At 43.0% G+C, this 72,063-nt stretch overlaps 1 protein-coding gene across 2 annotated transcripts; it reads right to left on the bottom strand.

Moving 5' to 3' along the window:
- Window positions 1-18,542: 18,542 nt before the first annotated feature.
- Window positions 18,543-42,091, bottom strand: Slc5a7 (solute carrier family 5 member 7). 2 transcript variants are annotated; one of them, XM_063229728.1, is made up of 9 exons: window positions 41,822-42,091; window positions 40,747-41,118; window positions 37,052-37,165; window positions 36,065-36,220; window positions 30,472-30,620; window positions 27,280-27,423; window positions 24,659-24,812; window positions 22,222-22,439; window positions 18,543-20,893 (listed from the first exon to the last, which is right to left on the bottom strand). In XM_063229728.1, exons 2-9 carry the CDS (start codon window positions 40,922-40,924, stop codon window positions 20,267-20,269), a joined length of 1,740 nt encoding a protein of 579 aa, XP_063085798.1. In that variant the 5' UTR covers window positions 40,925-41,118; window positions 41,822-42,091; the 3' UTR covers window positions 18,543-20,266. The 2 variants fall into 2 exon arrangements, with proteins under 2 accessions (XP_063085798.1, XP_003471657.1); XM_003471609.4 differs by having other exon boundaries at window positions 40,747-40,936; window positions 41,822-42,090.
- Between the last annotated feature and the right edge of the window lie 29,972 nt (window positions 42,092-72,063).

Below are 72,063 nucleotides of genomic sequence, written 5' to 3' on the forward strand. Positions count from 1 at the left end.
TCAAGAGAACAGAACGAGCACAAATAAACAATGTAATGCTTTATCTTAAGCTTCTAGAAAAAGAAGAGCAAGTTAACCCAAAGCTCATAGAAGAGAGGAAATTGTAAATATTAGAGCAGAAATCAATGCAATTGAAACTAAAAAATACAAAGAATTAATGAATCAAAAAGCTGTTTTTTGAGATAATAAACAAAACTGACAAACCTCTAGCTAACCTTATCAAGAAAAAGAAAGAAAAAAGCCAAGTTTATGCAATAAAGTCTGAACAGAGTGAAATTACCACAGATCTCATGGAAATCAAAAGATCATTAATACCTACTTTGAGAACCTCTACTCGATGCTCATCAACCTTCTTTCAACCAGGAGAGCTGAGGCTGAGTGAGGGGAGTTCCAACACATTGGTGCTAGCCCAGGGAGAGCTTTGGACCATCACTCACAGTGGTTAGGAACCCAGCCAGCTTCCTGGAACACTGGAGGTGGCACAGGAGGTCCTGCAGGCCTGACTAAGTCATGCTCAGCAACCTCCATTCAGTCCCAGGGCCAAAGGCATAGTGGGCAATTTCTAATATGTCCAGGGGAAGCTTTGGAACATCGCTTGAAACATGGAAATATAGGAAAATGACAAGATGAAAGACAAAAATGCTCTCTCAAGCCTCTAGCCCATCCAAAGAAAGCTTAGGAGCCATGTACATAAAAAAAAATATAAGCCATACACCTGAAATGCCTGAAATGATAGCAACTAACATAAAGAAGCAACTCCAGGAAGCTATGAAGGAGCTCAAATTAGAAATAATCTCCCAGGTAAAAGAAGAAATGATAAAAGTAATGGAAGAGATGTTGAATACATCCAAAGAAGACATAGTTAAAAAATTAGAGGAACAATGCAAAAAGATATAATCTCTGAATGAACAATATAAGCAAAAATAGAATACACGAAGCAGATTAAAAGAGATACACAGGAAATCAAAAATTCCATTGTAAGTTGTCAAAACTGCCTCAACAAAAGTGAAGATAGAATTTCAGACCTCAAAGACTATTGTAGGTAGTGAATGGGAAAGGAACGATGTTTTAAAAATAACAAGAAATCAGGAAACAACAATTTAACAGCTTCAAGAGGATGCAAAGGAAGACAACATAAGATTGATAGGGACGAAAAAGAAGGGGACAACACAAATTATATCAAGAGGCTATTTACAGAAGTAATAACTGAAAATTTCCCAAACATGAGAATGGAAACTGACATACAGATTAGTGAAGTATATAGAACTCCAAATAACAATAACCAAAATAAAAATACACCCAGGCATATCATAATCACCATCCCAGAAGTCCAACATAAAAACAAAATATCAAAAGCTGTTAGACAGAAAAAGACATATAACCTATAAAAGAAAACTGATCAGAATCACAGCAGACTTAACACAATGAAGTTAAGAAGACCATGGAGTGGAGTATTTCAAATCCTAAAGGAAAATGATTTCCAACCCAGACTGATGTACCCTGCAAAACAGTCCTTAAAAGTGGATGGAGAAATAAGATAGTTCCATGACAAAGAACAGCTGAAGAACTTCATGATCATCAAACCAACCCTGCAAATAATACTGAAAGACATTATAGATACAGTTAGGATAAAACCACTAAACAAGGTAGACAATTAAACAGAATGGAAAGGTAAAGATACAACAGCAGAAATAAAATATGTCTGCAATAAACTAATATGTAACCATTATAACCATTAATAAAAATGGTCTCAATTCAACAATTAAGAGAAACAGACAGAATGTATCAAGAAACAACATCCAATCATATGCTATCTTACAAGAATTTCATCTAATCCAAAAGGAAACTCATAAACTGAAAGTCAAAGGATGGAAAACAATATTCATGCAACAGGAATCCCACCCAAAAGTGGGGGTAGCTCTTCTGTTTGCAGACAATGTGAACCTCAAGCCAAGAATGATCCAAAGAGATAAAAAGGTCACTACATATTAGTTAGGGGAAAACTTCAAGAGGAAGAGATAACAATCTTAAATATATATGCACCAAATTCCATAGCACCCCGCTATACAAAGAAGGTATTATCGGAAATGAAAAATCAAATAAGCAATAACACAATTATAACAGGAGACCTTGACACATCATTGACACCAAGGGACAGATCAATCAGACAGAAAACCAGCAAAGAAATAACAGAACTGAATTACACCTGTGAACAAATGAACTTAATAGATGTACACAGAGTGTTCCAAACAACAATATCAGAATATGCATTCTTCTCAGCAGTACATAAGACATTCTCTAAAATAGACCTTATAGTAGGCCACAGAGCATATTTAAGTAAAATGCAAAAGAATTGAAATTATGCCATGCATGTTATCAGGTCATAGCTCCATGAAACTAGAAATTAATGATAAAAGAAACTGCAAAAAACCCCACAAACACATGGAAATTGAATAATTCATTCTTGAGCAATCAGTGGGTTGAGGAAATTAAAAAGAAATTAAACAATATCTACAAGCAAACAAATATATAAATAGAACTTACTGGAATCTGTGGGATGCAATGAAAGCTGTCCTCAGAGGAAAATTTATTGCACTGAGTTCCCACATCAGGAAAACAGAACAAACACAAATAAACAATCTGATGCTACACTTCAAACATCTAGAAAAAGAAGAGCAAGTAAAGCCCAAAGCCAAAAGAAGGGAGGAAATTATAAAATCAGAGCAGAAATTAATGCAATAGAGACTAAGAAAACAATCCAAAGAATCAATGAATCAAAGAGTTGGTTCCTTGAAAGAACAAATAAAATTGATAAGCCCCTAATCAATATTATTTAAAAAAGAAAGAAAAAAACTCAAATTCATGCGATAAGGAATGAAAAAGGTGAAATCACTACAGATTCTGTGGAAATACAGAAGATCATCAATACCTATTTCAAAAACCTCTACTCTCATAGGTTCAAAAACACAGGTCCCTAGAAACTTAGGAACTACCAAAGCTGGGTCAAGAAGATGCAAAACTGCTGAATAACCAAATTTCTATTAATGAAATTGAAAATGTAATTAAGTCCTTACCTACAAAGAAGAGCCCAGGTCCATAAAAATTCACTGTGGAATTTTACAAGAAATACAAAGAAGACTTAGTGCCGACACTCCTCAAACTCTTCAATGAAATCAAAAGGGAAGCAATTCTTTCTAAGTCATTCGTGGAAGCAAATATTACTCTAGTACCAAAACCTGAGAAAGATCCAACTAAAAAAGGAGAACTACAGGCCAATCTTCCTAATGAATATAGATGCAAAAGTCCTCAATAAACTATTGGCAAATCATCAAGAAGATTATACACCATGACCAAATGGGATTCATCCCAGGCACGCAGGGATAGTTCAACATATGTAAATCAATAAATGTAATCCACCATATCAATAGAGCCAAAAGTAAGAATCACATGACCATTTCTACAGATGCAGAAAAAGCTTTTGATAAGGTCCAACACTTATTTATGATAAGTACCTTACAGAAAATTGGAATAGATGGTCTTTACCTCAATATAATAAAGGCCATCTATGACAAACCAGTATCCAACATCATATTAGGTGGCCAAAAACTGAAAGCCTTTACCTTAAAATCAGGCACAATACAAGGATGTCCCTTATCACCACTCTTATTCAATATAGTACTGGAAATACTAGCCAGAGAAATTACACAAGAGAGAGAAATAAAAGGAGTAAAATAAGAAAACAGGAAGTCAAATTGTCATTATTTTCAGATGACGTGATACTCTATATAGATCTCCAAAACTCCACTGAAAGACTCCTAGATATAATAAATAAATTCAGCAATATAGCTGGATACAAAATCAATACTCAAAATTCAATAGCATTCTTATACACTAACAACAAAATCACTGAGAGAAAAATAAGAGAAGTCACACCCTTCACACTGGCATCCAAAAAATGAAATACTTAGGAGTTAATCTCACAAAAGAAGTAAAAGATCTATACAAGGAAAATTATAATACCCTAAAAAGGAAATCCAAGAGGATCTCATAAAATGGAAAGACATCTCATGTTCATGGATAGGAAGAATAAATATTGTGAAAATGGCCATTCTCCAAAAACTGTTATACAGATTCAATGCAATCCCAATGAATATACCACTAACATACCTTATAGATCTAGAGAAATCACTCCTAAAATTCATCTAGAACCCGAAGAGACCTAGAATAGCAAAGGCAGTTTTAAGCAGTAAAGGCAAGGCAGAAGGCACCACAATCCCTGACTTGAAGTTATACCACAAAGCTACAATAATAAAATCAATATGGCACTGGAATAAAAACAGACCTGAAGATCAATGGAATAAATTAGAAGATACAACTACAACAACAAACACACTCAACCACCTTATCTTTGATTGTAGGGGGTGGCATGACCACCTTGCTGCTGTCTCCCCACCTCTCCCTTATATGAGCATATAGTGCACCTACATCAACCATGATCTTCTCCTGCTCACATCACATACATGGATGTGACCATGACCCATCAGAGACCACCCCGTAACCTTTCCTGTCCTGTCGCCGGCCCTTGCAATTATGTAAATTAGCCCACCTTGTGAGCCCGTGCACAGGGAATTCGAACTGACCTAAGAACCTTCGTCTTGCCATTGTTGCTAAGTTACCTGCTGACATGTCAACACCCAAATCCCTCCTCCTCGATACCCTATATATTTGCTACTCCTTCCGTGAATAAATGAGACTTGAGTGGACTTCCTCAACTTGTCTCCATCTCTCTTTGTCTCTTTCCCTGTCTTTGTTAATCCCCGTTCCTTCTCCAGGTAACTGCCCCACAGATCTGGATTGACCCATGGGCCGGGTCATTTGATAAAGGGGCCAAACATACTTACTGGAAGAATGATAGTCTCTTTAATAAATGGTGCTGGGAAAACTGGCTCCCCATGTGCCAAAAACTAAAACTAGACCATGCCTATCACCATGTACTAAATTAAAATCTAAATGGATCAAAGATCTGAATATTAAAACAGAAACATTAAATCTGGAGGTAAAAACTTTGAAGACATAGGTGTAGGTAGAGAATTCATGAAAAGGAATCAAACTGCATAGGAAATACTTCCCAGAATCAATAACTGGAATCATGTCTTATTAAAAAGTTTCTGCATGTCAAAAGAAATCTCCACCACAGTGAAAAGAAAACCCACAGATTGGGAAAAAAATCTTAGTGAACTGTCCCTCAGACAAAGGACTTCTATATAGAACATATAAAGAACTAAAAAATTTAGACCTCTGAAATTCAAAGACCCAATCCAAAAAATGGGCATCTGAGATGAATACACAGTTCTCAGATGAAGAAATATAAATGGCAAATAAATACATGAAAAAATATTCATCATCATTAGTCAGAGAAACACAAATTAGAACCACACTGAGATTCCATTTCACTCCAGAAAGAATGGCCAGGATCAAGAAAACCACCAACAACGAATGCTGCAGAGGCTGTGGGGAAAAAGGAACTCTTCTGCACTGTTGGTCGTGTAGACTGGTGCCACCAATGTAGAGGTCAGTATGGAGATTCCTCAAAAAGCTGGGATTGGAAGTCCCATTTGACCCAGCTATTCCAATTGTAGGCATATTCACAGAAAAAGTGAAAACATCATACCATAGTGATATATGTTCACCCATATTTATAGCAGCACAATTTGTAATAGCCAGATCTTGGGAACAACCTAAGTGTCCATCAACTGAGGAATGGATAAAAAAGTTGCAGTATTTTTATACAATTGAGTACTACTCAGCTATAAGGAATGATCACATTGAGATATTTATAAATAAATGGATACAACTTGAGTCCATACTTATAAGTGAAATAAATCAAACTCACATGTGTAGATACTGTATTGTCTTCCTCGTGTAAGAAATGATAAGAGTACATAAGGTTTTCTGGTTATCATGGTTCCCCATTATATTTCTTTGAAGTCTTATAATATTTTAATTCATTAGTTGGAATGTTTTTATTCTGTTTTGTTTGATTTTATTATGTGTGTTGGTATGAACAGCTATTTTGAAGAAAACAAGACAGTATGTTAGTAATTGCTGATTTAATATCATCTTGCTTTGAAGTCCTATCATGCTTTTGTTCTTCTATTTCCATTGGTTCTATCATGTTGTGTCTTATTGAATTTTAATATGTGTTATAGTATAAATAAATTTTATATGGAAAATGAGATAATACCTTGGCCATTGTTTATTTTCTGTTATTTGGTTCTGAATGCCCTGTAATACTTTCATTCTCTTGAATGGTTTTATACTATTTTGTTTTGTTTGATATTATTGTATGTGAAGGTATGCTCAACTATTTCAAAGAAAGAGACATTATGATAGCTACTGTTAATATTCAGTTGTCTTGTTGTGTAGTGCTGTGTTGCTTACATTGTTCTGTTCTGATCTGTTTTGTTCTGTCCTCTTTTGTCTTAATCTCTTTAAAATAAAATTTAAAAAAAGATAACCTCTACTCATGTAGAGTGGAAAACACAGAGGAAATGGACAGATTTTTAGAAAGATATGAACTACAAAAGCTCGGTCAAGAAGATATAACAATTTTGAATAATCCAATATCAGCTATTGAAATTGAAAACATAATTAAAAACTTACCAACAAATAAAAGCCCAGGTCCTGATGGGTTCATGGCTGAATTCTATAAGTAATTTAGAGAAGACTTGATGCCAATACTCCTTAATCTTTTCAGTGAAATTGAAAAAGAAGCAGTCCTCCCAAAATCATTCCTGGAAGCAAGTATTACTGTGATACCAAAACCAGGGAAAGATGCAACCAAAAAGAAGAACTGTAGGCTAAACTCACTAATGAACATTGGTGCAAAGATTCTCAATAAAATACTGGAAAATAGAATGCAGCAAATCATCAAGAAGATTATACATCATGACCAAGTGGGATTCACTCCAGGAATTCAGGGATGGTTTACCATATGCAAATCAATAAATGTAATACACCACATCAACAGAGCCCAAAACAAAATCACATAGTCATCTCAATAGATGCAGAAAAAGCTTTTCGATAAAGTCCAACACATGTTTGTGATTAAAAACCAGAATACACGGTGTCTACCTCAATCTCATAAAGGCCATCTATGACAAACCAACAGCCAACTTTATACTAAATGGACACAAACTAAATGCTTTCACTCTAAAATCAGGAACAAGACAAGGATGTCCACTATCATTACTCCTATTCAATATAGTTCTGGAAATACTAGCCAGGGCAATCAGACAAGAGAGAGAAATAAAAGGAATAAAGATAGGAAAGAAAGAAGTTAAATGATCACTATTTGCAGATGACATGACACTCTATTAGTAGACCCAAAAACTCCATTAAAAGACTACTAAAGGTAATAACAAATTCATCAGTGTAGCTGAATACAAATTCAACACTCAAAAATCATAAACAAAAAACTCACCAAGAGAAAAGTTATGGAAGTATCACCCTTCACAATAGCATTAACCTAGTCAAGAATGTAAAAGACTTACATCCTCAAAATTATGCTATTCTAAACAAGAAGATTGAAGAAGATATTGGAAAGTGGAAGGATATTCCTTGCTCTTGGATAGGAAGAACCAACATTGGGAAAATGGCCATACTCCCAAAACTGTTATACAGATGTAATACAATCCCAACCAAAATACCATTAACATACCTCACACATGTAGAGAAAAAACTCCTAAAATTCATTTGGAAACAGAAGAAACCTAGAATAGCAAAGAAAATTCTGGTAAAAAAAAGGGTAACAAAGGAAAGGCAGGAGGCATCTCAATTCCTGACTTGAAACTATACTACAAAGCCACAGTGATAAAATCAGCATGGTACTGGCAAAGAAATAGACCCGAGGATCAATGAACCAGATTAGAAGAAGCAAACACAACTACAAAGACAGTCAACCACCTGATATTTGACAAAGGGGTTAAACATGTTTACTGGAAGGAGGATAGCCTCCTTAACAAATGGTATTGAAAAAATTGGTTCTACACATGCCGAAGACTGAAACTAGATCCAAGCCTATCACCATGCACAAAATTAAAGTATAAATGTATCAAAGACCTAAATATTTAAAAAGAACCACTAAATCTACTGGAATACAAGGTAAGTAGAAGTCTTGGAGACATAGGGGTAGGCAGAGAGTTCATGAACAAAACACAAACTGCACGGGAAACACTTCAAAGTATCAACAACTGGGATCTCATATTATTGAAAAGTTTTTGCACTTCAAAAGTTTTTGCACTTCAAAATCACCAACTGAGTGAAAAGAAAACCCACAGAATGGGAAAGAATTTTAGCCAGCAACCCCTCAGACAAAGGGCTTATATCCAGAACATATAGAGAATGAAAACATCAAGCCCCCCAAATTCAAAGACCCTCTCCAAAAATGGGCATCTGAAATGAACACACACTTTTCAGATGAAGATATACAAATAGCAAATAAATACATGAAGAAATGCTCACCATCACTGGTCAGTTGAGAAATGCAAATTAAAACAGCATTGAGATTTCATCTCATTTTGGAAAGAATAGCTGCCATCACGAAATCAACTGATGACAAATGTTGGCACGGTTTCAGGGATAAAGGAGCACTGCTCCACTGTTGGTGGGAGTGTAGACTGCTGCAGCCATTATGGAAATCACTATGGAGATTTCTCAGAAGACTGGGATTGGAAGTTCCATTCAATCCAGCTATTCCCCTCCTGGGTATTTTCCCAGAAAAACTGAAAAGGTCATGTTGCAGTGATATATGTGCACCCATGTTCATAGCAACACAACTTATAATAGCTAAATCTTGGAAGCAAACAAAATGCCCATCAACCACAGAGTGGATGAAATATTACTCAGCTATAAAAGGATGATCTTGAGGTCTTCATAGGTAAATGGAGACAACTTGAGACTATCCTTGTAAGTGAAATAAATAATTATATTTATAAATACCACATTGTTTTTCTAGTGTACAAGGTAATAATAAATGTAGGAGTAATTGATATTGTAAAAAAAGAGGAAAAGAAAGTGCTCTAAGGGATATAACTGCATGTATGTTTAAGTGTATAGGATTGATAACCATATTACTAAGTTTTTGTTGGATCATTGAACAGAACTCTTTTCAGTCTCACTGTTTGAATGTCTGCTTTGTGTGCTTTAATTTTGTAACTTGAACAACTATTTCTAAGAGGACAATATGTAATTTATCAACTAGTGATTTATTATTGTTTAGTTTTTTTGAAATTCTGTATTATTTTTATCCTTTTTTCTGTTTTGCTTTTTTTGCTCTTTAAATAAAATTTAAAAAAAACAGAATGTGTAGAAGATCTTCTGGGTTTCTGTAGGATCCACTGTGATTTTACCCTTTTCTTTCCTAATTGCATGGATTTGAGTCATTTCTTTCCTTTTTTTTGGATAAGGTTGGATAAAAATTTCTGGATTTTATTTAATCTTTTGAAGAACCATCTCTTTGATTCATTGATTTTTTTTGTATAATTTTCTTAGTCTTTATTGCATTAAGTTCTGCTCTGACTTTTATAATTTCCTTCTTCATATGACCTCTGGGCTTGGCCTGCTCTTCTTTTTCTGGAAGCTTGAGTTTCAACATTAACTTGTTTATTTTTCTTGATATGGCTATTCACTGCTATATATTTGCCTCATAAGACTGCTTTCACTGTGTCCCATAAGTTCCAGCATATTGAATTGATTGTTTAAATGTAGAAAATGTGTAATTTCTTCTTTAATTTCATCTGTAACACTTTGATTGTTCAATAGGGTGTTATTTAATTTCCATGCATTCATGCAGTTCTTGTGATTTCTTTTGCCATTTTCTTTCCAGGGAGGTTTTCTGCCATGATGCCTGTGAGCAGGTTTTTTGTATCATTTGTGCTGTCTCTTGCTTTTTCATTGATTCCAATCTATCTTCTGTTATTGTTGTTGGGATCATCCAGCAGCTGCTGGATTGATTTCCAGTGGTCCCTTGCTGTGTTTAAGAAATCTTTCTTTTTGTAATTGTTGACTGCAAGCCTGTCTTCTATGTCTAAGATTATAGCCTTGCATTGGGTTATTCTGCTGTGGATACTTTCTATGGAATTGTTAGTCACCTGGTCATCTGCTTGAATCTGTCATGGATTAGATTTCCTTCCTATGTTTGGCACTCACGGTTTATGTCATTTTCCTAAACTCCTCTATTTTTAAAATCTGCATCTGCTCTCGAGTCACCAAGCATATTTTTTTTCACTGTGGTCACCATTTCTGCAGTTATCTAAGAAATTATTTCTTACTTGACTTTTTTCTAAGGCCTTCTTCATTTGCTTTGTTGTTACCACTTCAGAGAGGCCAGGTGAGTGGCTTTCATATTTTCTCACCTTATTGCCTTTGGGTTTGCCTTTAGTGAACTGGAAGTGTGCAATTGCATCTTGTTTAAGTGTCTTCTTGTTTTGTATATTTTTAAAAATTTAATTCCTGGGTTGATGCTTGTAAATTGCCTCTAGTGAGTAGTTTTATTGTTAGTATTTAGAACCCCTAGGAAATGACTACTTCTCAGAGCTGTCTTCCAAGAGTAGCTGGGTTTTTTCGGTTTTGAGTCTGTTGCAAGGTCCTACCTCTTCAATATGCTGGGGATGAGAAGTTGCTGCTTGCTTGGCCCAGCCCCTGGTTGTCTGGCACTGGCCCACAGTATTTTCTGTGACCCTTAGCCAATCTCAGTTTTGCTATGCCAGGAGGAACAGCTGGCTAAAACAATTGTGCCACTGTGGCTAAAGTAGCACCACCAGTAATAACAAGAGCATCAAGCACAACTAGAAAATGGCACAATGAGGTAACCATTGTTTGGCAATTAACCTTATGAGTTAGATTTGTGGCTATATAACAAAATCTAAAACAAAGCAGAAAGTTGTGTGCACTGAATAAGCCATCAATATGCCAATTTTACCCTCAGGGGAAGAAATGAAGAGTGGTTGGGAAAGAACAGAGAAACAGAAAAAGAAGGGATTAGAAGCAAGGCTGGAGGACAAAGGAGGATCGTGGAAACTTTGAGAAACTGGTGCAGAAGACACGAGGGAAAGAGAGAAGGAAGAAATAAAAGGAAGAACCAACTAGAAAAACAACCACAAAGTAGAAACCATATTCACATAAAAACAAGACCAAACAATGAAGAAAACAAACAAAAAATAAGAAAAGAGGGAGGGAGAAAAACGTTCACTTCAAAGTTGTCTCTGTTGTCACAGGTAGACAGCACGTGGAGAGTCCAGATCTGTGTCAGTTTACCCCAGCAAGCCAGCAGTAGCTTTTTGGTGGGTTAGTGGGCCATCTCAGCGAGCCTGTGCCTCTGTTTCCCTTGAAGTTTGGGCTGGCCACAAGGCTGGAACCATATCTATCCAGTCAGCAGCAGTCAATGCACCTTCTGTAGGATTGAACTCAGCTTGGAGCCCTTCGATGGAGCCAGCAGTTGGTTTGAGCTCTGAGCTCAGTTGACCCTCTCCAAGAGGCTCCTAGCCAATCACCCTCTTCTGCGGGATGTCCAGGTCTGGTCACTTACCAGCCAGTGAAGTCCATGGCATTTGCTCCTCTGTTGCACTGCAGCATCTCTCCGGGGAGGTCAGCAGTCACTGCTTCCACAGGTTTGGATCACTCTTCCCACACAGTGAGTCCTGACTCAGGGAGAAGGTGCCATGTACCACTTCCTTCTTTGTTAAATTTTCTCTCTGTAGGTTTCCGTTCTTGCTTTAGATCTTTCCTGGGTCCGTGGGATCTACTTCCTTACTTCACTTCTTTGCATTGCTATGTTCCAGTGTTTGGATGGCACTTCTCAGAGAGGCTCTTTCTCTGTAGTTTACTACTCCACCATCTTCCTGAAAGTCTATCAAATGCTTACATTAAAGAAAATTATTAAGGTAAAAGACATTAACCTCCCTTAATCCCTACTCCCTCCTGCTTTGAACGCTCATGTCCCATTGTTCTTGACACTTTCTGAAGCAGTCCTGGAAGTCCTCTTCCTGAGTGTTTTTAATTGCACTTTTCTGGCTGCTTCAGTGTTCTGAAGTGTTTAAGAAAAGTTTCTCTTTTGTAGTTTTTGAATTTTGGGGAAAACTGAGGAAGAGGCAGTCTAGCAATCAAAGAGATCTAACAAATAAAGCAGGGGAGAACACACTATGATGTTTTTGTTTGACAGAAACTCCCACAAATGATCTATGAGGGTGGTGAGGTGATAAACTGTTGAAATTGAAAATAACTTACTGCATACAAAGGCACATTGTGTGTATTCACACATGCTTACCCCGTCATTCTGGGAATGTCTTTCACTGTAATAAGATAATAAGACCCTAAATCTTCACCATGAATCACAGTTACCCCTTTTATAGATTTATATTTCTTTTTTTATTTAAAGAGAAAAAAGAAAGGACATTAAAAAAAACCAAAGCAGTAAAAGAGTACAAGTAATACAGAATTTCCAAATGGAGAGAACAATGGGATGAGTATTTGGGCTGCAAAGGTTATTTTGAGGGGGGTAATGGTAAAGAGTCTTTTACTGTAATCATTGTTTTAAAAAACTTAAATATACGTGACATTTTTCAGTTCTACTTCCTAGCTACTCTACTTCACAAGAAATGCAATTACAAGTGTTCCTGATATTTGGTTTTTACCAGCATCCAGTTAAATTATTGCCCAGATGTACAACATTGACCAATGGCTCTTTCCCAACCCAGTGTTCCTTTTATAGCTCAAGGGCTCTTTTTCTTGGGCAACCAAGCATACATGTGTTCCCTGAGTAACACGTGAAACTGTGGCTCCCTCCATGAAATTACTAATATCCCACTGGGAAGGAAATCTGGGGCCCACAAGGGTCTTGCATCTCAGAGTTTCCTGATGAATGGATTGATACTGTTGTCAGGCTGGAGTGTCCACGTGGTAGGTTTGCAATCTGCTCAGGTGGCTGGTGGAACACACTTCTGGCTATGTCTGAGTGGGTCATGGAAATATGCCTTTGGGGGCTAAGTATGGACTCTGGCCCACTTTATAGCTGTCACTGCTCTTCTCTTTGGCTTCCCAGCCACCATGAGATGAGGAGCTTTGCTCTGCGAGATGCTTCTGTCACGACGTGCCCACTTGGAGGAGCCAACCACGAACTGAATCCCCCAAACCATGAGCCAAATTAAGCCTCTCCTCATTCAACCTGTGGGTGTTAGGTAATGAGTTTCAGTGAGAAGAAAGCAAAGGTAATGAATATGAGCAAAGCAACGTTTTCAAGGCATGTGACTGACCTCGATTCACATCAGATTCTCTGTGACCAAGTACCCAAGTGTCAAATGTGCTGTTTTGTTTAAATTCAAATGAGTAAAAACATCTCTAGCTTTGCTTCTGTATTTCTTTTCCATTCAGTTTTTCACATCTTTACAAGGTTCATAAGTTAGGATACATCCTGTGAACTATTTGAAGTCCTTTGTGTGGTATCTGAAGCCAACAATCTTTTCTGCAGGCAAAAGATCAAACAGGGCAAGAAGCAGCTTTAGGGTGAACTCATGGCCTTGTTGGGGAAGAGAGAAGATTAGTACTAGGACATCAAATCCTACTGCCACATCCATGGGGCAGTAGGCAATCCTTGAGCAATATTGCCCAGAAAGCTATTAGACCTTTCATTTTATTTTTGTTAACATTTTAATTTTAATTTTTTCTTTCTTTCATTTCTTTTCTTTTTCTTTTTGGTGTCAGGAATTGAACTCATGACCTCGCATTTGCCAGGCAGGCATTTATGCCACTGAGCTAAACCTCTGGCCTTTACTTTTAATTCTGCAACCACAGTAAACACGAGAAGGTTGAACCCCTAAAACAGTAGTGGGGGACCCTGCAAGACTGGGGATATGTATGTGGATGAGAAGGACCCATGCATCCTTTTCCCTCCTGAAGCTCTGATGAGGAACTCAGAGAGATTTGCACCTTGATTCTGCTGACCCGCAGTTGGGGGTACAGAAGGAAGAGGGCCAGTGATTGAGTGCTTTTCTCTTTGAGAAAGAAGAGGCAAGTCAAGGTCCCAGAAGGAGACAGGGTGGGGCCGGGTGTGGGGTCTCGGAGCCTGAGGAGATAGAGACCACTGTGCTGCACGGCAGCTAGTGCGGTTTTTTCCCCTTTGCTGCTGCTTCAGGAGGTCAAATGACATTGTTTTTGAAGACATCAGAGCGGGGCTGATATCTCCTTGGATTGCGGTATTATTACCAGTGCAAAGGCTTTCATCTGGAATTGTCGCACTGCTGCCCTGTCTGTGGGAAGATTCTACTCATTTAGCTACATTTTTATCTCAGTTAAAAAACACTATTTTATCTTGGATGATTTTTTTTGTTTTTAGTCATATTTTAAGATAACTTTTATATAATGGGGATTAAAAAGAGACTGAACCTAATGTGTGGAAGCTCCTAATCAGGCGTTCTCATGCTATGTTTCTATCCTGCCATTTTAAAAACTTCGTTTCAGTGCAAATAAAGAGTAAACCCGAAGACAGATGAATAGGGAATAAAGGGAAGTTCAGTTAATTCCCCAAGTTTCCTATTTCCTTGTTTCAAAAATATTCCACTATATGTGCTGGTTTGTTTCATTTCTATTACTAGTATCTCTTAGTTCATCATCAAGAAAACTTTATGTTATTTTCTGATTGTTTCTTCTTGGTAAGAGAAAATCTTTTTTATCATGTCTTGTGCTCTGAGTGACTTTTAAAGTTAATGATACAGAGGGTATTAAAACTACTTTTATTCTCTTCTTATTTAGCTTTATGTTTTCACTGGAAAAACTTCCTTTCTTGGTCTTTGTGGTTCTCTCTGAAAATGAACCTGGGACTGATTTGCTGGACGTTTTGATGAATGTCCCAGGATGCATGAAAGGGCGTGATGAAGTGGAGCCTTATGTAGGTCAGGTTTTGCTGAGGGCTGTACTTGCCCTGGCGCTGCTGAGCAGCGGCCCCTGCGCGGTGCCAACGGCGGTGCAGGCCCCAGCGTGAAGACAAAGGCTTTGCACGCACTCTGCCCTCATTGTCCCTCGCACTTAAGCCACAGCCCACACTTACGCCGTGGGCATCAGTGCCTGGGACATCTTAACCCACATCCAGCAGCAAGGCTGCAGAGACTTTCTCGGCTTTGGTGCGGGTGGATGCTGAGTGAGCCTCCATGGGGAGTCATGGACCCTCATGTCACCCTTCCCCTCCACGACCAGCATGTTTGGGAATGTTACAGGCTGACTTCAGCTGGTTCTCAAGTTACCAAATTTACCTATCCAATCTCCTGTCATTCTTATACCTCCTTAAGAGTTTTTTGAATTACTTAATGCTTTCTAGTGAAATGTCAGAAATAAACATGGCAAGGGAAGAAAATCTCACTCCATTCCCCACATTTCCAAGCAATCTACTTTCTGTTCCTTACTCTCCGCAGAAAGCACTCTTGGGAAGTGGTGTCACTCAAAAGTCTGACATAAACCAGGAGGCAGGCTTTGCTGTCGCCCCTCCTGGCTAATTAGCAGTCACATGTGGGGCACAATCTGGTCACAGGGCAAGTGGTCCTTGAAAAGCCCCACCAAGCCAGTGTAACCAATGGGTCAATGCACTGTCAAGCATGACTCTGTTCTCCAGTGCTACTGCAGAATTTCATACTGGTATTTAGTTGAATATAAGATTCAGAGTCAACGTAGTTTTCCAGGTAGTTATGTTTTGTCACAGTTTCCGAAATGGAGAGCAGCATTCCTAGTTCTGTATGTGTCCGTTTTTAAGTGTTTCCTACTGTATAACCATGTGTGCTTCATGTAATTTGCTAACAATGCATACAGGTAAGCATCATTCCCATCTGGGAGACAGGAAGCTGTGGGGCCTGAACAAGACAGTGGAGAGTGGAGGCCCTATGCATCCTCCTCACGAGATCCAGCCCACTCTCAGCTACCACTACTCATTACGGGCAATTTTGCCATAGGTTTTCAGATAGCAGAATCACAAGCTAGTGAAATGCAGGACCTGAGTGGTGATTGGCACGAGAAGCCTCCCGTGGCTGACGCCGGGACCAGGGGACCCCTCTGCTCTCCCAGTGCCTTCCACGTTCGGCCTGTAGTAGTGGCTATGACTCAGTGTCCTGCTATGCCTCACCTGCCTGTGTCCCTGCACATCTAGGGCTGTTCTGTGGTTCCCTTCTGTGACACCCAGTGCCCTAGAGCCCATCTGCTGGGCAGGTCACCTGGCCTACAGATACCTGCTTCCAATGGCCAACCAGTGAGTCAGCTCCTAGCCTGACTTACCAGGGCATCCAATGGACCTTGATCAAATAGACAGCTGTGATTTCCCAGCTGTCAACACGGAATGACCATATGCTTTTCAGTTTCAGAGAATTTAAACATGGTGACTGTTTTCACTGTTTTGGAGCTTTTCTTTATGTGACCATGAAAATGTAGAAATACTCATAATTTTCCTAGATCTGAGTTTCTCAAATGTGTCTGTCTTAAGAGAGGGCTGGTGATAAAATCTGAGCTCTTACATGATGATTAACTTGCAAATAATGTACCCAGACACAGATACACATGTGCTTGTGCTTCTCCTCTCCTGGCCTCTAGTGATCCTCTGTACACAGACTTGTGCTACAGGAAACCTGTGTGCTCGCTTGCACACACAGAGATGCCCTTCACAGCAGGAAGCTGATGTGGTTCTCCCTGCTGTGACCCTTACTCTTTCCTTTTTCCTCCTGAGCACACTGCAGGCCCTCCACACTCTTGCATCCAGGGACTAATGCAGGCGATGAGTGCATAAGAGGACAAGGTCCTTTTGAGGATCCAGATACCACCTTTAAAGTTCTCTTGACAGCATCAGGGGAGAGGCGTGCCATACACATTGAGAGCCCAACAAGACCAGTTTTTCACTTAGTGGCTGGGTCTGTGTTCTGCATCAGCAACCATGAGTCAGCTACATGGCTCCTGAGACCCAGCTTCATGTTCGTGCAGTGACTATCTCGTCTATTGACTTCTTTGACTCAAAGCAATGCCAGTGCATGTTGGTATGTCTTTTCTGAGAAAGGCAATTTGCACCTCGCTATGAGATGACAGATGCGAGGCCCACTGTGTCTGTGTACAGGATTCCCATTGGCATTCCGGACTCCTCAAGCCACAAGCTGGTTCACTTCAATCCCACTGCGTAACTGGCTTCAGCACCACTTATATTTAAGAGAGGGTGCCAGAAAGCCAAACCTCAACAATGATATCTTAATTGCACCAGCACAATTTAATAAAGACATTTTACATGTACAGTTGCAAATCTACTTATTTTAAGCATAACTTTATATATAATATTTTGACAGACAAAAATATATGCTTTAGAACCATCATATGCATCTGTTTGTTTAGTAGCAAACTTATGATAAATTATACTTTATAACAAACATAATAAATTATATATTACACTAAATTTTCTTGAAGGCTAAAAAAGGAAACATTCATTATGTTTAAAATATAATGTTAATTCATTACTTCAAATAAAAAAGTGAGTAGCTATTATATTAAATTTACTTACTTCAGACTTACATTCATTTGATACTCACATAAAATTTACTACTTAAGTAAGTGTAACAATGAAGTTGGCTTTGACACTTTTTGAAGGTTGTTTTGGGAGTCTCAGTCCAGCTACAAGGTTGATGCTCTGAATGTGTAGGGGAAAAAAATCAAAATTACCCAAGAAACATGTTACAATCATTGTGAACACATGAAAATATCATAGCTGTTTCACTCTGTGTTTTAGCCACAGTTCTCACCCCCAAAGTTAAGACAGCTGGTGTCTAAAACATGTTCATTATTTTATTCCCATTGAGGATGAATTTTGAAAATCAAGTCCACTGTGCAAAGCGGGATGAATTCAGTGGCCTCCACTCACCTATGGGTTAAACTGTGTGAGTTGGTCTACACTCCATAACCTTGCTCCCTCCTTCCTCAAAGGCATAGATGAGGATCAGGAGATTGTTTTTCATTATTTCCAATTTGAGACTTTAAAATATAACCTTGCTTATATTTTAGTGCATCTAGTTTGAGGATAGCTGGGAAATAATGGGTTTATTTTGCTTATTTACGTGTTATTTTGGTAGCTTTAATATATTGGACCGGACTGAATTGTTTCTCAGTTAAGGTCTGAAAATATTGGACCCCAGCACTCACAGGTTAAAAAAGTGCCCCTGGCAAGTGATGTAACTGAGCTGATTCTGAGCAAGCTGGTGAGTACAGGAATTCTGTTTTCATTTAGGCAGATGCAATTACAGTATGAAATGCAACATCACATTCACTATGAGGTTTAAGTGCTGAGAGTATTGTGACATCTAAAATTTAATTTCAGACTTAAAATGTTAACCTGGAAATTTCATTCCTGTTTTGTGAAAAAAAGGAGATATATGATTTGGCCAACTGAGATAATTCCAATTAAAATCTGTAAGATGAAATTCTAAGGGTCAGGAATACAACTTTTACACTTATTGCTGAAGACTGAGTTAACATCATTTTGGTTGCAAATTGCAGAGAGAAACGTTTTTAAAGAAAGTGCTGCCATTCCTGCAATGCAGCTGGCTCCTGTCCTGGGATCCCAGCCCTGACACCTTCACAGCTCAGCAGCGGGCTCTGTTTCCAGTCTGGTTCCAGGCTGTTCTTTTACTCTTTTTTTCCCCCTTTTTTCTGGTACTGGGGACCGAACTCACGACCACCTGCTTGCAAGGCAGGTGCTTATGCAGCTGAGCTAAATCCCCAGCCCTAAGCTGTTCTTTCTAACTGCACGTCTGGCGGAAGCACTGAACACTATACCATACACCAAGCAAACCACGCCGATGTATATTGCACGTGTGTGTGTGTTCCCATTTTAATGCTAGAAAAGAGAAACATAATACTTAGTGACTTCATGAAAGCTATGTACATACCACAATATTAAAATCGATGGCTTCTTTCCCTTTAAGACTTATTTTTGCTTTCTATTTTCTGCCCCATTTTGAAATTCCCCATATGCTTTCTGTGGTTGTGATTTTTCCATTCCCTGAAACTGGTTTGTATGAAAAATGTCATAGGGTGGATCCTTCAACACCAAGTTGTCTCACAAATAAATGCCCAGAAATGCACAGGGTTCATGTGTCTGTTTTACTACAAGGGGTGCTTTTGGAAGTGCCAGTAATAAGTGTTCAGCAAAATTCATGTTAATTTACCAGTTTCTTTTTTATCAAGCAGAATTGGTGCATATAGCTACCTCTTTTTACCTATGGCTCAATTTGCTTCCAATACTGACTTAGATGGTATCCAAGGCGCTCCTTTTTGTAGCCTGTGGCAAAACTTCATACCCTTCAGCTAAAGATAAGAGTCTACTCTTCTATCACTTGTGTTTGATGTCCTTGATTTATTGCTGTCAAATCATCTCCTGGCACTCCAGCTGCCTTGATCTATGTGTCATGGACATACGCAAAGGCCAAACAGACTCTATTTTCTTAAAACTTTGTGCACAAATAGTGCCATTCTTCATTCATTTTTATGCATTCAATTTGCCTGTGCCGAGAATAGTTTATGCTATTACTAACAGAGTAACAGATTACAAGGCTGGGAGGTAGCACAACAGTAGAGTGCTTGCCTAGCACGTGAAGGCCCTGGGTTTGAGCCCATGTCCAAAAACACAAAACAGAACAGAACACCAGGTTGCATATTCAGCAAATGTTACAGTTCAGACTATGCAGGAAGGGGACAACCATCACAGTAGGAAAAATCAGTGGTTCATTTATCACACCATTCCCTGGAGTGACAGCCTCTGGATATGCAGTCAGTCTATTTTGCCAGTGATGTAGCCAATGATGTGCAAATAGCCTGGCTGATTTCTTCTTTCTTAGGCTCTTTCTTGTGTATTTCCTTTTTTCAAGATAAAAATAAATTCTCTGCTTAGTCATGTGTTCTTTGATTGGGGATTTATTCACTTTTTTACCTAATACAACTATCCATCATCAAAACTGAAGCTTCTACAGATGAGAAATAAAGTTGTTGCTTCACAGGTGTTGCTCCTAGCTTGGCATGAATTTGTGTGATTGCATGTTGTTTTTCTTGAACTTTTTCTTTAGAATTGATTTTTTACTCTCTGCAGGATTATTGTCCTCTTGAACTCTATTTATATTTTAATATGTATTTTATATGTCACAAACCATCTTTCCAGGGCTACTTTCCTACCGTGCTCTGTTGGGGAAAGCAGTAGTGGGAAGGATCATTGTAAGTTGTCCTCAATTCCTGACCCTTCTGGGCTGGAGTCGACATTGAGGAGAGCCTCTTTATTGGTGAATGTTGAGCTCAGAGTTAGGCTCTGGCGAGGTTTCACTGGTGCGAGTTCATTTAATTTAATATTTTCATTTCTGACCAGAATTGTCTTATCCATGTTTTCTTCACTGTGCCTTGCAACAACAGCATCAAACACATCCAGTTTTGGTGGCAAGGTTCCACTTTCAAACAGGTATTTGGCCAGATAGGAGATGCAAATGTTGACTAGGAAGGAAGTCACCATGGCGAGGGTCTTGAATGGGAACCTCTGGTTGTAGACACCATTGTCCATGTAGTACCCCGGGTAGAAGATCACAGGTTGCAGGTACAGATAGGGCTCCCCTCCTGTTACTCTCAGGAAAACCCCAGCCACGTAGCCTGCTACCGCCCCATATGTGTTGGTCCCCTTGATGAACAGCACACACAGGAGCTGTGGGAAGATGATGATGTAGACCAGGTCAGAGCTGAGGTACCAGAGCCCGTACACTGTCTTGGTCAGCAGCGCCATGGCCGTGGCAGAGGCTCCAAACACAAACACCATGATTCGCATGACCCAGACAATTTCTTTGTCTGATGCCTAAGAAAGAAAGAAACTGACAGTCAGCTTTACTTATAAGGCTTTGGCTCATTTAGGCAGAGTATGACATATCTTCATGCTTGAAAACTGGTCTAGAAAAGTCCCTGGGTGAAATGGCTCAGTGTACTGGCAAAGGCAACCTAACTCACAAGCCCAAGCAGTGAGCTGGTGGCATCCTTGACATTTGTGTGGGCATCTATGCACTGTGTGTGTGGAGCTAGCCCTGCAAGCCTATCATAGATGGTTGGGGAAAGGTAGACGGACTAACCCAGCACCATCAGGAATAGTCAGGCAAGGGAGGGTCTCATTTACACCTATTAAGCAGCAGCTCTTTGGTGACACCTAGACAGTCTGGTCTGGTCTTATCTCCTCTCTCTGCAGGAACGTCACCATCTCTGAGGCTGGTCAGACCTTCCTAGGTGTTTCCTCAGTAAGACCCAGAGGGGCATTTCACTATTGACCTGGGAAATCTGGAGGCAAGCTACAGTTTGGGAAGGGAGGCCCTTGGCACCTCAAGGCTCATCATGCCACGTGGTCCCAGACAACAACTAATAGTGCAGTTAGAACAGCGGGTTCATGGGGCGTTTATGATGGGGCTGCGTCATGAGATCTAATGGGGGGAGCGGTCCAGAAGCTGCTCAGAAGGAGACAGGTCCTCAGACGCCTGCTGCACCTAGTATCATGTGAAGATATTTTAGGCTGCATTACTCTTTTATCAGAAGGACAGAAAGCTTAAATTACAGCAACATGACTGAGTCTCTTGGGAATAGTAATTGGATTTGTCCCCTTAGCATTAACATGAATTATAACATTATTGATAATATCCATTCATAGCAAAAATACATTCATTGTTACTTGAATTAAACTTGTATGCTTAATCAAAACAGGGTCAGACTTTAAACCATCTCTATTTCTGTCTGTCTGTCTGTGGATCTATCTATCCATCCATTTTAGATAAGAGCCTTCCTTACATAAAATGCATGGGATCAAAGCATTTTAAATCTCAGGACTTTTCAGTTTGGAAACATTCACACCTACCTACTGAGGTGTCTTGGGGATGAGACCCAAGTCTAACAAAGAAAGTGACCAATGTTTTGTGTACATCTTACACATATAGCCTGGAGGTAATTTATATGATATTTTAGATTTTGTGCAAAAAGCAAAGTTTCATGTTATGGAATCTCCCATGTTAGTGCTCAAAAGTTCCAGGCTTAACATTTTAACTTCCACAGTTTTAGACACAGGAGGCTCCCCTGTCCCACTATCTACTCTTTGCGAGGACAATGAGCAACAGCCACAGCGCAGTGTGAGAAGGGACGGACGCTCACATTTTGCCGGAAGGAGAGCTGGTAGATGTTGCGTGCGAACATGGAGCTGGCCGACAGGATAGATGAGTCGGCCGAGGACATGACAGCAGCGGACACCGCGCCCAGGCCGAAGAAGGACACGTACACGGGACAGAGGTGCTGCAGCACGATCGGGAGGATCATGTCTGCCTCGCCCTTGTCCTTGGGGTTGTCCGGGCCGAATGAGGTCTGGTTCCAGTCTGTGGAGCAGAAACAAGGACCATGACACACAACCGGGGCCATGCTCCCTTCACTGAGGAGCTCACACTGTTCTTGGTAGTTTGGAAGCAATGTAATCATGTGTGTCATGTCTGCAGGTGGGATGTTCAGTGTTGCTGGGGGAAGCGCCTCACGTGCCCAGGCTTCTGAAAGGCACAGCTGTCCTACGGCCCTCATTGAAGCTGTGCCGACCTGACGTGCAGATTCTTTTTGCCACTGGGGCACCGTATTACACAGAATCTCGGCACACAGATGCACTCCCTGGACCACAGCTGTGGTTTCCCCACCACCCGGAGCTGAAGGGACACGTGTGGCCTCTTTCTTAGCGCCATCCCTCCTGGGCACAACCTAGAAGTACACAGTGCTATCTCATTCACCACCTCCCTGAGCTCTGCTTTTGTCTAATTAAATTCTATTTTGTATAAATTCTCCTAGAGTAAGGGAGCCCCTTTGAATTCACTAAAACCTACATTTTTGGGGTTGAGATTTTCAAAGGGGTTTCCAAACTTGGCAGGGTAAGGCAACTTGAAGCCTAAGTTTACCTTGAAATTTATCCTTATTTACTGCTTAATTATAGCATATGTAAAGTACGGGGAACCTGTACATGTATATCACATAATTCCTTTTCCTTCTTCCTTTTTTTGTTTTTTAGACAAAGTCTCTCTAGTTTGCCCAGGCTGGGCTTGGATTTTCAGTGACCTGCTTCAGGCCTCAGAGTAGCTGGGACCCCAGTTGGACATCGCCAGCTCCAGATTCACAGTTTCTTTTTATTTGCTGAACTTCTTTAATGTGATGATAAGCGAGGTGGTTTCTTTTGACTCCACCATTTTTCTTCCCCCATTTTCTTCTGTAACTGGTATTATAGTTATGCTTAGATGACACTAACTCTAAAGTCTTAAGTGAGCTCTTATACCAGAAAAGCAATTGAGAATGTGCACCCTGTCTGAGGAAGAAGGGGGCCTGGAGTGGTTTCTGCCAGCCTGTTGTCCCAGCACATGTAACTGTCCATGCAGCTCCCCAGTAAGATGCACTCCCTCTTCTGTGAAATAAATCCAGGCTTTTCCCAAAGGCAGCAGACAAGGCACTGCACTGCTGTCAGCCAATTGCTCACCTCTGCATGTCTGTGTCATGGGGGGGACAACTGGAAGGGAAAGGGGTGCCGTGACCCACAGCTGCTCTTTTCTGCATGAAATAGCCCAGTAACCATATCTACTGATTTAAAGTCAAAGTCACTGTGTACAGATCACTCTGGACCATCTTTAGAAAACACAACAGGGTGAAATGTGAACTTTCTCAAAGGTACTACAATATCCTCTATCTAGAAAATGCTTTTGAGCTTGGGCTAATGTAATGTCTTTTCACAAAATGCATTAGATGATTAGAATCAACCTAAGTGTGGCTCTGAGGTACAGATAATGATCTCTATGACCAGGCCTCAGTCAATAGCATTGCATTCATTACATAGTGGGTCTGAAGTTTATTCTCTGAAGGTCAACTCCTTGGGGACATGACATTGAGTTCATAAGGAGGGGACAAGGTCACAGAGGTGGGGCCCTCCACAGTGCAATTAGTGCACTTAACATAGAGGCCAGAGGAATTGTTTTCCATTGCCAACATGAGAGGAGAGGAAGGGTTGGGGTGAGGGGAGTCCAATCCCATAAAAAACAAGATTTTAGAAGTGTTCCACATGGAGGCTATTAGGGAAATAACATCTCCTATTGCTCTTTTAAAGAATCATTTCATTTCTTAACCTGTATACATATTGATTGCTTCAAGGAAAAGCAGTTTGATAAACCATGGAAACTAGTTAGACTCAAGCTCAGAGTAGCCAATGGGAAGTTGTGAAAAAGGCAGTCTAAGTCCTTAGCACTTTGCCTCCTCCAGGGCCTTTGGAACACCACGCTCCAGTTTTGTCCTTGGTGGTAAAATCTGCAGTGACCAGAAACAGGGTTTTCTCAGAGCCCTCCCAGCCCCTGGATGCAGCTGGGTGCTGGCTGAGAGCAGGGTGGAGGTATCTACACAGCAACCTCTTAGACACACAGCTGGGGCAAGGGGAGTGATCATGCAGGAAGCACTGGAAAGCATGGACCATGGGACTATGGTGTGGCACACAGGGGCCACATAATGTGGGTACAGTGAAATGGGGTGAGGAGTTGGAGGGCCTGGGGCCTCCTTCCCCTGCTGAGGCTGCAGGACTTACTTGTGGAGGCTCCGATGGCCCCGATGAGCACAGCTGGGAGAGCCATCACCAGGCACCCAAAGGCTGCCAGGAAGGACAGCACTTGGGCATAGGTAGCTGAGGACGAGGACAGCACCCTCTGGAAGTAGGCCTGCCACGGGATTCCGCCCAGCGTCTGCACAAAATCCGGGAGAGAGGATGGCGGTTAACACCACTGTGCAGCCTCACAGATTTTCTAACCTTTGCAGGGGTTGGAGACCTTTCTAACTCTAACCTTTCTAAGGGTCAGAAACCTTTCTAGCTCTAACCCTTCCAGGAGTTAGAAATCTTTCTAGCTCTAAACTTTCTAGGGGCTAGAAACCTTTCTAGTTCTAACCCTTCTAGGGTTTGGAGACCTTTCTAACTTTTCTAGGAGTTAGAAACCTTTCTAGCTCTGCCCTTTCTAGGGTCCTGAGTCGGGCTGCATGGACTGCTCTGCAGTCCACATGTCTGCATTGCTATCACTGTGCTCACTGTGATGTGAATCCCTCGCGCCTGGTGTGTGCTGAAAGTCTGGTCCCCAGTTGATGAGGTCCTAGCAGCAGGGTTGGCGCCATTTATGGTAACACATTACAGCAGCCCAAACAGACCTAAACAGCACGAAGACCAGGATTCTCACAGCACAGAATTATTTCCCTGATCACTCTCCTTTGTAATGGCAAAGGACAATCCTTTCCTTTCTTTATGTTACCTCTTTAAGCTTCTTTCAAACAACCCTGAAGTCTTCAATTTGTTCTCATTCAGAAGTTTCAATCACCATAAAATATTTTCAATATAAATAAGGTTCTGAAAGCATGAAGATAAAGTGGAGTCCATTTGGCCCATTCCACAGCACAGTGCTGGGCCTGGCAAGAACCGGAGGGACATAGGGTAGGAGCTGGTCCCCGGGAGCTCCGCCACCCTCATCCAAGGTGGGCAGCCAGGTGCTCAGAGGCCGCAGTGCAGCAACAGGGGCACAGCAGGGTTCATGCCTGGACTCACTCTACCTAGCATCTAAGTGTCATCTCTAAAGTTTAACTGATACAGGACATGCATGAAAGCCAATGGCAAATGGGCACTGCAGGAGTTTGTCATGTTCTTGATGAGGAAAATGCAATCAAAACCTTTGGAAAACTATGAACAGCACCAGGACTGTCCATGTGCCCTGAAGAGTCTGTGCGGAAGTGGAGCAAGCAAGGATGGTGTGGGGTGATGAGGAGGAAAACCTACAGCAGTGACTTGGAGTCAGTCCTCCCACACTCAGTGGATGCCCCAGATGCTGATGGGGAGAGGAGGGTCCCTGGAGAGCAGCTACAGGGAGAAGGAAATTCCAGCCCCCCTGATGACAGGGAAGCTGAAGGCAACCCGAGCGTGCAGCTCTGGACAGGCTGGTGTCTGCCACTCCACTGCAGAACCTCGTTCCTCTCTACCTTAGTGGCCTGGAGAATGAGCTCAGTTATCACAGGCACTGAGGTTTCCTTAACTGCCTGTCTTTCCTGGTAGTATCTGAGCCCCGAGATGTCCATGCTATTTGTTCTCCTCTCATCTGTGCCAAGGACAGGGTCTGCCACATGATTTCCAAGCAGTTTCTTTCTTTAAAAGAGCTGTACATGCTCAAAAGTAAAATAACAGAGCCAAAGGAAGAAACTTTAGAATGCACGGTTGTACTTCTCAAGTCTGTAGTCTTGCAAGAACTTTCTTTCTTTTAGCAACCTATAAACCAATATATTATTAACTCTTTCAGTGTCAAAGAAAGACAGGAGCTGGTGCACCCCAATGACACGTGACCACCTCAGGTTAGGTCACCAGAGGCTTCTTTTTGTGTGCTTTTAAGTAAGGTGAACTCTGATCTCTGTTTACAAACAGACCAGATATCTGTGTACCCCCAGAACTTAACCCTAGTGGGCAGCCTCCAGGGGACTTTGGCCTGTTGGGAGGGACCAGGCCCCAAGAGTGGAATCAGCATCCTTTTGAGGAGATGTCATGGAGCTTCCTCCATTCTTCCCCCCGCCCCCAGGAGAGGAGAGAAGAGAAGGCAGAGGCACTGGGTGCACTACTTCCCTAGGGAGTATAGCTCTGCTCCTGCACTCACTGCAGCCCTAATGCCTGGAGAGACAGCAACCTGGGTAATAAGCTTGAAGGAGGCAGTGCTGACATCTAGCAAAGGGCCACAAAGCCAGAGTCGTGAAATCCCTCAGCGCTCCAAAGAGGAGACACTCCATTATTTTGGTGTAAGCAGCAACCTATTTCTTGTGTTGAAATCAGACTGTTGTTATCATGTATAACCTCTTTCATTAGAAGAATCCTGAAATCTGGAAAGTTCTCTTGGATTTTCCCTCTTCCTGAACTGTGATCCCTGCAGGGTCCTTTTCTGTCTGCTGTCCTGAGCCTCTGCTTCCTTTCCGAGTATTTCTTAGGTGCTCAGGGGCCCTGGAACCACTCATTCACCTACTACATACCTGGGAATGCATGAGTTACCTATTTCAGAATACACTGGTTCCCAGTGCTTTGCTCCAGAACCCAGACTGAGACTTGCTGCCAGCCTGGCCCTCAGGAAAGGGATCCTGGAAATTCCTTGAGTGTCAGGAGCACTCAGCCCCATTCCCAGGCCGGCCACTGCTTACCAGCAGCAGAAAGTTGTCCAGCCAGGTGTAGACCTCGAAGGGCTCAATGGTTCCCAACCAGGGGTCCTGGAACTTGGCGTGCACTGCTGTGAACCCGATATCGGCCACCGCAGGATGAGACAGGGCGAAGGGGACGCTGATCCACTGTACAAGAACAACATGGAAGCCTTAGTCTGACTTCCAGACTCTGGGATGTGGACTGCGAGGCGCCTGGTGTGCTGCGCCTATGGTGACACAGCTCATCTGCTCCTCTTTCAGACAGAGGAGGGCTGAGGTCACACTGTCTATTACATCAGGGTACACTGATTCACAGAAACTGAAATGACATGTACTGGCAGTCCAGGAAGATCCAAAGTATAAATTCAAGATACAGTTCTCACCGAATGTGTTTCACTTTTACATCATTGTAAAGTCAGAAATCCTAAGCTGAGCCCCTGAAAGTGCAAGACTATCAGGGTTCTCTGAGCATGGGTGTGACCTGTCTCTTGGGGATAAGGTTGGGTGGCACAGAGGCAGCTTGGGAAAGGGGAGAGACAAAGATAGCCATGTGGAGAGACCCAAGTTGCAAGCTCAAATATTTGTATCTTATTTTGCAAGCAATTGGAAGCTAGGGGATTTCTCCTGGGTGTTAAAAATGTTTCAGTGAGATTTTGTCTGGATTCAGGCATTGCAGCTGGAACACTGGGAAGGCGTCCCAGGTCAGCTCAGGGCCACCTGCACTGAGTCTGACCTACCACAGGGCCATCTGGGATAGGAACATAAAAGGATGATGAGAAGCAGGAATGAGGCCGGCCAGCGGTCCTGAGTCCAAGGGCAAGGAAGGCCACAGAGGAGGGGTCAGGGAACCTCATGGGGACTCATGGTGATAACAAAACCTGCCTCCCACAGAAGGTTTTAGAGGATCTGGTTTAAGGAGTCAGTTAATCAGTGATGTCTACATGGATAGTAGCTAGAGCCTAGAAGATAAACATCCCCAATCCAGGAGTGTCTTAACTAAGTGACCTGTAGAACTTCACTCCTCATTAGGTCAGATTTCATAACAGAAAGATGTCACAGGGTTCATCTCTGCAAGTGTGCACCCCAGCATCTTCACCCTTGCACATTTGATTTATTCGCCTATATGTTTCAAGCTCTGGTCTCGTGTAAGCTTAGGAGGCAGCACATACATCATCTACTAATGGATAGGCCCCTGGGGCATGTTTCCTGGAATAACAAGCACATCCCTTACCAGAGCCCACTGCCATGCTAACCTCACTCTGACCTGCAGGAGAGAGATTTATTTCTGTGTTCTTTGCTTTATCAGTGGACATTTATGATGATGTTATGTAAATATCAGAATTTCTACAGTGTCCGCTTGATTTTGACAATTTCAAAAGAAAACAGTGAGAGTCTTTGAGCAAATTAATATGAGTAAATGACATTCCATAAAATGCAAACAAACATCTAGAAGAGGAGAAATGTAATATTTGCTAGCACATGATAATTTATAGTTAAACTATAAATCTAATACTGGTCCATTTAAGTTTTTCCCCAGGATATCACTGCAGATGTTAGAAAGTTAAAAAAGGATCTGAGATCATTCTTCATTTTTCATCTGTAAGTGTCTAATCCAAAAGCTAAAGTAGATGGAAAGCTTTTCATTATAAAAAATAAAGAAAAATGAGGAAATTAAGGGCACTTGAACCATCTTTGGGGACATGAGTCAGGATTTGCTGGCTCTGTCTGTGGCCTGTGCACAAGGGCACTGCTGCCTACAGGAAACAGAGATGACCATGGCCTGGATGAGATCATGAGCATAAACCCACAGGTTCGACGACTCAGGACTCAAGGAGGGCAAGAGTGGATGAGATCATGAGCATGGTGTGTGAAGGCCTGCGTATGATGAGACTGTGAATGTGGTCTGGTGTTATGGCTTATGCCTACATGTCCCCCAAAACTCTATGCATTTTCAGACAGGACTTCCTCAGAGGCAGCTGAATCCAGCATTTGTGATTGATTCATGGTTCAATGCTGGGTTAAGGGTGCTGAGACTAAGGCTGGGTGGCTGCTGGATCAGTCCAGTGCTTGGATCGATACTGCCCTAATCCCAGCCGTCTGGATAAGATAAAAAGGGCAGAGAAGAGGTATGTTTTCCCCTTGCTCTTGTTGTTTTTACTGTCTTCTGCTCCCATGTGCCACCCTGCCTTGGAGCCAGCTGATCATAGACTGAAACCTCCACAAACTGTAAGCTAAATAAACCGCTCCTCTTTTAACTTGAATATTAGGTATTTTGTTTCTGCAATGAGAGAAAAGTGACTGGCCAACCTAGATGGCCACATGTTGGAGGAGAATGTGAATGTGGATCCAGTCCTGTGTGGGGCAGGTCAGGAAGGAGGACTGGGATGGTCCATAGCAGAGTGGACACACTGTCTCTTTTGCACTTTCTTCTGATATGTCTTAGGTGTGGGATGCTATTATTCACAGAATTATAATCTCCATGTTTTAACATAGAAATCTGCAAAGAAAAATCATTGACTAGCATGTGCTTAAGACACACAAGAAAACTTTTAACCTAATACTAGAAATAATAATGTTTCACATTCTACAGTACTCTTTGCTAAAAGCAGAACACAGATATTACCTGAGTCCAGGCTTGAAAGCAAAGTAACAGGTAATATTATACTTTCTTACATGATAAACCTTTTGTTTCTGAATCCCAGAGAGGAAGATTAATATTTGGGACCCACAGTTTTTCTGGTGGGATCATTTCTGAGTCCTATGAATAGTCTCATAAACAATATATTATCACAGAGGAAGGTAAGAGAATGTGCAAGTTACCACTAAAACCTAAGTTTTGCTAACATGAAGAAAAGCATATTGCAGTCAGTTCTCAAAGAGGATCACGCAAGTTTTCATCAAATTTAGACACGAGGGAAAGGAAGATCTAGACCTTTCCAACAAGTAGACTTGGGGGACAATTTTCTGTCAAAAATTAAGCAAATGGCGAAAGCTTTTGCTTAATTAAATCATAGAGAAATGATTTAAACTTCAAAAGACTATGCAACTTAGTGTGTAGTACTCATCATAAAAAAAGTAAAATTTCTCCCCTTTGTTGTTACTATAAAATGTTAACCTTATATCCACAATCCATAACATCCCATTATCACACAATATACATAATACCAGAAAGAAAGTCTGCAGCTGCCCACTCACCAGTCCTAGGAAGATGCAGAAGAGCTGGACGACATCTGTGTAGGCCACTGAGTAGAGGCCGCCCACCAGCGTGTACAGGGTGGCGATGAGCGCAGACACGATGACAGACACGTGCATGTCCACATCGATGATCACACTGATGGTGGCACCTGAAGGCCAGAGAGGTGTGGTACAGAAAAGTAGCGGCTGAGGTTCCCATGCCACACGACAGGCACTTGGGACAAGAGGCCATGTGGGTTCATACACTGAAAACATCATCCAGTCTGTGACGTCAGATCTACAGAGACCTTTACTCTTGCTTTCTGAAGGTAGTATTTTCCTAACTTGTTTATGTGAGACCTGGAACTCAGTTGTATGAATAAAGAATACCTGAAACTTTGTTCCCAAGAACTGACAACCCTTTCCTCAGGTATCTGAAACTCTGATGCAGTTAAATACATGCAAAGTATTTACTTACAAGCACAGGAAAATGCAGCCTGTCTGAGAGGCATGAGGATCATTTCCACATTGAACAATGAGTATTTGCTTGCTGTTTTGCAACTAAGTAAGCCTCTGACTTGCAAATGAGTTGCTTTGGGAGAACTGTTCACAAGTTGGACTGCAAAGTGAATCCTGCACAGCACACCTGTGGACGTTCATAACTCGGATGTTTGTAATTTGGGGATTCCCTGTACCCTGCCCTCCACCAGCCTGTGCTTGTGATTGAGACAAGTTTTCCAGGGGAAATCATAAAATTGGTAGATTCTATCAACAACTTCTCAAGTCAAGAAAAATCACTTTGATTGATCTATTTGGAGGCATGTGCCAGTTCTCACAGGATGCCAGTGTGCTCGAAGAAAACACTTTGTATATCTCCTTTTATGGGAATTTTCAGCATCAAATTGTTAGGTCAGCCTTGGAAATCAAATGTGTTTATCTCATTTTATGACTTTGTGCCTGTGTTTGGTGCTGCCTATGTTTTCACCAAGAACTTTGTGCCATGAACCCTCTGGACCACCTCTATGCTTGGGTGCCTGCCTCACGACTCACTCGGGGCTTCACCAGTCCTTTCCCCACCACGGTCTGTGATGTGGTTACATTTAAGACTACTGAGGCCATCAGTGCTGGGTTCACTGTCTCTCCCTTGGCAGTTAATGGTGCAGCCTGCAGGAACAAGTTCACTTAATCTCAGAGCGAGTTGAGAGACTTCCATCTACAATGGCAACGCAGATGTTTCCTGTGCTTTATCTACAGTAATAAATTAAAATTATTCTCTTGAATAAAGGCCAATTAAAAAGAAAAAAAACAGTAAGGTGTGGGATAAAGACACAGGAAAGAGGTTGCTTTTAATTCTGTGACTTTACATCACTATTGTACAGATATTTCACAAGGCATTTTTTTCCCTGATTTGGATGGAATGCTTCTCTATTCCTGCTTGAGTGTCATTATCCACTTCAATGACAGTGCCAAGGCCCTATCTCATCAGTTAGGAGAATCCAGTGGCAGAAGAAGGAAGACTGGCCTGCAGGGTTTGCCCCAGCAGACGCTGCCCTTCCTGTGACTCAGGGACCCTAGAGAAGCCACTGCCCTCTCGATCACTACTGAGAACAGGTGGAATTTTTCTCTGAAATATTTTCTGAATAGTTACATCAATTGTAGTGAGTAGAGCAAAATTAAAACTCCAGGTCTCCTGTGAAATATTAGTCTACTTATGCAAAGATGAAAATAAATACATCTGAGGCCAAGACAGGAGGATTGTTGTGAGTTTGAGACCAGCTTGGGCTACAAAGTGAGTTCAAGGCCAGCCTAAACTGTATAGCATGACCCTGCATCAAAAATAAAAGAAGAAGAAGAAGGAGGAGGAGGAGGCGCGGAAGAAAGAAAAGAAGAAGAAGAAGAAGAAGAAGAAGAAGAAGAAGAAGAAGAAGAAGAAGAAGAAGAAGAAGAAGAAGAAGAACAACAACAACAACAACAACAACAAAAAGAAGAAGAAGAAGAAGAAGAAGAAGGAGGAGGAGGAGGAGGAGGAGGAGGAGGAGGAGGAGGAGGAGGAGGAGGAGGAGAAGAAGAAGAAGAAGAAGAAGAAGAAGAAGAAGAAGAAGAAGAAGAAGAAGAAGAAGAAGAGGAAACTAAATACATTAAATAAAGTTATGGAAAAAAATCCCTTAACTCGAGCTGTTAGAAGTCTAAGTGCACATTTCTGTAAAGCACTGGATGATGCTGCCCACGCATACCAGGTAGACTGTTTGCGACTTTTGCAGAGAATGCTGTGTTTGCAGTTGGGTCAGCTGGTGAGCAGGTGGACACCACAGTGTCAGCAAAGACTATACGGTCCTTCTGCCTCAGCCTCCCACAGTGCTGGGATCACAGGTGTGGGTCACCATTGGGATGCAGCTCGTTGCAAAGACCCTGGGTTTAGTCCCCAGTATTGTGAAATGAACAGCAGCACCACAACGTCTCAGGAGTCCATAAGCCAAGGGGAAGGAGAGACGATGGGATGGGTGAGAATGAAGATGTGGAAGGCACAAGAAGGGTGCCACGGATATCTGCTGTCCAGGACATGAGCTCTGCTCCAACTGAGCAGTGCTGGGCCTGCTTGTGGGGCCTGGAACATTGCCTGAGGGCTGGGGACCAGCACAGCAGGACAGTGTGGCCCAGAACCAAAGCTGTACAGGAGGAAAGAAGAGCAGGCAAAGAGATGATCAAGCGGTTGAAATCCACAGATACAGCTGTCCTCACAGCATTTACGTAAAGCTGATTGTATCCAAATTACATACAATTGTTACTTTCAATAAATGTCTATTTTCTTCATTAACAAGGTTCTCCCAAGTCTCAGAGCCACACACACTGCAGTGAGGTGATAACAGATCTGGTACGCATCCATTCTGAAGCAACCAATGCAATTTCCTGTAGACACTGGTTTTGAATTAGGGCCAGTTATTATTTTTGAAGAAAATATAAGTGGTAATTAAAAATACTCATGGTTTGCCAGAGCCTAGACTTCAAACAAGTAATGATTTTAGATATATGTGCATGCCTGTGAGCATGGCAAGAGGAGAGGGAGGCTGGGGCTGGAGGTTTAGCTCGGCGGCATAAGCGCCTGCCTTGCAAGCAGGCAGTCGTGAGTTCGCTCCCCGGTACCGATAAAAAGGAAAAAGACAAAAAAAAAAAAAAAAAAGAGGAGAGGGAGGGCACAGCTGCATATACACAAATTAACTAAGGGAAGCCGAGTTGTAGCTAATGGTTCTTGTTTACGAAACACTTCAGAACAGTGGCTCATTACTTCCATTCTCCTCTCCAGGCTCTGTTACATAAGGAGATCTTTAGAGTCACAGCGAACAGTTTATAGTCTGTTAAATATTCAGCCCACTCCTTTTCTGATCCTCAGCAGGTAGTTTGTTCCTAAGACCCAAATGTCCTGCGCTGACACCAGCGGGAAGCCCAGGCCTGTGGCTCCGGCTCAGAGAGCAGGTGGGGGTGTGTGCGGCTTCGGGGCGCACTAAGGCACAGGGGAGGATGACATTCATGGCTGGATGCAATCAGATGATCTTCTTTTCTACCGGAACCACTCTGTGCCTGCATCTGAGAGCAGGAAAGTGACAGGTTGTATGGGCGACTCGAAGAAGAGTGAGAGCTACCGCGCTGTCCAGCATTTAAGGGCTGCGTGAGAAAACAGTGGAGTCCAGAAGAGAGGCTTGCTGCTGGGATACACAGCCCGGCAGGAGGTCCCTCCTTTCTTACTTCTGTTCTGGCCACCTCAAGGGTGCTGCATTTCCGTTTGCAAGAAGAGATGGAAAATAACCTGAGGATGAGTGGCCATGAGTCTGGTAGGAGGCCAGGGACCTTGGCTTGCAGCAGGAGGCGCCCACCTGCCTGCGTGGACCGGGAGGGTGCTGGGCCCAGAGAGCTCCAAGTCGCTGCTCCTCCAGGTGCTGTGAGTGGCTAGAAGCCAGGTGGGGGAAGAGCTTCTCCGCACTGTCAGTCTTGGATCCCAGCTACACCCTAACAGGTCTTCCTTTGGTTTTAGAGCCCTTAAAGTGCACAGGACTCAGTGATGAAATGGGAATACATGGGGGTGGGGGAGCAATGTTCTTTTATCATTTTTGAAAAACACAAAGCTCACAATGTTTCCTTTATTCACTTTTCATATGGGACTATAACTGTTAACAAGACATTTTCCACCATGGTGCAGGATTAGAAATCGGATTTGGAGTAGATGACTAGGCCTGTGTACAGAGTGACAGGACAGGTCCTGTGAAGACAGAGCAGCAGGTGGCTGGGCATCCACAGGAGACCCCTGGTTGGTTCCCAGGGATCCTTGTGGGGGCCCTAGGACGGGTGCCAGACAAACGTGCAAGACAGAGGAAGGGAGAGGAGACAGTGGGGCTCTGGGAGGAAGGAAAGAGTGGTGGGCATCCTGAGAGGAGAGAACGGAGGCCAGGTTCCCTGAGGGCCCTTTTGGAGAGTCTGCCCCTCTGCAGGAAAGGGACAGAGGAGGGTAGACGTAGGAGGGAGCATGTGACCGGTGGGTGCAGCCACAGAGCAGGCAGAAAAAGGGCACCAGGGTGACCACATGAATCCAGGGAGGCTTGGCCTGGGCAGGTGGAGGGAAAGGAGGCAGGGAGGGGAACTGGGGTCGGGTGGAGGAGGCCAGGTGCCAGTGTGAGCAGCTGGGTGTGGTCAGGACAGGCTGAGTCCACAGGGTGGGGGGTCTGCTTCCACCTCATCTCCCAGATTGCAGCAGAGGCCTCTGGTGGCAGTCACCTCCCTGTCCCTCCCTCGGTTCTACCAGAGGAGAAGAGAAGCTCAGGGTGCAGAAGGCTGGTGAGTGAAGCAGGACATTTGCACTACTGGGAGATCCAAGCTGCCACACTCAATATCTGCACTAGCGACCCTGGCACTGGGCCTATAGATCTGGAGTACTGAAACAGAGTCAGGCAGTCTTGGCTACGGGGTTTACCTATCTCCTTAGCATGGGGTTGCTGATATCCATTTGTCCTTGTTTACTGTTGGAACTCACACTTGGTTTTCTATTTGGTTTTAATTAGACATGTTTTATGTAAAAGGTAGCATCTTTAGAAATAGGAAAGCTTTTAAAATGCCTGATATGCTGTGTTTTGAGGCTAGATCATTTTGCATAGGTTTTAGGACATCAGTTAACAAGGCAGGTGTTATGTGAAAAACAAGAACAGGTGAGCAGTTCTTGGGTCGCAGAAAGCACCCTTATTTTGGGAAGAAATGCAGGCATAAGTCACTGCTTTGAACTTGATCAGCACCAAGCATTCTCCCTATAAGGACACTAGTTTTCAAAAATAAACTTAGCTCTCTAGTTTTGGTTAACCAATGATGCTTTGCTCAGAATTCTGACTTAAAAAGCAGCTCTTGATCATTAGAACCATGACTACCACCACACTGATGTGACTCAAGCAAAATCAAATGCACTTCAGCCTCTACTTAGCCTCTGCAGTCCTAATGCGGTAACACAGAATTTCTGGTAAGATTTTACCAATGCAAACACAGCTAAGGATATGGCTGTACAACAGGAAGTGAGTCTCCATGTCCAATCGTCAGGAAACTGGACATACAGGTAGACCTTGGCTCTGCGGGTTGTTACCTAAGGCAGAGAAAATTGCTGCAGCCCAGAACATCTCTCCCATGAGCGCGGGGATGAAGAGGAGGCCACCCATGCGCTTCCCATATATCTGCTGAAATGGGTCCAACATGGTCACGTAGCCCTTGGAGCGCATGGGTTTGGCAAAGAACAGACCACCTGGAAGAGATTGAACACACGGTGATGCAGAGACTATAGATGCACAGTGTCAGTCTCTGCCAACCTTTTAGCACCTTAGAATTTCTCCAGGAAAATGAATTCTTTAGAATGTGTGTATGGAGGAGCCAATCTGTGATGTACTGTGGCTGTAGCACCCAGAAAATATTTAGCACCCTACTATAAATTCTTTAGCACATTTAATACTGCATTTGTCCAGCAGACAGTTAGATGGCATAACTTCTGGTGGCGAACCAACAGCACGCAGACTGTTCCTGTTGCCAAAAGCTCTGAAAGGTTTGCTGTTGTTGGTGTAAGTGATGAGCTGAAGGTGGGGGGGGGCAGTCGGCACTCACCAAGAGGCTTTGATCACAAAGTTCTGAGTAAGAACCAGGTCCCACACAAGTGTTTTGAGTGGAAAGGGAAGAACTCTCTGTTAAATTGTGATACACTATTTTTGACCAGTAGTTAGTTTGCCTTATGAAAAAGAAACTCAGGTACAATCCAGTTGATTCATTTCAGTGCTATACCCATTCTTACTATGAAAGGCATAGAACATGATCATCTTAAGAAATTCACTGTTCTATGATCACAGGATCAAAAAATTTTTTTCTTTTTTTCTTTTTTTTTTTTTTTTTCTTTTTTTTTTTACATCTTTCATAAGCATCCGAGCACTGCTGTTCTGCTGCCTATCTGGTAATAGCCACTTGGAAATCTGGGTGACATTTTCCCACAGCAGGTCCTGACATTGTCTAGCTCATTGCTCCGTTCTCAGTCATGCTCCTGCCCTTCCTGCTGTAGCGAGGGGTCACCAAGATTCCAGCCTCCACTTACCCACCACCAGACTGAGAGCATATCCAATGGGAGCCTGGGCCCAGGCCAGGCCGTGGTCTGGCACGTACACTGCTTCCGCCGTCCCGTTGATGTACCCTCCTCCGACCCAGGTGGCTGAAATAGAGGGAGGGGAGGGCGAGCCACTGTCACTCTGGGAGCCTGCTGTCCTGTCTGGCACAGTGGCCACTGGCCTCGTGTGGCCAGGGGCACTTGCAGAGCAGCCATCAGGCTTGGGGCTCTCATGAGGCGCTCCGGGAAGAGACAGAAGCAACCAAAAAAGGAGGTGAAAGAACTGGAAAGACCAAACATGGGAGAAAGAATTCTGCACCCAAAATGACACCGAAGTTCAAGAATGAACTTTGTATTAATCACAAAACTGAATGAAAACATTTTGAATGTATTGAATTAAGTAGGTTATATTACTTGCTTCAATTTAATTATTTCTTGTATTTTCAGATGGCATTTGTAGAAAATTTAACATCATTTGGGGCTCACCTTCCATGTCTACTGGACCATTCTGCCCCAGTGTTGTCCAGAGCTTTTAGACATCAGCACTTTGTGGTAGAGTTACCAGATACCATGGCTCTGAGACCATGCAGGGCAGCCTTCACAGCCTCTCCCCAACCCCATGCTGCCACCAAGGATCTTCATTTCAAGGCTTCCCCACTTGAAGGGTATCAATAATTCTATACCAGTCATGACTACTGTCCTCAAGGAGTGGTGTATGTGTGTACTAGTGTGTGTGAGTACAAATGTGTGTGTTCCAGTGTGTGTACAAGTGTGTGTACAAGTGTATGTGTGTGTACAAGTGTGTGTGTGGGGGGGGGGCTCAGTTGCATGTATGAGTGTGTGGGAGGTTTGCACCAGTATTTTTTCACATACACTGACAATGCTGGCTATATGCAAGCCTGGCCATGACCCCAGTGGGCTGCACTCAGAAGAATAAAAGGTCCCCCGTGGGTTACAGTGATCTCTGTCCTCTCCCCTGCATCGGCAGACACTCAGGGCTGCAGCCAGCACTCAGGAGACTGTATTGAGATGGCACAAGGCATGTGGTCCTTCCATCTAGATCTTTTCATGTGGTGTTTGGTATTTCACAGGGAATGCTGAGAAACACAAGTTTCTCAGATATATAAGAGTTCTGTAGCATAGTAACAGGAGGGAGGTTAAGTGACCAAAGAAAGCAAGTTTGGGCCACTGTTTTCTCTCAGAAAGCAACCTAGTATTTGATGCTCACTGGAAAACAGAGATAAACGGAACATCTTATCTGCAGCATGCATAGACACCTAGAAAATACATAGATTACTCTTTAAGAATATAGTCAAATATTAAAAATGACATCTATCTAGGATTTAAGTAAATCTCTGATGGTCAGAGGCCAGTAAAAAGCTTACCAGAGGTGAGGCTAGATTCTGGGTTGTATGATCCTAGTGAGAATATAACTTCACACTGAAGAGTTCTCTAAAATCCCCCAGAGCATGAAGAAAAGACATCATATGCATAGGGTTCTAAGGGGATAGTGTTTGTGATGCTCATACTAGTATTTATCTGACTTCGAATCCAACAGGAAATCAAGAAGAGACTATGTTGTGAGGTCAATGCTGCTTTTAAACATTTGCCTTGGGAAGTTTTCTTCATGGTGATGTTAAGTCATTTAACAGGGAGTTTATGCACTGACCCTGAATGGACCAAGATGCACCTAGCGGCCACTTCCATCTCACAGTGGCTTTCCCACTGGGTGTCCACAAATAACATACCCTGTGATTTTTTCTTCTTCTATGCCCTGCTGGATTTTAGACACACACACACACACACACACACGGTGTGTGGATGTGAGGAGCCTGGTGAAGGCAGGGCTGGGCCAGGCTCCCGCTGGGTGTGGCTGCTGCCTGCAGAGCCAGATTGAGAGCTCTGCTTGGATGAGGCTGACAGCAGCACTCATGGTGATCGTCCTTCCCTGCATAGCTCTTCTGTCCCTTGTCCAAAAGGAACCCTGGCACCTGCAGGATTACAGCATCATAGCACAGGTGTGAAGGCTGGATCCTTACTGGGACTGAACAAAGTGCTCCAGCTGCCCAGGCTGGACACTTGCTGGGCCATGCTGGCCCCTCTTGCTGCTGTGTTTTGCATCAAATCACTAGTAAAAACACAAACTCTTTCAAATTCCGTGCATTTTAAAAGAGTAAACATTTTCACCCTCTATTCTTTATGAAATACATACAAGCAAATTAATCTAATAAGGTTCAATGTTATTCAGATTTGAAATGAATGATGGTTTTGACTGAGGTTCTTAGAAATTTTGAGAAAGGGCTTTTGAAAGTGAGCTAGACCACGACAGTTTACCAGAAATAGTATTTGAATATTTTCTATATAATTTGATAGTGCATTAGGCTAAAAAATCCCTCTATATAATAAAAAGACAAATTCCAAACATTACCATTATAATCATGATAAGTAGAATATTAAGCTAGAGCAATAGAAGATTATAATAGTTTGCAAAGAATAAAATACTTTGATAGGCAACAATCCATTTATTCCTGGAGGTGGCTTCACAAGCAAAGCCCCCCATAAAAAAAAAAAAAAAAAAAAAAAAAGAAGGCCACCTGCCCAGCACCAGAGCCAGGCTGTGGCTGCCAGGAGCCCTGGGTCCTGCTCACTCTGGCCCTTTCTAACCTGGAGGCCCTGGCTCTTTGTGAAACCCCAGACCCCCTTCACGGCGTTCTTATAAAGACCACAGGAGTTTCCATACTGTCAGTGAGGCATTCAGCAAATGTGCCTGCCTGCAAGGTTGACTCCACAGCCCACGTCCATGGTGGAGCTCCTGATGGACCTACTTAAGGCTCCTGGAATGTGGGTGCTGTCTTTCTAGACTGGTTTGGTTACGTTTTGAAATGCAGGGTAAACCACTTGTAAATGCCACCTCAGACTGAAATGCAGAAGTGTTTGGATATGGTTTCCAGTGGGATATTTTTCTAACGTTCCTGTTGATGTGGGCTGTATCGTATTGCTAACGTCTAAATATCTACTAGGACTTCAGTGAAATGTGTCGTTCGTAAGTGTAATGACTAATATGAAAGACCAAGACAGAGACAAAAACCACCCACTACTGACAGCCCCTCACAGAAGAAGGAACAGCCTGCCCTTCCCAGCAGTAGAGGCAGCCAGGGAGCTGCAGATCCTCCGGCCTGCCTTCATCCTTCTGGCAACATTCCTGCACACCCCGCTTTAGCACTGCTGTGGAGGGGCTTCCGATAAGTAATCAGTTCTCAAGTGGAAAGCAGGCTTCAGAACAGGGACTAGATACTCAGTGTACTGACGCAGGATAAAAGCCATCACCGGATCATGTCCACTGATATCAGTTACGGGGGAGCTGAGGTTCCATTCCCTGCCCCTGTGAAGAACCAGGGTGAAGCTCCTTTTATCCAACAGGTGCAGGGTGAGCAGGACCAGCCCCTCCGTCCTTCCACCCCATTTCCTCTGCTCCCAGTGGGAGTGCAGCCTGCCCTTGCTTCCCCTGAGTCTGGTCTGGTGACTGTCAAATCACTTTGCTCAAGTGTGACCACAATGAAAACCTTTCATTTCCACACCTAAACACAGAATTATGGAAAGAGAACCGAAAGAGTCCTATGGGACTAAAAGCAAGGCCTGCCAGGCTCTGAGAAGCCGGGGAGTGGGCTGCCAGGGCGAGGACCTACCTGTCATGGTGAAGCCACCCACCAGTAGCCCGATGTCCCGGCCGCCCACGATGATGGCCTCGCTGCGCTCCTCAGCGCTGCCACTGTTCTTGGTTCTCCAGGCGGCCCAAATGCCCACCAGCAGGATGAGCAGGTAGAACACCACGATGGCGACCAGCCCCTCCACGTGGAAGGCCATAGTGGCCCCAGCCTGTGGACGCGGGAGGGCGGAGGAATGCAGCAGAGGCGGCCAGCTGCAGGGCGCCAGGAGCCAGACCCGCCCTGGGGAAAGAGGACACTGCTCCCGGGAGGCGAGGCGGTGGCTGGCGTCCTGCTTCTGCCCAGCAGCTCCAAGCCCTTCTGTGTTCTCCAGTAACAGAAAGGGCGGGGGAGCTGCTCAGCAAACAAATCAAAATCCTTTCTCATTTAATAATTCTTTCCATTTAGAATTAACCTAGTATCTTAACCGGTAGTTCTGCCCAGGAAGGTTACAAAGAACCAGTTGTGTTGCTTATTGAAACCAAGTTCCATCGCCTGCCTTGTCCTCTCCACCAGGCCCGTCAAAGGATTTATTGGGGAGTTGGTTCCAAATGGGATTCGCTAAGGCTGGAAAGAAAACTTTAGGAAAATCTATTTGGACTGCACCAGCTACCTGTTTCCAAGGAGTTCCTGAGCTTTGGCGGGGGACAGTGGCCACCGAGGGGCAGTGCTGCGCTGGGGTGAGGTGGCCCTCTTGGGGCTCCCCCTGAACACCCTGAGAAGAGGCTTTGCAGCCCTGCTCCCCGGTGGCCCCTGGGAGTGGGGTATCAGGTTCCAGACAGAGAGGAAGGACGGGTTCCGGGGCCTCTGCCTTCGGGGGTTGCTTTCTTTCATCTTATTCCTCTCATGGTCACGGCGGCATCAGGGACCCCAATCCGCTTAAGGAAGTTGGGGAAAAAGACTAGCGAGGCAGGTGGGCGCGGAGCCCTTGAGCGCAGGACCCGGACCAGGAGCCCCGCCCCCCGGAACCCCATAATCTCCCATCTCCTAGAGCCTTCAGAGCCCCGACTACCTCTAGCTCCGCGAGCCCAGCTGCGTCCGGGGCGCCGGCTCCTACCTGTGGGGTGCGCGTGGGTTGGGTGCCCGAGTGCGCGGGAGCAGGGATGTGGGGCGCACGGTGGGAGGTGTTCCGGGGGCTGGGGTGCCGGGTGAAGGGTGCGGGAAGGGGCAAGAGCTGGCGGGGACTCGGCGCAGCCAGGGGACAGGGCGATTGGGGCGATCGATAGATGGATCGCTATCCAGAGCCCCTTTATAGCGTGGCCGAGGCGTGGGGCGGAGGCGACGTCAGCAGCAGAGCGGGGCGGGGCGGGCGCGGCCCTGGTCCCCAATGAACCCTTTCCCCTTCCCCCTTCTGGGTGAGAACAGCTGCTGGCGTCCAGGAGCTGCTGGAGCTCGGCCGGGAATTCGGGTGCGTCCCAGATCTGGCACCAGCGCCCAGTCCTCAGGGGTCCTGAGAGCCCGGGGTGCTGGCTGAGGGTCCCCAAGGGCTTCAAGGAGAGCGCTCTTACTGTTTCCTTTTCTATTTCTTTTCTTTTAAGTTCACGCCATTTCTAATAAAACAAAAGAGCATCTCAGTGAAAGACACCAGTACGTGCGCTTCTCCCACACAAGGAGGCGGTTGGGTCAGCAGAGACCGCGCTCCTCCTGGGGCCAGCGGGGTCTCTGCCGCTAACCCGTCCTCCCTCTGCCGCGCAGAAATCCCCTCCTTCCTCCGGGATGCACCCGCCCCTGGACTCCCGCGTCTGCATTTTCCAGCGAGCCCGGCCACATAGGCATCGCTGTAAGCACCTCTGCGGGTGTGTGTGCCTGCTTCTGTGTGTGCAGAGGTATCTGTGGGTGCCCGTTTGTGTGCCTGTGCACAGTTTGTATTGAGATACGTTACAGGAGAAAAAGAATCCTGTAAAAGAGTCGCAAGCCCCAAAGCCAGGACCTCAGGGTCCCCCATCCTTCCACACCCCCAGGTCTGCCTGTGGCAGCAAGACCCACAGCTTTCTGGCTGCTGTCCGGCTCTGGGCAGGCTGCCAACCACCTCCCCTCCTGGGCTCTGGGTCTAGGAAGGTCTTTCCAACTCCTGTCCCTGCCCCTTCCTCTGGCTTCCTAGCTTGTCAACAGCAGATACACCCAGTGCTTTTTGGGAAAAGAGCCCCGGGGACCCAGCAGAGGTGAAGGTGGCCCAGGGCTGTGTGGACATTCCTCAGCGGGCTCCGCGGTGGGCTAACACCAGGACCTGCATGGAGGGAGGACGAGAGTGCACAGATCTGACAGAGGGAGAAAGACAGGATTTCCTGTAATTGCTCAGGTGTTTTAAAAGGGCTTCACTCATTCATCCATCTATTTATGTAGGTTCAGTTCAAGTTTCTGATTCTGGACTTTGGTCACAATTTAGCCTCTGCTTTTCCTGTGGGACACAGGTACAGGCGGTGATGACACAGATATGGGGGAAGCTGGGTGGGAGTGGCCATGGCAGTGTTTGAGAGAGTGCACAGGGCTGAGGTCAGGGAGCAAGTGTGACTGAGGCTCAGGGGGGACCTGGAGCCATGGCTGTCCTCGGAGTGTGGCCCTGGCCAGGCTCAGCACTGGAGTGGGGCCAGGCACACACTCTGGGCAGTGGGGCAGGGAACTGATCCACTTTGAGCAGGCAGGCATCCAGAACAGACTCAGCACCAGGCTAGAGCTGGGACAGCGACCTTGACAATGGCCATGCACATCCAGCGGCAGAGCAGCTGTCCTCCATGGCAAGAGGCAGCTCGCAGTGACAGCGCTGATGTATAGGTCTGGTCCTGGGGAGACACTTTCTCATCTGCAGCTGTGCTGCTGCATCGGACTGAGGCTGGTGATGCTGTGCCTGGGGCCCCAGGTCCCCTCCTGGTGCCCCTGCCCCTTTGTCTTCTACATGGGTCTAGTCTCCACTCCAGAGGATGCGTGATTACACTTAGAGCTGGGGAAATAAATGCCAGTGCTTAGTCGACTCCAGCTTTAGGAGATAAAAAGCCAGTTTTGCATTTACAGATTACGTATTGAGCACACGCATTCTGGCATTCCAAACACTGTCCTCAGCACTGAAGATTCCCTTAGAAAATGATGTACCTCCCTGCCCTCAGCAGCTCCCATCCAGAAAGAAGCTGTGCACTGTGGTCGAGGCTGGGCAGGCTGGATGCATGGCATCCACTCCTGCAGGTCCTAAGGGAGCCTGTAACATGGTCTCAGGGCCCAAGCTATTCTTTTTTTTTTTTTTTTTTTTTTTGTCTTTTTCCTTTTTATCGGTACCGGGGATCGAACTCACGATTGCCTGCTTGCAAGACAGGCACTTATGCTGCTGAGCTAAACCCCTAGCTCCTGGCCCAAGCTATTCTTCCCTGAGGGAGGGAAACACATCTCCTGCATGCAGATCTCCTCACGATGAGTCCAGGGCCACTGCAGGGGGTGTGAATGTGAGTGTTCACATGCAGCATGTGTTCCCCACCGTTGCTTGACCACAGGTGATGAGAAGCTGCTGTTGTGGTGGCTTCGATCATTGTCACGTGGCATCCTCACTGGTGCTGCCGCTGTCTACCACACTAGCTGGTGCTCCAGACAAACGTCCCTGCCTATGAAGAAATATCTTGCTAGAAATCATCACAAGAAGCAGCAGGTCTCTGCTCCTCGCGCCACTTCATGGATTAAGGTCTTCTGAGCCTGGCCAGCCAAGCCCAATTCATGCCTGATAGCCAGGCCATGAGGAGACCTGAGTGCAGGAGATGTAGGTCCTGCAAACAGCACGGGCCACAGCCTCTCCCGCCTGTGCTCCCCCAGTCCTGGCGAGCAGCGCTCAGCCCAGGGGAGGGCATCCTCTCCTGTGTGCCCCTTGTCACATGCATTCCATTCCAGAATGAGCTTTGCAGGTGTGGATGCTTCATGCCCTTCCGTGACACCTTGTCTGCTGCCCAGGTGGGTAATGAGATCCTCTCGGAGGTGCTCTCCTGTGGCACCTGAAAGGGTTGGAGATCTACAGATGCCATCTGCTTCTCCTCTGGCACTCTAGCCTCTGGGAAGAGGAAGCTAGGTTAGCTCACCTTTCAGGGCTAGCACTGGACACCGCACCTGGGATACATTGCGTTCAATTTGACCAAAATAAACTGCTTTACTTTCTAGAAGTGTCGAGAGTTGAATGTGTAAAGATAAGAGAAGTTGTAAAAATCTTGGTTTAAAAAATCAACCTTGATATTTGAAAGAGTCAAAATTGGTCATTCTGGAGACGCCTCAAAAAAATGAAAATTAGAAGGGGCTGGGGATTTAGCTCAGCGGCATAAGCGCCTGCCTTGCAAGCAGGCAGTCCTGAGTTTGATCCCTGGTACTGATAAAAACGAAAAAGACCCAAAACAAAACAAAACAAAACAAAACAAAACAAACAAACAAAAAAACAAAAATGAAAATTAGAAATTCCATTTGACAAAGCTATTGCTTGTCTAGATTTCCCCCTGAAAGAGCTGAAGACATCAGATTACAGCAATCCATCCAGGCGATTCATAATAGTTCAATCTTGAAAACAGCTTAAATGTATATCAGCAAATGACTGGATAAGGGAAATGCAGCATTTATACTCAGTGGAACACTACTTTGCCATAAAGGATAATTTGAGTCATTTGTAGGAAAATGGGTGACTCTGGAGACAATAATGTTAAGTGAAGTAAATCAGACACCTAAGTTCAAATATAGCATGGTTTCTCTTATAATGAAAAACCTAAAATATAAACAAATGGCAAAATAAAAGTTAATAGGGAAAAGTGGTCATTCTGGTGATTAGGTACATGTACACATTGTGGATTTATCAGTTAGAGTCCATAAAAATAGAATTCTCTTGGCTCTCAAGGAAATGACTTAACCCTGTGTAAATTGCAGTTCTATATTAATTTTGACATTTCTCCACCCAAATTGTAAGTAATCTTTATTTCAAATCTTTATACTGTCACCCCCTTTTGCAATTATTACAATAAAAATTGAAGGGAAAAGAGGAAAGCTGTCAATGGGATGCAAATATGCCAAGAAAGATGGAGAAGAAATAGTTTAGGATCAGAGTTGGTGGGGGAAGCTGACTTTTTAGGTTAAGACTCTGTTACATGGGTCTGAGTGTGTAGACCAACAGTTACACTAGAATTCATCTTCTGGGACGGCTCATCTCAGTGTAATGCAGTTGTCCAGCAAACACCAAATTTTGTTCTTGTGACATTAGAACAATCAGCAGACAATAACTAAATCTCGACTTTCTGGTTGCACAGGAATCGGACAGTGTTTTACCCTCACTGGACACAAGCATGCAGTGGTGGATGTGTGTTTTCAGGCCAGTTTCTGTCTTCTGAGCACCATTCCTTCCATTCCCCACACTTGCATAAGCATTTTTTTCCTGGTCACTTCTCTAACGTTCTGTGAAAATATGCAAACAAATATCAAGATTGAAACCTACGTTAAAATTAGCCCATGTACACCTATAACCTAGATTCATTAGCTTTTAAAATTTTAACATCTGTCCATCTTTCTATCCATCCACCCCCTTATGCAGCCTGTGCTGCCTTTCAGAATGACCGCATGAAGTCACTCCCTCGAGTACCTCTGGACACAGGCCCTGCAGCTCTGGACTGGAGCATAGGCTTCTTTCCTGTGGAAGTAGCAGTTTCTATGCCGCAGAGTCATAGTCCACTCTTCTTTCATGGAAGACTTTGCTGTAATGCACAGCATTATTGCTAGCTCTGAGCACACAGTGGGACTTCTTTCAGATGTGCCGTCTTTGATATGACAAGCTTTTTATCATTTCAACTATGCCCGCCGCATTTTCTCAAGACCACTTCCACTGCTGGTCAGTAAGTTGCAACTCTTTATCCCTGGAAGTTTGATTGAGAGCTGGCAGCAGTTCAGTCCCTCTCAGGCATCCAGTTGTCCTTCTCTGTTTCTCAGCTGCAAGGCACACAGCTGTTCACTGTCTTCCCGATCACCCACTTTACTTACATATAAATAGTACTAGTGTCTTCACTTTCATTTTGAATTTAGCAATTTGAATCTTTCATCTTATTTTCACAGTCATTCTAGCTGAAGCTAGCCACTTTTGCTTGTTTTTTAAATAACAACTTTTGTTTACATTGTTTTCTACAAGTGCTATCTTATAGCCGTTCATAGTTTTACTTCTGTTTTTTGTTGTCTCTGAGTTTAGTTTGCCTTGTTTCTTTAGTTTCATAAAGGGCAGCGTTAGATTATTTATGCCAGTTCCTTCTTTGTAATGGACAATGCATAGTTCTCGGCTGGTTACTTCTCTCCACATCCAGCAGTTTCTCCTGCATCCAGTGGCAGCTCCTATGCTATCTTTCATCCCATTCACCTCAGAGTATCCTCATTCTGAAGCCCGTTGGATTTTATTAATATGCGGTTCAATTTCTACGTATTTATGAGTTTTCCAGTTTTTCTTCTTTTTTATTTAAAGAGAAAAAAAGGACATAAAAAAACAAAGCAGTAAAAGGGTACAAGTAATACAGAAATTCAAGAAAAAAATATACAGTAAGAAATCACTAGTTAATGGGTTACATATTATGTTCCTAGAAACAGTTGTCCAAATTATAAAATTAAAGCATATAAAGTGGACATTCATACAGTGATATTGGAGACAGTTCCGTTCAATGATCCAACAAAAGCTCAGTAATATGGTTTTCCATCCTACACACTCAAACATACCTGCGGTTATATCCCTTAGTCCACCTTCCTTTCCTCTCTTTTTACACTAACAATTACACTTTTTGGGTTTTATTACTCCCACAATTCTTATTACTTTTTTTTGAAGAGAATAAAACCAAATGTGACTAAGCAAAAGAGAGTCAGAACAGAAGAGTGGGCATAGTATATGATGCAAAAATAGAATACCAGGTGATCAAAAGTGGTTACCATTGTGCCTCTTGCTATTTTTAAATTGAGTTGCCTATATTATCAGGTATAATAGAATTGATCAAAACACTACAGAACAAGACCAATAAAACCTACACTGGAGACCTTACAGGACTTCAAAAAAAAGATAATAGTCAAACCATAATGGGCATCATAGTATATCTTATTGCCTTCAAAGCAGTTGCCTATACCCTCAAACTTGATCCTATCAAAGAGAATATAGAATGATCAGACAGAAAAGATGGGGAGAGCAATACTGAGGTTCAAATCAGGTTAACAGGGAAACAAAAAAGTTACTATAATATGTCCCACTGTTTTTTAATTTAGTTTTCCCTTAATTAAAAAAATGAGAGAAAATAGATTTTAAAAAGGGGGAGGGGAGATTGAAATAAAAGAGGACATTGTAACAGAATAACACAGGTCAGAACCGAACAATTTAAGCATCATTGTGTTTTCCAGTTTTTCTTGTGACATCCATGATGCTTCTGTTCTGTGATTGCAGGTGACGCTGACTGCGCCTCGATCTGTGGCCCAGCATGTGCTGCCCAGTGGGATGCGTTACGCCTGCTCTTGATAAAAATGTGTAGACAATGTTGGGAGGAATGTTCTGTCCCTCAGTTTGCAGTGTTGTTAAGATTCTTTTTTCTTGTTGATTCTTCTGTTTGGTTATTCCGTGCATTACTGAAAGTGAGGTGTTGCAGTGTTCAACTATTATTAATCTCCAATATCTTGCCCTTCATTCTGTCCCAGTTTGTCAACATCTGGTCAATATTGATGAATTGGTTATTTTTATTTGCACAATGTCCTTCTTGGACTCTTGCAGTACTTTAGAGAGTAGATCGGTTGGCCTGGTACCAGGGTAGCTGTGACATTGCTGTGTGCTCCTTACGTGGAATACTGATTGTATACCCTCTTGCCTCTGTGTGTACTTGGATCACAAAGGAGTCTCTTGTACATGGCAGGCTGTTTGCTAATATCTGTCCTTTTCATTTAGACAGCTTGATCCACTTACCTTTAATTATTGATAAGAAATGACTTGTTGATGTGATATTTGTTTTTCTGTATGTCTTTTTTGTTTCTTATTTCTTTTTTATTTTAAAGAGAAACATGAAAAATCATGAAGCAAACAAACATAAAAACAACAACAAAAACAAAATAAGATGATAGGAATTTAACAGTGGTTAACAACACTGCATATGGTTGCTTTCAAAATAGTCCCTCAGGTTAGTTATCAGGTTAGGCTGATACAGGTATGCAAAATTGATCAGACAATTTGATTTTCCTTTGAGTAGTTTATTTCCTTTTCACTATATCTATTGCAAGTCTTGGATCTTATTTACTCTTTTAGCGTCTTACATTACCAAGACTGTATGATGCTTACTTATGCAAATCTGATTTATTTCACTTATGAATGTGATTTCTATTTGCACCCATTTACCTATAAAAGCCTTGAGTTTATTTTTATTTATGACTGAGTAGTACTCCATTGTACAAAAACACCACAGTTCCTTATTTTTCCTCCTATTAGCCTCCTTTCTTTAGTGTGTTCTTTGTGTGGGTGTGTTCATGTTTTATTCCTTTCTGTTACAGACTGAATTAATTGTGTTCCTATGAATTACTACATTAGAGATCTAACCTCTAGTGTGATTATATTTGGAGGTAGTCTTTAAAAAATAGTTAAGGTTTAAGAAGGTCATAAAGTTGGGGATCTAGTCTCATAGCACTGGAAGGAGAAGAAGCAGGAGATGGAGAAGAAAGAGGAAAAGAGCAGAGGAGAGAGAGAGAGAGGAGAGAGAGAGAGAGAGAGAGAGAGAGAGAGAGAGAGAGAGAGAGAGAGAGAGAGAAGGGAGGGAGAGTGCCACAGGAGGGAGCAGTGCAAAGGCAGCTGTGTGTCCCTTGAGGGAGGCCTCACTAGACATTAAACCCCTGTCACCCACCATGGACCTCCGGCCTCCAGAGCTGTGAGAAAATGAACATTTACTGTCTCAGCCATCTGGTCACCCAGTCTGATGAGTGCAGATCTTAGCAGTGTGGTACAGATCACAGCTGCAGCAAACACGTCAGCATGTAGAGGTGCCTTTGAACTGTGTAATAGATGAAAACTGGAAGAGTTTTGAGGCATATCTAAGATAAGCTTGTATTAACCCAAGTGCTGGTGAAGAATGGATATTGAAGGCTGAGCTGTCAAGCAAGGGCTTGGGAAGAAAAGAGGAGAGCTACAGAGACAGCATCCTCATCTTCAAGGGTCCCTGCGTTATTGCAAGCAGGATGTGGGGGGGAAAATGAAACTCAAGGAGCTGTTGGTGAAGCTCCAAGAACTGAAGAGTATCCAGCCAAAGACAATTGCCTTTAATCTTGAAGATCCAGTGGGATTTGCCTTGCTACATGTGATTGTTAATTGTGATTTGTTGACTTGACTTGAATAAGGACCATCCACCAAGTTAGAAAGGTCCCGAGCACATTTGTGTATGACTGACATGTAGACCTCATCAGATGTGGCTGGCACCAGCCAATAGGCTTGTAGCCTGGGTGGAATACAAAGGGAAAGAAGAAGGAAGTCTCCTTTTCTGTCTGTGGAGGGGTTCCAACCTTTACCATTGCCTTTGGATGTTGTCCCCGGTTGCTTCAGGCTTTAAGTGCAGACTTCAGTACAGACACTTCAGCTCTGCAACACAGGTCGCACCAGACCCTGCAGTGAGCTCCAGGCCTTGGACTTTCAGCTGCATTCTCTGCTGTATGATGTGCTTATAGCCTCTGCCCTGATTCCAAAAGCAGCCAGCCCTGTAAGCCTACCTAATAAATCCTTTGTACAATCATGCATTTTGTAACAAATCTATTCCTCTAGTGAACCCTAACTCAACTCTAGATTTGGATTTACTGGGTTCCATTACCCTTTTCTCCAATTTTTCCCTTTCAGATGAGAGTTCTTGTCCCTGTCTGTCCCGTCCTCATGTTCCTGAAACACATGTGTTGCCTGGTTTCCAACTTCACAGCTGGTGGTGTGTTGCTTCTAAGACACAACACCAACACTCATAGCCTAGAGGAGGAGATGTTTGGCTTGGCTCTGGTTTCAGGGGATTCAGCCCACTTTCAGCCAGGCACAAGGCAGGAGATGACAACAGAGGAAAACTCTGTATCTCATGGCAGCTAGAAAGCAGAACTGAGGAGCAGTGTGAAGGGAAGAGGTAAGAGATCTGATATAAACCCAGGATCACACCTCCATGGCCACCTAGGTACACCCAGAAGCATGTCTTACTACCTCTGGGGGTGGCCTTCCAAGTCAGTGGTGCTGATACAGTTAAGCCCCAGCTGATTCTGATAATAATGGGATACAGGGTTGGACTTGGAGTTGATGATGCAGTGGGATAAGGCTTGGGTGATGTTGGAATGGGGTGGACATTAGAAGGACGAGGAGGTAGAGCAGAGAGTGCTGTGTTACATGGTTGAACTCTGTCCTCAGTTGATAGAGTTTGTGTCCTTCATATGATGAAGCCCCAACACCCACAATGCTGCACTTGTGAGTAGAACCTTGAAGGTATGGGTAAGGTTAAGTGAGGTTGTGAAGAGGGGATGGATTGTGCCAGGTCTGTTGTTCTTACAAACAAGGAGAATCCAGAATGTCTGTCTCTCTGCAGATGCAAACACAAATGATCGTGTGAAGCTAGAGCAAGAGAGGGAGAGAGACCTCACCAGAAGCCCGCCCAGCTGGCACCTTGGCTGTGTACTTCCAGCCTCTGGACTGAGAAGTGAAGTCTGCTGTTTAAGCACTCACTTTGTGGTATTTGTTGTGGCGCCCTGAGCAGACTAGTGCACATGCTGATTTTCCTTTGTGCTTATTCTGTAGCTACATTCCCCAGTTTCCATGGAGAGTGACACATAATACTCTACAGTTGTACCCATCTAATGGCCATGGTTAATGGCTACAGTTGTGTACCAGACTCTTCTCCATGGCTGTTCTCCTGTCTATGTTGTCGACATCATGAATTACACTGCTGTGCACTTTGTGCCCAATAACATAGACTTGCAATTATTTTTATGGATTTATCTTTAAAATACTGTGAAAATGAAAAAATGGAGCTATAAACTAACCCATAATAACATACATATTTTCCAATATAGTTTCCTTACCAGAAATGTTTACATCTTGAAATGAGTCTGTAGTACACATTTATCTCGATGACAATCTCCAGGAGGTTCTGTAGGGTAGAGCGATGATTTCATCATGCTTCACCCAACTTTAATGTTCATTGTTAGGGGGAGTCTGCAGGATATAGTATTTATTTTTGACTCCAGCACGTTGACTACATATTCCAACTGGCTATTGATGGCTTTAACTATTGTTTTAGAAATATTTCTCTCTTTAACTCTATCGTTTGATTCATACATTTTGGGGCTGTGTTGTTTGGTCCATATTGCTTATAAATTTTACATAAAAATATATTTATATCCTATCATATGTGTGTATTCTGACTCTTGTTATAATTACTGGTTCCAGGTCTGTGCAAGGAGATGGCATAGTCATTTCACATGCCTTCTGGTAACAGTGAATAAGGTCTTCTTCCATCCTAAATCCATTTCCTTTCTGGTAACCATGAAGGGTCCTCCTCCATCTCTTGTCTTTCAAGATTTTTCCTTCTTTGGATCTCAACTGAATGTGATATTTAGACCATATTGCTGGAATATTCTCCTTAACAATTCATTACTCTGAACTCTGTATTTTAATTGTTTCATCTATTTAAACCTAGCCTAATCAGAAATAAGCCAGATTTACCTTTACCATTTTACTACAGGAAAATATTTGCAAATAGTATATCTATTTCTTTTGAATTTTGTAATATTTTATATACATAATGATATATCTTGTGGATTTGACCTGAGTTTAATTGAGAATTCATTTTTGTTTCATATATGCCTTTCTCATATAGCATGAGGTTAACCTTACACAATATTTTCAATACATTTTTGGGAAACAAAACATTATGATGAAGAATTTAAATTTATGGCATTATGTTGGCACTGAAGATGTTTTGGATTTTGGAGTACTTTCAACTGTATATTTTTGGATTAGTGATACATGACCTGCATTTGTTGTTTGTTCAATTTTAGACTTGTGCGTTCTCCAGTTTCACCATACTTGGGTTTTTTCTTTCCCATTTTGGCGTTCTGATTCATATATCCTTCTTCTTCTTGGTGGTTACTGTGGAAATTACAATCAGCCTCTCACTTTATAACAGTCCAGCCTGAATCGGCCAGGTTCTCCTCAGCACTGCCTTTGTTCCTGGCAGCTCTTCCTCTCCTCTATGTCAGCACCATTACAAATCACATCTTTACAGATGGTAACGTGGCTGAGTGATCATTTTTATGCATTTAACCTTCAAGGAAATAAAATATACAGTTATAAAACGAAAACCACAACTTTTTCTTGACACAGCATTCACCTGGTTATAAAGAACCTCCATTTTGGTCATTCTGTTTATTTCTGCAGTAGCTGATGGCATGATGGCAGTTTGGGCACCTAAGGCCACCATCTGTCTGGCATCCTTCCAGCTTTCCCAGTAGGCATTTGAAATGGCTGATGTAATACTAAAATATCTGGAAAGCTTTTGGGAGAAAATCTTCAAGGCATAGGGCTGAGCACATTGTTCCAAGATAGATTTGACATTAGAATCACATTCCGCAAAATTAATAGGTAAACTAGACTTTGTTAAAATTAAAACAACACAGATTCTTAGTTCGCTTTGAAAGATTCTAATTAAAGAAGTGGAATCCATAGAATCAGAGAAAATGTTTACAAACCACATATCCATCAAGAGATTAGTGCCAGAATATATTAATAACAGAAATCCAGCACTAAAAATACAAACAACTCCGTGAAAATGTAGGTAGAAAGACTGAACAGACACTTTATTGAATATGGTATATGCATAATCATAAACATGTAAAAGATAAACATGTAAAAAGATGCCCATTTTATTTGCTATTAGGGAAATGCAAATTCAGACTACACACCTAGTAGAACACATAAAAAGTATTGCTACAAGAAGTTGGGACTTCTAGACCTTTTATGCATTGGGGAAAATGTAAAATTTCCACATTGGTTGTAAAACATTAGCATAATGTTGGAGGATAGTTTGGCTGTTTCTTATAAAATTACCATTTATTTCAACTTTTGTACTATCAGTCATTTATTGCCAGGAAAAAAACTTTTTGTATAAAATCCATGCAAGAATTTTCATAACTTGGTTTATAATGACTCCAAACTGAAAAAACTGTCCATGTCATACTGCATACTGTATGAGTTCAGGGAGGGAGGGAGCACAGACTTTGTGAGTGTAATCGCGCGAGGTGCTTGCTCTTGCTCTCCACTCTGGGGGAAGTTGTCAGAGCAGTGGCTCATGTCTTTGGGCCCCAGGAGCATGAGGGGGTCTTTACAACAGCAGTGGTGTCGGATGTCTTAACCTAGTTGGCCAGGAGTCTGTGCGCCTGGATCTGCTAAGACTTTGCAAATGCACACTGTGATTTGTCTATTTCACTTAGTGAACAAATATTAACCCAAAGTTAATGATATGCAAAATGAAGTATTTCTGGGTAAAATGTGCTGATAATGTACTTTGAAATCCAGAAAAAATAAAGTGGGTTGATTGATATAAAGGTAAATAAATACGCAGATATGTGGGTTTGAAAACACCACAAAATGTAAAATTGTAGAATTCAAGTGGCGAGTCTGAATGTTCACTACACTTTAATTCAGTTTACCTGTACCTTTGAACATCCACATAACAAGGTATAGATGAACCCAACAGACATTGCTCCCAGTAATTTTATTTGGTAAAAGTTTGTAGAACAAATTGTATTTAAGACAAATTTATCCCTTAATATCCTCAGTCAGTGCAGGAATCTTGCATTTGTGGAAGTCATTTTGAATTTCTGTAAAACTCTTTTCGTCACCTAGTAGCTTGGGCAGTGCTGTTGTTTAAGTTCTCGAGAAGAGTGCTACCGCTGTCCTTGTTCCCCCAGGATTCCAGTAACTGTGGGAGGAAAGGTGATGGGTACTAGCCAGTGGCACGGAAATCTATAGCATAAGACGTCAAAGTCTTCTAACTGACTCACTTCTCTATTTGATGGTTTCTGGCTTGCATGATTTAATTGAAAGCAAATATGATACCTGGCAAAATATTATCAACTTTTTCGTTTTCTTTGAAAATAAATGGTATAAGAAAGTCCATGAAGGCAATTGTCTATAATATAAATGAAAATATGAATTTGCCCAAATTTTATGCTTGCTTTTCATATGATTTGGGCTAAGTATCTGACATTTTTTCTTGCATAACCCATTTTTAGCTTTTTTAAAAATCAAAAACATATTTTAATAAGTCTCAAGGCTGTTAGTAAGCTGTAATTATGTTCCATCCCACCCCTTTATATTTGCCTGATTCTTTTGGATAAAGAAATGTGCTCTTTTCTTTTTCAGGCAAAAGTGTCAAACAGGAAAGAAAGGCTTTTGTTATACTTAATAATAATATCAATTTCTCCTTGTGTATATGTGAAACTATTTATTTTTTATGTTACTATGTATTACTTTAAAGGCAGAAGTCTTTATTTTTCAAAAGGAGAGTAGCATTTTCCCTGAATCTAAGAATTTTCTCCATTAAATTTAAATTAGGCTCCTGCAAGAGCACAGTTTTTCATGTGCTTTTTTATTGATCACCGAAGATGCCGTTTTCCGAGTCCACAGTTTTCCATGCAGTGTAATGGATGGGCTGTCACAAGGCCTAACTAAGCTGTTGCTAAAGCAACAGCAGACGGAATGGCTGGATGCTGCCCAGCTCGCTTGGCCTGACTGGTTTGTGATGGGAGCAGGTTTTAAGACCTTTTCCAAGACTGTTTAGATGCACACCCCGCGTCAGCATTTGTTCCCAAAGTGGTACGTTGTTTATGACTGACTGCTGGACCTAAATCCTAAATCCCCGAAGCTCGAGCTTTGCACTGGGCTCGGCCTTGGTGCTGTACATGTGGACAGGTGTGTGCGGAGGTGCACCGCGATCACTGCCCCTAAAAAGTCCTGCGTCACCCACTGCTTCCCTTCCTCCCCTCCAGCTCTGGCCAGTTGCTGACCCCGCTGTGTTGACAGAGTGTTACCTTCTCCAGAAGCCCGGCGGCTGCAGGCCTACCGCACTGCCCATCCTCTCAGTTGTGATGCTCAGTCTCCTTTCCTCCACCTTCTGGCCTCCTCCAGAGCCGCCTCCTCAGCGCAGTGGGCACAGGTGGCTGCGGTTGCTCCCCTGAGCAATCAGCCCGGGGCCTTTGACCTCTCTGGATAAACTTTAGGATCAGTTTTCAATACCCACAAAATAACTTGATTTTGATTGAAATCTCAGCTAATCTACGGATCAAATGGGGGGGGTGTGATATTTTTGACAACTTTGAGTCTTCCTATCCAAGAATATGGACTATATATTTATTACTATTTTTTTTTTTGATTTATGTCCTACTTTAGTAGTTTTCTTCACATACACTTACAGAATTTTAAACGTATCCCCAAGTATTTATATTTCTGGGCATTGGGATTTAAGTTTCAAATTTTATTGTTTGCTGCTGATATTGATATATGGGAGAAAAACTCCCAGCCTGCTAGATGTCTAGTATAGGTTCATGTTCTCTAAAACTGAAGACTGAATTTTAGGAACAAAGAAAGTTAACAGCAGAATATATTGAGAGAAAGAAAGCTTCTGTCTGAGAGAGACAAAAGGGGTCCCTAGTGGGTTGCCAGAAACTCTTTTCTAGGGGCTTTATAGAGCAAAACCATGAGGTAAGGCTGGCCTAAGGTGGGGAAAAATGGGAACTTGCAAGGTGGGCATGAGGTGGGACAGTACTATCATTATCCAATAGGATTAATTGTTCAGGTAAAATAGATTAAATTATTAGGGCCAGATGGGGAAGTGAGTCACAGAGCAAGCCGACTGGGTCACAGCAGTGACTTGGTAGAGGTTGGAATGGTGACTCCTGGCTTCCTCAAGATGATTAAGGTGGTGCCTGTTTAGAATACCCACCCCTGATGTTTATCATTAGGTTGTAAGTGCACTTGTTTTGCCGTTTGTCTTGAGCTCTGACCCACAGCAGAGGTGTCTGTCTCCTCCAGCCTTGCAAGGTACCTGGTCTTGTGCACTGGTTCCTTTGACGGCCCGGCCCTGGTCTGACTGCCATAATATTTCTACCTAATTTAGCTGCCTGCAACATTATGTAGGAATGCGGTTACCTTTTGCATATTAATCTTACATCCTTCAGTTTTGCTATAGTTGATTATTAGTTTTAGGAGTTTTGTTAATTTTTTCAGAGTTTTTTGTCTAGATAATTATGTCTTCTGGAATCAATAATGGCTCTATTAATTCCTTTCTAATCTGTCTTTTTCACTTTTCTTACTGCATAAACTGAGACTTCTTTTATGATGTTGGAACTTTAGGTGATGTTGTGGGAAATTTCTTACACCATACCAAACTGAAAGGAAGACTCTTTGCACTGAGCAGATAAGAAGGCAGGATTTAATTACACTAACAGACTGTTGGATCTTCATACCAGTGGATGGTTTTCAGATAATTCCTCAAAGGCAACAGCACTGAAGTAACAAAAGAGTGTAGTTTATATGGAATTTAAAAGTGGGAGGTGCAAAGAAAATGACAGAATATTACAAAATTGGTTATATGCATTGTGTCATATATTGACAGGCAGGCTAGTCTTGAACAGATCTGTTGATTAAAGGAATTGTTTATCATATTGTAGAAACACTCCGGGAACAAGGGCAGGAAACCTTTACAGGGTGAGCACAGTTAAGGGAATTACCATAATGTAGAACCATTCTGGGGAGGGGCCCTGAATCAGTCCAGGGTGCTTTAAAGTATAGCGGATTACTCTGCCTCAGGGTTCATCAGAGTATGCAGCTGGGCTGTAGACACTGTCAAGGTCAATTGAAGTTAGAAACAGCAGAACAGAAACTTGGTCAGAGACTTTTAATTGATCATGAAATAGCTACAAGCCTACTATTTTATAAATGTGTTCTTACATTATAATTGTGCCCCAATAGTGAGAGGGTATTTTCTTACTTTTGATAAATTAAATTAAATTTAGACTAAAGGTGGTTCTATATTTTGATTCCTTTACAATCTACTGCAACCCAACTCTGTACATAAACAGGCTGCAGTGTAGTTTGAGAGCATAGTCCTGTAACAAACAGCAGACTCAGCCGATCACAGGTACCAAGCTTCAGTAAACCATGGGCGACAACTGATCAGCCATGTCTGCAGGAAGCAGGTTTCTCCTCACGCCAGGCCCACAGAAGGCAAAGGCCCAGCCGCAGCAGGTCCAGTTGTTCCCAGGTTCCTCTTTCTGTCTGTGGGTGCTTCCTGCCTTATTGCTGGGTAGAGCTTACTGAACGTCTTTGGGTTCAAGGTTCTGCACAAATGGTGAACCATTCTTTGCTCAATGAACTGTTAGACTCAATTTGTGTGCAGTTTTTCCTTAAATTTCTTTCTTTTTTCTTTCTTTCCTTTCCTTTCCTTTTCTTTCCTTTTCTTTCTTTCTTTCTTTCTTTCTTTCTTTCTTTCTTTCTTTCTTTCTTTCTTTTTTTCTTTCTTTCTTTCTTCCTTCCTTCCTTCGTGTCTCTGTCTCTGTCTCTGTCTCTGTCTCTCTCTCTCTCTCTCTCTCACTCTTCTTTCTCTGTTAGTCCACATGAATACAATTACTATAGGGAGTTGATGCATGTTTGTCATATGTCTTAGTTCCCTCTCTTCCTTATGCCTGACCCTTCCCACTTCCCACAGACTCTCTTTTCATTATTTTCCCCTCCTCTTTCCATCTTTTGTTGACAGTTTCTCCTGTAAGCACACCTGTGTGATGTTTAATTCTGTGTGCTGGCTTCTTCAATCAACCTTGAGACCCCTACTGTATACCCATGAGCGCTGCTTCCACCCTGTGCTTCGGCTGTTCTAACACCGCTGATCTTATGGGAAAAATTCAAGTTTCTAAGCAGAGTGTGATGTTAACTACAGATTTTTATTAGCTGTTGTCTACAAAGCTCACAATGTTCTTCTCTTTCTTAGATTATAGATGTTTTGTTTTTGGATTATGAACAAATGTTGGCTACTTTCTAATGCTTCTTCTATATTGATATGTGCCTATGCTTGCAGTCATTGGTTTTCGCATGTGAGCTCCCCCTGCCTGCCTGGGAGGAAGCCTGCAGGGGTGGTTGTAGCTTTATTCTTTATGTATTGGTGGATCCAATTTGCTAATAGTTCTTTGAAGATTTTACATCCATGTCATAAAAGATAACTTTGAGTTTTAACTCCAATCCATGAATTCATGCTAATATGAATTTATTTATAAATAGAGGAAAATAAGCAAATTGTCCCACACAGAATTCCATATCCTTTGCTAATCCCCTTGGACTTGTAGCCTTAAGTGCCCACATCCCCTGTAGGCGGGGAGCCAGGAGCGGTTTTCTGCTCCCACCTGTGGCTCTACCTGAGCGCCCTCACCTGGGCTTCCCTCTCCTGCCACTCCCGGCCCCACCTAAGCAACTCAGCTTCTGCCTTTGTAGAATTCTGTATTTAAAATGATAAAGCCCTAAATTTTTATCAAATAAATTTCATGAAAACAGAAAACTAAATGTATAATTGGGTTTTCTTTACTTTTTTTCTATCAGTTATCGTGTTATTTTAAAGGTTAGTGAGTCTGTAAGATTTAACCTTAAATTCAATTTTATGAAACTCCTGTGATTGTGAATGTAATGGTGTGTCTTTTCTAATCATAATAGTGAGACTTTATTCCTTAGTCACCCTGAGATCGTTTACATTGAACATAACTTTTTCTGTAGCTTAATTCATTATTGAAATCTGATTTTTCCACTCATGTTGCATGTAAATATTTTGTTAGTGAAAGTTTCTGACTGAAGCTCACTAAGGAAGAAACGAAATGAACATTATTATTATTATTTAACCAGTGATAGGAAAACCTAACTGTGCATATTCAGAAGATATTAAATATACAGAGTCCAGTAAAGATGGTGGATAGATAACAGCAGGCTACAGAGGCTCCCTGAGATAGTCAATTTAGATTCCAAAAATAATACAGCGTGGGGAGTCCTGAACAGAGGGAGATGGGTCCTTTCGACCCAAGGTGAGAAGAACCAATCAAACATACGGTCCCAGTACTATGACTGGAACAGCTAAAGGCTTGGGGCTCCCACTGCAGTGCCCAAACTCGTGCAGTGGCAGTGTCTTACTGAGCCAACTGAAATCCCGCCGCTCCGACTCACTGACTGAAGGACAGTGACTCACTTGCACTGAGGACAGGAGTTAGCGAACTGAACGGAGAACTGAGCTGGCAAGGAACCTGCATCAACCTGCAGTGAGTGACAGGAATAAAACCTTTCCATAGGAAAAAAGGGGCTCCAACAGATGACATTCTGGGTCTGGGAAAACTGGCGAGAACAAGGAGCTGCCGTGACTTCGGTCAGCTGCTCCCTTCTAAAGCCGGATTGGTGGGGTGTGCTTCACCTGGGTCACGCTCCAGACTGAGACCCAATAGGCTAGCCCAAACCAAGTCCCTACACCTGGCAGTGCACCCTAATGCACTGAAGCCCTCACAGGTTGATTGACCCAGAAAGGAGGACCCAAAAGGCTGCCCCATTCAGTACCTCTGTAGTTCCCTGCAATGGGTAGGAGTGCCTAATCAGTGCATTTCAAATGAACTGTAACCAACAAAGAAAGACCTGGGGCCCCCTATATATACCTGAATGGAAGAAACAAAAAATATGAGAAGAGGAAGCAACAAGAAAGGGTCCCTAGCCCCAACCCAGAGAACATTGATCCAGGAAAGGTAAATGCAAAGGAGATTGAGAATGGCAAACATGCAATATCTAACACAGCACCAGTGGACATAAAGTGATATCTTTGGGACCTCATAGACAAGTTCAAAAGTGAAGCATTTAACCAAGTAAAGCAAGATATAAATAGAATAATAAAAGAAATGCTAAGCATCTCTCAATAAAAAACAGATGGAAGAATGGAGGAACACAAAAAAAGGGGAGAACTGTTTGATGAAGAATATAAAGAAAACATAGAATACATGAAGCAGGTTCAAAGAGATTACCAGGAAATTGAAAACTCCATTGAAAGCTGACAAAACTGCTTGAAAGAAACTAAAGATAGATTATCCAAACTGGAGGACAGGTTTGCAATGTGGGATCATGAAAGGAAAAGTTTATTAAAAATAACAAAATGGGGGAGGAGCAAGATGGCGGATAGATAACAACTGGTTATAGAAGCTCCCTGAGATAGTCAACTTAGAATTCAACATAATACAGAGTTGGGAGCCCCAAACAGAGGGAGATGAATTCTCTCATCCCAAGAAGAAATTAGACAACTTGCCCAACCATCCGATGTCTCAATGTGACTTGCCAAGGTCCCTCTGCAGCTTGCTGAGGTCCTGCAGCAGCTTGCTGAGGTCCTGCATGACTTACTGAGCTGTCCGAGGTCCCGCTGCTTTGACATTGAATTTGGGGGCCAGTGAGCCAAAGGGAGAGCTGGTTGGCAGGGTGCCTACATCGACCTGTGGTGAGTGATCGGAGTGGAGCCATTCCATAAATAAGGAGCTCCTGCAGATGACATTTTGGGGCCGGGCAGGACTAGCAAGTACAAGGGGCAGCAGCAACTTCAGTCAATTTCTCCCTTCCCGAGTGGGCTTAGTGGAGTGAGCTAGGCCTGGGTCTCGTGACCTGGCTGAGACCAATAGGTTATCCAAAATCAAGTCCCGACAGTAGTGGCACACACTAACCACACTAATCCAGTGAAATCTCAGAAGTTTGACGGACAGTGCAGGCAACAGTAGCTTGACTGATCTGGAGGGGAGGCAGTGCAAAGAAATGCAGTACACATCACAGCAACTTGACTGATCCCTGTGCCACCACACTACAGCTGCTGCCTGAGGCACTTCCAGGCCACTGGCAAGACCTGTCCAGACTGGGTGCCCTCTGGCTGCCCCTGCCCCTGACCCTGCCACTGCCAGCCTGAAGGGGAGGCAGCACAAAATCTGGTACTGCCCCCGTGCTCCAGCTGCCACCACCAGGAGGGGAGGTGACGCAAAGTAATACAGAGCAGGCCACAGCACTTGACTGATCTGGAAGGGAGGGGCCAGCATACGCTGTCCCTGTCTGCAGCTCACTAGCACACTGCAGTGGGAAGGGTCATCTAGCCAGCGCACTTCAGAAGAATTGTAATCAACAAAGAAAGAAACTGGGACCTCCTGGAAGAAGCAAAAAAGATGGGAAGAGGAAGCAACAACAAAAAGTCCCCAGGTCCCAACCCTGAGAACACTGACACAGGACAAGGAGAATGAGAACAGCAAACACGCAATATCAGACACAGCACCAGTGGACATAAAGAGATATATTCGGGACCTCATAGACGAGTTCAAAAGTGAAATATTTAGCCAAATAAAGCAAGATATAAGAAAATTAATTAAAGAGATACTAAGCACTCCTTAAGCAGACACAGATGGAAGAAGGGAGGAACTCAAAGGAGAGAACCATTTGATGAAGAATATAAAAATATATAGAATACGTGAAGCAGATTCAAAGAGATCACTAGGAAATTAAAAACCCTATGGAAAGATGGCAAACCAGCTTGAAAGAAATTAAGGGTAGACTATTGAAAATGGAGCACAATTTTGCAATGTGGGAGTATGAAAGGGAAAACTTTTTAAAAATAACAAGGAAATAAGCTACAATACAAAGGCTAGAAGATGACAAAAGGATCTATAACTTGAGAATAAAGAATATGAATGAAGAAGCTGGGGTACAAACAAAGGAACTACAAGGCTATTCACAGAAATAATTAAGGGAAACTTACCAAACACAGGAAAAGGAAATAATATTCTGATATATGAGGCATACAGAACTCCAGCCACCTACAACCAAAACAGAACTACACCCAGGCATATAATAATCAATATACCATAAATCCAATATAAAAACAGAATGCTAAAAGCTTCCAGAGATAAGAAACAGATTACTTACAAGGGAAAGCCCATCAGAATTACAGCAGACTTCTCAACACAAACCATCAAGTCAAAAAGAGCCTGGAGTGAAATATTCAAAGCCCTGAAAGAAAATAACCTCCAGCCCAGATTGATATACCCTGATAAACTTCTCTAGAAATTAATGGAGAAACAAGATGCTTCCAAGACAAATAGGAACTTGGGAAATTCACAGCCACCAATCGAACTCTACAGAGAATACTGCAGGACATTCTAAAGAGAGAGAAAAGCACCAGGATTCCAGGAACTGTGGCTGAGAGGCCCCAATGAATGGTGCAAAAAGTGAAAGAAGACAGACAACTAATGATGGAAAAAAGCACAACAGAAACTAGGCAGAGAAGGTTGGGTATAATTTCTAATATAGATGGCCTAGATACACTAAATTAAGGAAAAAGAGAGAGAATCGCAGGCAGAGTGGATCAAGAGGTACAGTCCACCGACATGCTCTTAATAGGAAATGTAGTTACCCTGAAGAAGGGTATATGGACTGAAAATCAAATATGAGAAAACAGAACTCTGTGATAGGGAACCAGAGAGTAATAGGGGCAACTAGACCAGTATCTATGGATAAGTTGGAAAGACAGGCTTTAATAGGTAAAGAAATACAACTAGAGATCAAGTCCAGGAGTGAGAAAGTTCAGAAACACTTAGGTAAATAGCAGGTTGCCCTCCTAATATAAAACTGAGTGTGTTGGGGAGACCCAAAAATGCACAGTACAACCTGGGGGAGTGAAAGGGGAAGAATAGTCTTTAAAAAAGACAGCAGAAGATATTGCTAATAGTGTGTCAGGAATTAAAACCCATATTACTTGCACCACTCTGCTTAGATAGAACTTATTCCATCCCAGTTTGTATTCAAGCACTAGATCTGAGGGCACAGACAGCTATCCCCAAATATCAGGATATAGCACAGCAATCATCTTTAATTTCCTATTAAATTAATCTGGATCTGATATATGAGGCATATATAACTCATACTGTTATATCATGACTTATCTAAGTTACATCTGATCTGCTTGATTGCTGTTTGTTATTAACAGATTTTACTCAAAATTGTTAAGGTTGATAGTATCAAGTCAGAGAATATAGACAACTATACTGAAAATGACAATGATTCACTATGATACCCATTCTGGTTTGATTACTACCTGTTTTTGTAGTTCTACACTACCTACAAAGCTGTATTTCTATTAATACTGTTATGTACTGATATCTGCAATTATACTTTATCTGATAATGCAGCCAATTCTATTGATGTTAATAAGAGACAACTCAGTAACCATGGTAGAACTCCTTGTACAGCAATCTTATATGTCTTTTTAGTTTGATGTGTCTATAGGAGTATGTTTTGTTCTGTCCTGCTTTTATCTGTTCCTCCCTCTAATATAAAAAGGATAGAAATACATGTTAAGACTCATACTTGTGTAAAACCTATAAACAGTTTAAGAGAACTGATCTTATGACACATGATAAAAGGAACAAATACTTTCAAGGAAAAAAAGGCACTACAGGACCCAAGGCTGATTCCGGAGTGTCATGATGTGAGATCCAGCAATACTATTATTCTTTGTTCAGAGTGATTTTAGTTTGCTTTGGTTTGTTTAATCTCAACATTAATGAAGATATGGATAAATGTGTGTATGTTTAAGTGTATAGGATTGATAACCATATAACTAAGATTTTATTAGATAGTTGAACAGAACTATTTGTAGTCTCCTTGTTTGAATTCCCATCTATATGTTCTACCTTTGTATCTTGAATAATTATTTGTAAGAGGACAATATATAAACATCAACTAGTGATTCATTACTGTTTTTTTATTTGAAAGTATGTACTATTTCTACCCATTTTGTTTTGTTTTGTCTTTCTTTAAATAAAATTTTAAAAAGAAGATTTCAATATAAAAAGTAGCAGAATTTATGCTTAAAATAATTTTTATTATTATTTGATTAACTCTTTAAAATATATAAATTAACAAATAGAAGATTTTCAGATTTTATTAGGGATAACTGTTGTACCTATACTCATGAAAATTTTCTACTTTTTAATTTATTTATTTTAAAGAGTAATATAAATTATTTCAGTGTTAAACAGAAGTTTGTTCTACATGCAAAGGATTTAATTTTGGTCCAAATTGCTAAGATATATGAGACACAATTTTTATCAGTTTATTTGAAATTTTTTATGTTTCTATTTGGATTGAATTTTATTAGCTGAGTATGTCTATAATTAATGGCTTTTAGATGGTTTAATAAGAGTTCATGTAATTTTAATTGTAGATATCTGACAAATTCATGTTCTTTGCTGACCATGATAAGACAATCCATCCAGCTTTTTAAAAAATACATGTCCAGCAGTTTTTACGTGGCAGGCCTGATGCAGAACAGAACTGAATTTCTTTCTGTGTTTTTGCATTTGCCATGGAGCCTGAAACACGGAAGCACCTGAGGCATCACATGGGGTGATTCTCTGCCTGTGGACACCGCTGCCCTTGATGCTGGTAACTTGCACAAGCAAACAAAGTACAGCATGGTGTTCTATTGTCCTTGGTGAGTGGGCTTCTTGCTCCTGCCCATCCCGAGCCTTGTGGGTCACAGATTGCCACACTGCCTGCTGCCCGGCTCTGTACCAGAAATGGTAACTCCATCCTTGTGTGTTCCCTGCCAGAGCAGGGGTTTACAGTAGCCCAGTGGGCACTGTTGTGGAATGAGAAGCCAGGAATGGTCTGAAAAGTGAGGCTTGGGAACCTGGTTCCACCTTGCCGTGTGTGGCCCCGTTAGTAGTAGTCAGTGGATCTCGATCTCGAAGTCCAGCCCCAGGCAGGAGAGGGGTTTGACTTCTTTATTTTTCCATCTGAGGTGAGCAGGACAGAGGCCTCTGATGCTTCTGTCTGGTTCTAAACCTCCTGAGTCTACACTCACTTGTGACAGCCATAGGACCTGTGCTGTGAGGTGGCCTGCGTGGGAAGCATAAGGGGTGATGACCACACAGCCCGTGTGCCGCAATACTTATTCGTGATGAGTATTAAACTGCCTTAAACTGCCCTTTCAAGAAACATGAAAATATGTTTCCTAAAGATATCCATCTACCATGGAGAAAAGCATCTTACCACCATGGGTCTGGCACGTTATTTGTGCCCCATGTGAGATGAGCACACGTTGTTGGTAGCAAACTCCTCACAGCAGGAAAGACCAGGCCTCTAGGCACATTTCACCTCAGCCTTCTGCCTCTGCTGTGGGCTGTGCCCGGTGCTGTTCTACAGCTCTGCCACAGTCTGTGATGACTGTCACTCTCCGGGACACATGTGGAGCTCCTAGCTGTTCCAGTGTCCGGGTCACTGGGCCCCATGTTAGAAAGACCCTGTGCCATGGGTGCTGCCTCTGTTTCCAGCTTCTGCCCAGGAGCTCCCTCCCCTGCCATGCCTGGGACAGAGGCTCAGGAAACCATTGCACAGGGAGATTGCGCGATCCTGAGATCTTTTCCTTGGCAGATGCCTGGCTGCCTTTCGCTGCTCTGAGCCCCAGGTGGCTGAGCTCAGAGGGCTTTGCCCTCAGCAGTGTCTGCCCGTGATGCTGTCCCAGTCATTTGGGTTTATTATGGGAACTGCATCTCTGCTGAAGCTTGCACTGTAGTTTCCCCTGCTGTCATTTCTGCTGCTGGGAGTTTCAGGACCTTGCTGAGTTCTTGGGGAGCAACCACTGCTGCCCTGGGAGTGGCCATCCCATGACACACTCCTGGCAGCCTAATGCTGCTCCCGAGCTGGATCCAGGTCTGTTTCATTTGGGTCAAGAGTCTGGGCTTACCTGACTACCTTAAAGTAAGATTTCACATAAAAACTCAGATTTCTCCTGAAAGCTGAGAATCTGGCCTGCAGGTTATTGGTTTCCTCACAATGATGTGATTTCTGTTCCTTTAAAGCTGGGGCCTCAGACCTCACTATTGGTTCTGCCGCTTTTCTTTTCTCCCTCTTTCCTTCCATTTTATCAAGTCAGTTTCTCTGCTTGGTTATAGAGCGGTGAGTGGCACTACCTGTGGTGGATGTCCTTAATGTTTTCAGCTAATAATTTTACATTCTTCACAGTGTACTTGATTCTGTTCTGTGCTGCATAGTAATAACATAGCCTTGAACTGAATTCCTTATCTCACTAATCATTACTACAAAAATACTAATATTTTGATAGAATCAATTTTCAAAACTTCCAGAATTAAAGGTACCCCACCATCAAGTCGGCAGAAAAATTTCCCACCCTCGTTGACAGTGTGTGTCTTAAAATTACCTGAATAACTGGTAAGGGAATAAAATAATTTATATCAAAAAAGGTAATTTCTGAGGAGAATTACAGAATAATTCACAGAGGGAAGAAAAATTCTAGCAGAGGAAAGGAGATCAATTTATTTGTTCTCTGAACATTAGAGTTCATCTATTTTAGCACTGATGGATTTATAAAATTGTTAGGGAGGAAACATTTTAAATCATGTGCAAACACCTGTCTTCCTGAGCAGGCTTTACCCGCTAGATCTCAGCAGTTTCATTGTATACGTCAGGGATTCACACAGTCATGGGCTTCTCTTTCTTAATCCGGCTTTTGAAAAGAGCCAGGGAGAGAAGCCTGCTCGTGAATCACCGGGGCAGTGGCTTCCGTTGTTGCTCCTAGGATTTAGAGACATGATCAAATGGTGGCTCTGTTGAGAGCTGGCATCCCTCACGGTGACCGCCAGGGACCCTCTCCTCACAGAGGGTGGGCTAAAGGAGGATCCAGGGCTACACTGGGAGGTGAGGGGAGGAAACCCCAGGGGAAGGTAGAAATTCTCAGTCACAGAGAGCTTGCTGGCTCTGCAACAGAGCTACACTTTTCATTTTCTGTTTTTCTTAAAATTTCTCCTGCTTGAAAGTGGCCCAGGAAGAACTGGTTGCATTAATTTAGGACACGGTGAGGAAAGTAGAGGTTTAAGCTGAGGCCTTGGGGCTCCAGGAAGAACAGGTCCCATGATGAGGTTGCTCTCCTGCCAGGAGCCTTTCTCCACTTAGAACACAGATCATGCTAATTATCCCTAAAGTTACTTGAAATAGCACCTATCATGCCTGCAACTGGCTGATATTGAAGTGGAATAAAGATTTCATAATGCACTGTGTGAAATCCTTGCCCTTAACTGCCTTGAGCCACACTGTGAAATGGTTTCCTCGTACTTCTCTTCAAGCAAATGATCTCTGCAAGTAATTTTCTTTTATACTCATGCTTATCTATGAATTATCCTCATTTCACAGTAGCATTAATTATGTTGTTAGGTTTCTGGGGAATAAGTAAAAGTGCCAACTGAACAAGATGTTCTGTTAACAGCTGAGCAATTGGCCACTGCTCAGAGACGGTGCTCTTCAATCACTGCTCTTTCCTCTCTGGGTAAAGTTAGGAAACCCAGGGAGGGCTCACTGTCTTGCGGGTATCATGTCCTCCATTGCATGATCACCACCCTGAGCTGGACCAGGTCTGACTGTTCTGGGGACATGAGCAGGGCCCTGGCCTGACCTTACTGGGCTGGCGTTCTGTTTTGGTCCCCTTGGGGTCAGGGTTCCTTCAGGAACTCCCTTCTTGAGCCAAACCCCAGAGGCAGATCACTGTCCTCTTTCCTCCGATGGGACCTCCAGGGCCCTCTTGAAACCAGTTTACCTGGATTTCAGTGCAGTGCTCCAGAACTCCAGTGGTGGCTTTGAATCCCAACATGGATTATGCTCCAGGATGAGACCTGGTCCCCCGGGGTCTCTCCTCGTGAGCTGAAACACATGCTCAGACCCACGGCCCCTTGTGGCTCTGATCTGCTACTGGGTCCTGTCTGGATGTGACACCTGGCTTTACAGGTGTGACCACCTCACCAGGTAGGGCCCTCATAGCTTCATGGGCCCGCCTGACTCGGGCTTACCCAGGATGGGTGCACCATGTGGGCTGACACTGTTCTGAGGACTCAAAAAAACCAGGACTGTAAGAATAATGACCAGCAGTACAGGAAAGAGATGGTGTGGGGGGCAGAGGCTGCCCAGTTGTTAGAGCTGGAGGAGAGATGGGAGAAAGCTTGTATCACTCCCCCAGTTGCCATCTCTCCTTAATTTTGTTTTAGGTTTTGGGAGACTGATGCTCTCCAATCGCATTTTGGGAAGCATGGGTTTATATTAACAAAGATAAACCATGACATTCATCTCTCTGTCCTCTGGTACACATAAGGCCACTACTGAAAACCAGTGTCCCTGCCTGCCTCGCCTGGACTGCCCTGCTCTTCCCACCAGGCTTCTGCTTCTAGGACGATCTTTGTGGATCTTCTCAGGGAAACTGCTTGTGACACCTGTAGGGGTTTTGTCCTGTGGGAGAGGCTCCACTCTCCCGGCGGACCTGGCACTCGCGCCTTCCAACCATATGCCCTGTGTCCAGCCTGGCCGGGTCTGAGGCAGCATGGCATCAGGGGCTGGATGAAGCTGCGAGGCTTCTTGATGCAGCCACTGTTTCTCACTGTCCCTCCACCCTGTGACAGCGGTCATCACGGGGCATGGCTACACAGGGACCCACACAGACTGGCTCATCCTTCCCCACATGTGTGAGCCATACCACAGGACTTAGCACGTTATAAGACACCAGTGATGTTTAGAAAAGATGCATTTTTTTCTGCAGATTAAAAAGGTAGCATTAGTTGATCTTGGACATCTAAGTTGATGAATTCAGAAGTCTTAGAATTGGGACAAAGGTGTCTGTGGGATAGAGTCACAGGGCTGCTCTTCCTCCTACCACTTTTAGTCTCCCCTTTTTTCCCCTCCAGGGTACCTCTGCTCCTCAGTGTCTGGAAAGCAGCTGCTTTGGAGTTGACACCCTCACTGTTAATTTATCATCCTAAGAAATCACGTGTCAACTGCAGACCATGTGAGTGTCAGTGGTGCACACTGACCACGCGCAGTGTCCACACACAGACTGCATGTCACTGTCCCCCAGAGGGGCCATGGTGTGGGGATGGCCAGATGCAATCTCAGTCCCTGGACAGGTGTTGAGGAGCAGGCCTTGGTGTCCCTGGGTGATCCTTGGGGCATGCACTCCCTTTCCTTCCTCTCTCCTTGAGGTATGATGAGGGTACCCATGCCTACGCTAAGACACAGTTGCCATGGCTTCTGGGCCCCATGTTGTCCTGTGAAGTCTCTTTTAATACAATTGTGGAGAGGCAAGGAGGGGTCATCATCACGCAGCAGGGTAGCAGGATTCAAGGTTGCTTTTCCTTGAAGCTGATAGTAGTTGGATCCAGGAACAGCACCTGACAGTGTATAACTCGGGAGTCAGACAGCCATCGATCTGGTGGAGCCTTAATAAGAGTTTCCAACAAATGAGAAGAAATAATTAAAAGTTTTTGTCCAAATGTCAACTTTTGGGCCTCTTTCACCAAGAGGGCCACCAAAGCAATCACCCACTGGCAAGGCAGCCATTGAGCTGCCACATTATCAAGTCTCTTGGAAAGGTAGGCAACAGGCCTTTGCCATGGCCCTAAACTCTGAGTTAGTACTCCTTTTGCTATCCCTCGTTTTTCATCAACATAGAGGTAAAAAGGTTTTTGCTAATTTGGCAGACCCAGAGCTGGAGCTTCTTTTAAGGCTGATTTCAGTTGCTTAAAGGCCTGGTCTTGTGAATCTCTCCACTCGAGAGGCTCTTGAGTGGCCCCTCTCAATGAGTCATAAAGTGGCTGGGCTATTTCAGCAAAGTTAATAATCCAAAGCCAACAATATCCTACAGCTCCGAGAAATTCTTGTACCTGCTTCTTAGTCACAGGGACAGGGATCTGCTGGATAGCTTGTATCCGCTGGGAAGAAAGAGTGTTTTTCCTTCATGGATTTGGTAACCTCAGTAGGTTACCTGTTTTTGACATAACTGAGCCTTTTTAGCTGAGATCTTATAGCCCAACTCAAATAGTGTCTTTAAGAGGCCTTGAGTGGCACTTGCACAACTTTCATAAGAATCTGTTGCCATTAGAATGTCATCAACATATTGCAGAAGTGTCACGTTTGGATAGTCCTCTCTGAAACCCAAAAGATCTCTGGCTAAAGCCTCATCAAAAAGAGTGGGCACATTTTTAAAACCTTGTGGCAAGCATGTCCAACTCAATTGTTCTGACACTCCCATAGTGGGGTCAGTCCATCAAAGGCAAAAACAGGTTGACTTACCAGAATGATGGGCAAAGTGAAGAAGGCATCTTTCAAACCCAACACTGAGTACTAGATACACTCTGGGCTTAACAGACTCAATAAAGTGTAAGGGTTAGGTACAGTACAACTCTTTTGTTTACTTCCCTGAGATCTTGCACTGGTGGGTAATCTTGGGTTTCTGGCTTCTGAACAGGCAGCAAGGGGGTATTCCAGGGAGAGACACAAGATTTTAATATTCCATAGTTTTTTAACCTTAATATATGCCTGGCTATGCCTTGGCATGCCTTCAGACTGATAGGATATTGCCTGAGCTGAATAGGAGCAGCCTGTGGTAAAAGCTCAATCATCAAAGGGACTTGGTTCACTGCCAGACCAGGAGGATTGTGTTCTGCCCAAACTCCAGGGATTTCCTGCATCCAACGGTGCAATAGCTCATTGTAATTTAAAACTTTAAGACTTTCCAATAATAAATGTCCTTCACCCTCATGATATAAAGCAAGGACCCTAGTATCAAGGAATTCAGGTAGGCCATTGTCCATTTTCACTGTTGGGGTGGCTGCTTCAAAACTGAGATGAACTTTTAGTTTATGCAAGAGGTCTCAGCCTAGAAAGGGATCTGGACATTTTGGGACCCAGAGGAATTCATGAGAGATAGTCTTTTGCCCTGGTCGGGCTAGCTGAAGTTGAAACTTTGGATATACCCTTGTGGTGCCGGTTGCTCCTAATATCTTTAATTTATTTCCTGTAGGGGTCCCTATGGGTCAAGTCAGAACTGAATGAGCAGCTCCAGAGTCCACTAAGAAATAATTGGTTGGCCCTCCACAGATGGAGTTAGCCTGGCCTCAGAGGGGGCATGAGAGCCCTGACTTCCCTAATCATGGGACAATAGAGACTTGGCTTCCCTTTCCAATTTGGCCTTCAGCTTGGGGCAGTCCTTTCACCAGTGTCTCGTTTCCTTATAGTAGGCACGTTGATTTTTATCTATAGGAGGGCAAGACTTTGCATTCGTTTTGGTCACTTTCTCAGTCAATACTTCTAGTACCTTTGTCAATTTTTGATCTCTGGGATCTTCATGATTGTCGAATACCTTCTGAGCTATTTCTAATAATTGGCTAAGAGGCATTCCCTCAAATCCCTCAAGT

The sequence above is a fragment of the Cavia porcellus genome, unplaced genomic scaffold (assembly GCF_034190915.1).
Source record: "Cavia porcellus strain 051 isolate PalLab524CR breed Dunkin Hartley unplaced genomic scaffold, mCavPor4.1 scaffold_18, whole genome shotgun sequence".
Taxonomy (NCBI): Eukaryota; Metazoa; Chordata; class Mammalia; order Rodentia; family Caviidae; genus Cavia; species Cavia porcellus.

Bases quoted from the DNA above. Each gene is read 5' to 3' on its own strand.
- Slc5a7 (XM_063229728.1), bottom strand. From the start codon at position 40,924: ATGGCCTTCCACGTGGAGGGGCTGGTCGCCATCGTGGTGTTCTACCTG. The intron at 30,621-36,064 runs GTAACAACCCGC...TCTGGCCTTCAG, and splicing joins AGCAATTTTCTCTGCCTTAG to GTGCCACCATCAGTGTGATC. The intron at 20,894-22,221 runs GTGAGCGTCCGT...TTTCTTTCTTAG, and splicing joins AGCTCTCCTTCCGGCAAAAT to GCATCAGACAAAGAAATTGT.